General features: G+C 42.4%; 1 protein-coding gene across 2 annotated transcripts; it reads right to left on the reverse strand.

Annotated features, from left to right (window-relative positions):
* Positions 1-6,110: 6,110 nt before the first annotated feature.
* Positions 6,111-35,918, reverse strand: METRNL (meteorin like, glial cell differentiation regulator). Of its 2 annotated transcripts, XM_077327559.1 has the most exons (5): positions 35,606-35,918; positions 31,997-32,035; positions 28,483-28,871; positions 9,468-9,527; positions 6,111-7,178 (listed from the first exon to the last, which is right to left on the reverse strand). In XM_077327559.1, the coding sequence occupies exons 1-5, from the start codon at positions 35,731-35,733 to the stop codon at positions 6,850-6,852; spliced, it is 945 nt and encodes a 314-aa protein (XP_077183674.1). In that variant the 5' UTR covers positions 35,734-35,918; the 3' UTR covers positions 6,111-6,849. The 2 variants fall into 2 exon arrangements, with proteins under 2 accessions (XP_077183674.1, XP_077183675.1); XM_077327560.1 differs by lacking the exon at positions 31,997-32,035 and having other exon boundaries at positions 35,606-35,917.
* Between the last annotated feature and the right edge of the window lie 36,171 nt (positions 35,919-72,089).

A 72,089-nucleotide genomic window follows, 5' to 3' on the forward strand; every position in this document is an offset into this window, starting at 1 on the left:
CACTGTTCTATAGGAATATTGTTTATACTCCAAATAAATTTTTTAGGTCTTTTCCTAAAAACTATAACTTTTGTTTTTGTGTAGATGATGGAAAGGGACTCTTTCTTACAATAAGTACCCAAGTTGTTAAGTAGCTTTTTCAGACCAATTCTTGTAAGGAAAACCAGGACCATGTCATCTGCATAAAGCAGGATAGAGACCTTTTGCTGACCAAGAGAAGGGGGTACGAATTATGGGCCCGATAGTCTTTGAACTATGTCGTTGATATAAATATTGAAATATTGAGGGCCTGCTTTACCCCTTTCTTTACTGTAATTTCATTAGTTAGAGAGCCTGAAGCATCTACCCTAATTTTTGTGTGGGCAGATCACAAAGGAGGTTCAGGGTTACTACTACCCAGAGACAGGCAATGGCAAACCACCTTGGAATGTCGCTCACTAGGAAAATGCAGCTGCGGCAAGAAGAATCATACTGCTGCCCCCTACTACCCCAAAATTCCTCACTGCCCCCTGGATCCTTCCACTGCCTCCAAGGCCTGCAAGATAGAGCTCTTTTCAGAGCTTCTCATTGTCTCAGTTCCAGAAGGCCTGCATGGCGGAGCTCTTCCACCAGGTGTATGGTTGAGGCTGGATGGGGCCAAGAACATCTAGGGGCTCTCCTCGCAAAACTGCAGCACCCCCATGGTAAATTAACTATCTAAGCTATAGAATTATTGGGTTGCTGCTGTTAACAGATTTTTATTATGCATTTTATAATGTTTTAACTGGTTGAATTGAATTTTATTGTATTTGTATGAATGTTGGAAGCTGCCATGAGCCGGCAACCTTGGGAGTGGCAGCATATAAATTCAAATAAATAAATATCACTCACTTTCAGTACCCCTACTTTAGGCTGATTCTACATTGAGCAGAGATTTGGACTGTAAGACCCCTTCCAACTCTATGATTCTATATTTACTTGATTTATATCCCGACTTTATCCATGCTGGGAATCCAAAGAAGTTTACTTTATTCTTTCCTTTATTTTATCTTCATACAAACCCGTGAGGTAGGTACGGTTGAGAATGTGTGACAGACCCAGGATAGTCCAGTGAGCTTCCATGGCAGAATATTCAAACCTGGGCCTTCCAGTTCCCAAGTCTGAAACTCTAACCAGTACACTGGCTTTAGTAGGATGGTTGTTTAAACAGTAGAAAGCAGCCAGTCCTAGGTGAGTCACGCAAGTCAGCAGGGATGGGCATGAATGATATTTTTGCGGTTTGGTTCAGTCTGAATCATGAACTAATATGCTGGTTTGCAAACCAAACCAGTTTGTGTATCAGTTTCTGAGCCATTTGAAGTTTCAACTCCTGCTTTCTGCTCCTCATAAAAAGAGGTGGGGAGCAGAAAACAGGGCCATTTAAACCCCTGCTTCCTGCTCCTCATGGACCATCACAAAAATACATCAAAATTCATGGAAGCTCATGGCAGTCCTTCCTTTTGTGAACATCATTTTGCGAACCACAAACCAGCCAAAATCTGTGATGAACTTTAGTTCACGACCTGGTTCATGCCCAAGCCTATAAGTCACATGGTATCAAGTCACCCATGGTTGCTGCCTCTGTCAAAGACCGAAACAATTTCAGAAAGGGCTCTGCCTTCTCCTCTTTTACTTACAGAAACCAAGCTTGAAGGCTGGCAATACCTTTGTGGCTACCTTGCATCAACCACTGAGGGTACTTGTTTCTTGTAGTTTTAGGTGCTATCATTTGAGGATCTTAATGCCCTAACCTTTTTAAAGGTTTTAGATTTTTCTCTAACCCTGGGACTTTTTTCAAGTGTGTATAAAATCTGGCTTGTCTGCCCATGACTCGAGTCCCACAGAATTTTGCCACGTTCAGAATGTGATACATTGATACTCTAATATTTCTCTCTTTTTTGAAAAAAGCCTCCTGCTCAAGTGTGATCTCATTTTAGAGTTTGCATCCTGAATGCTGCCAAATGCTGAGCCTTCGCAAACTTCAGCTCTACTATAAAGAAAAAGGGGAAATCTCAACAGATAATTAAAGTTTCTTTTTCATCTACACCCAAGTAAATCAGCCAACTAGCTCCTCCCAAGTATGCAGAAAAGCTATGATTCTCAATTCATCATCATCATGTCTTCTTTCACAGGTTGCAAACACAGCCGTGGATGTGTGTGGTGCTAAGCTAAATACGTAGGCAGAAGACACAGTAATTAGACAAGACATTGTAAAAGGACAGGGTGCAGCTTCATTGGTCACCCAGCAGGGCTCAAGATCAAAACTATACAGCTTCCTCTTAAAGATTTGTTTTAAAAAGCTAGGCTGTCTATTCAATTACTACCCTCTCAGTTCCTCCTTCGCATACGCTATAATTTTTATGTGTGCACCTGCCAGTATTGGAATAATAGGCATGTAGCCATGCGTGTCAGCAATTTAAGAACTTCCCACTCAAGAGAACTTGCTGTGTGGCAAAGCATAAAATGTAAAGAAGACAAAGACCTTGGGGACATTGCTGACAGCTGAGACACAACTGCCAGTTGAGTACGCAGCATGGCTAGCAAAATCCAAAGGAAAGCCAACCTCCAACAAAGGTTTATAACAAAAAAAATGTGTGAGGTTCCTTCAAGTCACATAGATGCATTAGGAGTAGACTGGAGCAGAATTTTAAAAAGTATCCTTTCTCTCTCTTTTTTTTAAAATAGGATTTTGGAAAATTGGGAGGAGTACCCCTTATTGACACACATTAATCAAAGAAAGTGTTATGCAATGGATCTTTAAACAGCTACCATTATTTCATCCAAAGACCATATACTCCATTCTTTTAGAGGACTTTGTTAGATATAGTTTACATCTCTGGAACAACTCAGCATAATAAACAGTAAAGTTTTCACTTCTTCAATTTCACTGTCATATTTTTTCCTCAGGTTCTCATGCTTCCCTCGCCTTTCACAAAGTCTAATTCCCACCTTGAAGTCCTGGTTTGGGTAAACTATAGTTTACCACTAACATATAAACTAGATGGAAATTATGGTTTCCCCCTGGTGGATGACTGGGGGGGTAGGTGGGTTTTCGTGGATGACTGTGGGGAGGTAGGAGGGTTCTCGTAGCTATATGATACTTATGACAGTTGTGAGACTTTTAATTTTAAGGATTAGGGTTTTTATGGGGATTAAGTTGTTACTGTAATCTGCCTTGAGTCCCTGAAGGAAGGCGGACTATATATTCTAATAATAATAATGATAATGATAATGGTTTGTGCTTGCCTTCCAACCCATGATAGCTTTTTCTGGTTTAGAGTGCATGCACAAATCATTGGCTTCTGAAGTTGGGGGTGCAACAGCACTCTATGAATGCCAAAGCTTTTAATTGATGTGCAAGAGATCTGTTGCTTTGGAAAGCATCCTGCTCATATTCAGACTCCAAGAGAAAGACTCCACTGGAGATTTGGGCTCCAGGACTCCCCACTGATGTCTGGAATAGATTCTGGGATGCTGTCTCAGATCAGCTACAGAAGTTGTTGCTATGAAGTGTTCCTTCAGAGTTGGCTGAAAAATATTATATTGCACTTTGGGATATCAACATACCTTAAACCTAGTACAAGCAACATCTAAAAAGTTACCAGGACACTACAAAATTATTCTCTAGCAACACTCTTACAAATACATTCTGACCCGATTTCACTTGTTCCAAGGTAAAAACTCCGTAATGCATAGGTACTCCAAAATCTAAAAAGTTTCATTTTATAGAATCGGGAAAGGGGACAAGACAGGCCATCTAGTTCAACCCCCTGCTCAATGTAGGATCAGCCAAAACCTTTTTAGTATTGAGAAATCCCTGAAACATTCTTCAGGCTTTAAGAAAACCCAGATATGATGTCATCAGGCGACGCCTCCCTGCCACACCCCAGGAAGTCACATGTTTGCACTGTGTATGGCATCACTAATAAAATAAAATACTTGTGAAATACAAAGTTAGTTTTATTTTTGTGTGAACAGTATGCTAAGCAGCAAACTTATCTGAACAAAACAAGGAAGGGTTCATCTCAGCTGTTATAAAGGCCACCATGCAAAGCAGACATTCTCAGGGGAAATTATCTATATAGTTTGGAGATCTGAAACTTTGGGAGATTTCCAGACCCCACCAGGAGGTTGGCAATCCTATTTTCTCTTCCCAGGGCAAGAGGAAACAAGGGAAGAAAGGAATCCGTGTGCAGGCTTTGCACAGTCCTTGCACTGGATCCAGGTGGAGTAGCTCTCAACTAGGGATACAAACCTCCAGGTGGGACGTGGGGATCCCCCTGGAATTACAGCTCATCTCCAGATGACAGAGATCAGTTTCATGGAGAAAAATGTCCAATTTTCCCCTCCTTCATCTCCCCCCCCCCAAGGCACACAAACCTGCCTCGCTGCTAAAGCGGCAAATGCCAGATTCCACCCCCCTCCCACCTTCAGGCCCCCTGAAAAGCTCATGGGCCTGTCCTGCTGGTGAAGCAGCAAACACCTGATTTCTCCCCATGCCCCCACCACCCCAAAGTCTGACGAGCGTGCCCTGCCACCAAAGCAGCCAATGTCCAATTTCCCCCCTTTGCCCCACCTACCCCAAAAGCCTCATGGGCCTGCCTTGCTGCCAAACCAGCAAATGCTAGATTCTCCCTGCTTCATGCTCACCCCACTGGGAAGCCTTACAGGCCTGCCACCAAAGCAGCCTGATCCACTCTGGAGCCACCCCCTTTTAAGAGTAAAAAAAAAAAAAAAACCCTTACCTCCAGCTGCTTCACATGCAATGAGCCTTGGCAAGTCAGCAAGGATGTTTATGGTTAAGGCCCCTCCCTTTCCCACTCTCTCCAAGCGAATCACTGGCCATTTTGGGAGGAGGGTGGGTTAGCATAGCCATATATGGTCATTTCAGCTGTACTGAAAAAACCTTTTTGAAAGTATTTTAAAGTTTTTTCCTCCTAATGTCATGAAACCCGGGGGGGGGGGGGCAACCATGAAACACGAGGGCTTCTTAAAACCCCAGTTGAGAAATCCTACTCTAAAGCAACCATAGATATCTGTCCAGTCAGTGCTCGAAGACTGCCAGTGAGGGAGAGTTCACTACCTCTTTAGCCTATTCCACTGTTGAACTACTCTGACTGTGAAAAAATGTTTCCCTCATATCTAGTTGGTCCTGTTCTACATGTAATTTAAAGCCATTACTGCCAGTCCTATCCTCAGCTGCCGATAGGAACCTCTTCTAATTGGCAATCTCTCAAATTCTTTAAGGGAGCAATCATGTTCCCTCTCAACCTCTTCTCTTTGAGGCTGAACATTCCCAAGGCCCTCAGCCTTTCCTCATTTTAAAAAGATAGGTCAGCGTTTTAGCCTTCGTGGTAGGAGAAAATATGCCAAGACTATGGGACAATACCCAGTGAGGGTTATAAGACCAGGGAGGGGGTAAGACTGGTTCCCTGTGGTTAAATGGTAGCAGACTTGCCAGATGGTGTAGGATGCCTGTGTCCAGTGGGCACTTCTCTAGTACCTGTCAGCTGACCAGTGGGGGGTGGGAAATAGCAGCAAATGGGGGGGGGATATCATCGGAATCTCAGTGCATTGATGTCACTGCCAGTGCATCCAGACATGATGTCAGAGCAATGCTAGATGATGCTGGGGTGCTGTGGCATTTCGCCAAAATGGGAGTTATACCTAAATGCCAGTGCTTCCCCAAAAACATGTTGATGTCACTCCACATGTGTCCAGAAGTGGTGCTAGTGTTACCAGAGAAATCATTACATTTCCATCAAGGTTCCCTTGCCACCAGTATACACTGGTGTAGCTACCAAAAATGTTGCCATTGCGCCTTTGGTTATCAAATTGCGCAAAGCTAATGTTGTTATGGACATACTCTTAGTTTATATAAGATATTAAATGAGGGACAGTGAGACACTCTCTCAAGAGCAGTGAACCATTCTGGGTGTTAATAGTTTACGACTGAGACCTTGACTTGTGCACAGAAAGCAGTTCAGGATCCTGAAGCACATCTCAATACTATGTGTGAACGTAGGGTGAAAAGAGAATGAGCTGTAAGTGACAACCAGGTAAGGATGAAAGAATAATTACATCAGATCAAATCCATGAACTTTTTTTTTATTTCTCTGGAATGGAAACAACTCACCAGCCTGAGCAAAAATTGCAGGTGGTAACTGTACATTCTCATATATTTTTTTTAAAAAAAGGAAAGCAAGTGTTTGGTTTCATAAATTTCTGTCATAAGAAACAATTTCAAATTGTACACCAAGCTTTTTACAAAGCATCAATGTTAAGATGGTTTCACTGGCATCTACCATGATTTTGTCCATTTTATACCATGTAAAAATGCTACATCTGCTTAAAACATTTTAGTATTACAAAGATACAAAGGTTCATCGGTCAATTGGTATTTTTAAGACATGGAGGTGATTTCATTTCTTTCTTTGTTTTTCTCCCTAAGGAAACTGCAAAAATAATTTAGTTCACACGGACAAAATGGGGGATTGCATTCAAGCCTTGGATCCTTTAAAATTCGTACCTCAGTCACTTGTATTAGCATAACAGTATCATCAGCCACAAGGATTGGCTTGTGTGGTTCTTGCATTCATAAGATTTTAGAGTTGGAAGGTAACTCAAGGGTCACACAGTTCTAGCCTCTGGAAGCAGAAACTCATCAACTGAAACCTTTCCTGATACAGATGCTCATCCAGTCTTCTTCTAAGAACTTCCCTGAAGGAGATCATTTCATTCTGTTATCATTCCACTCTGTTGTTAGTTTCCATTTAGATCAACGCACTTGCAGCAACTATGAATTAGTTCTGGCTGAGCCTCAAGGGTAACCTACTGATGAAGAATGTCTGGGCCAATTTCACATGGATTTAGCCCTTTGTCCTTGGCCTCTTTGTACATCCTTTGGAAGTCTTTGAAACGAGGGGCACAGCCTAACCTGGCCTCCCCAAAGTGCATGTGGCCTGTGAAGAGGAAGTCTCCTTCTCCTGGTTTCACCCCACATTGCAGCAGGGTCTTGATCTGTCCTTCCCAGGTACCAGTTTCCTCTACAGGTTTGAAGATCTTCATTTTCTGCCTGTAGATTCTGTTCACGCTCACATCAATGACAGAATCTTGCTCTTCCTCCTCATTAATTACATTTTGAATGGTACCTCTGACAACTAGGGAGAAAATATACCGTTAGATTAGAGAATGTTGCATATGCAAATTACCAAAGATTCATAATATACTTAGACACCAACCATTCCCATCCAATTAAGGCATGATCTTTAAAAACTTGGGTCACCAAATTGTCAAAATACCTTAGATGTTAGGTATTTCAGAGCAAATTGACAAAGAGATTAAAAAAAACCACACTTGATATTCTATTCAATTTGAGTTACCAGAAATATGAGTAGGGGTATACACAAAAGAGTCTGTAGGCTCTGACTATTATTCCCACTAGCCATCTTGATCACCCACACACATAGTACAGTACCTTGACTACCCAAGGAGGCCTAATTATTCTATTAAATTTTTATTGAATGGAAGAATGTATCAGTTTTGTTCCAGCTTTCTGGGTACACAGGATGACATGAAGCTGCCTTATACTGAATCAGATCCATGGTCCATTGAAGTTAATATTGCCTACTCCAATCGGCACCAGCTCTCCAGGGTCTCAGGCTGAGGTCTTTCACATTATCTCCTAGCTGATCCTTTTAACTGGAGAGGCCAGGGTTTGAACCTGGGACCTTCTACATGCCAATTCAAATTTCCCTTCCCTCACAAGAAATGATTGCAGAACAAGATCAACTGGGGGAGAGGGAAACCATCAGCTCATTCTAGAATATCCTTTATGGTCCCCCATTCTGGAGAATATTTTCTGCACAAAAGCCTTCAATATCAATTCCAAGAATTACCAAAGCAACTCATGTGTGATCTTGCTGGGTATTATGGGGGAGGGAAAGAGCACAAATCATTGGCTTCTAGAGCTCCATCTGCTACAAGCAGCCTTGTGCATTTCCAGGCTCCATGAAATATAAGAAATTTAGTTATCACCTGTGCCAATAAACAATGAGCTATCTCCATTTTTGCAGACTACAAGGAAGTCATCCTACATAAGTTAACATCAAATGGGCAAGTGGTGTTAGGAAAATTAAATCCTCATAGCAAGGCTAAGAGGGAACATTTCAGTTGCATTCTATTAATGGCCCAATAACATTAAAGTTGAATTCTCTGGCACTCTGCCATGGAGAAACACTCCTAGCAAGCAGCCACCTGTCCAGGCAACATTTTCCATCAAGGCAGGCTTAGATCAATCCTACTGCAGTCTCTGAGGGTTACTTCCATTTACTCCCATTTACACCAATAGTGGTGGAAGGTATTTATATCTGCAGCATATGCCCAGGACCAGACATGCCCAGCTGTTTCATTACAACATTTACTGTAAATTCCAAGCGTGGGAAAATGACTTTAATGTTATTTTCCTCTTTATGATAGTTAAACAGCCACCTCACAAGTAACTTCAGGCATAATTATTTGTCTCTTGGGAGGCACCGTATAGATAAGAAAATACACCTTTTTTTTGGCCCAACTATAACCATAGGTAATGTGCAGACTTTCAGCCCCTCAATAGTCAAACATAAGTTTTCCCTTGAGCAAAAGACATTCAGTGCAATACAACATCAGTAAGCTACATTTGTTGCCTACTCTCTTCTTAGATAACTTGATAAAATGGAAGAAGGGAAAATGCTGTGAGCCTCTCAGGTCCCCACAAGGGAGAAAAGAGGGGTATAAATGCAGTAAATGAATAGCTGAGCTGACTAGGGCTATTTTTACCATCACAAGATTAAAGGCCAATTTTTGTGCCTCAATTTAAGCAGCAATTGTTCAGGCAATTAGTTAAAATTCTGCAGCCATAACATAATCCCATTTCTGACCAAGGATTGCTCTCATATTTTGTTATATCTGGCACATGTGGGGAAAGACCCAATTTCATCTCCAGCATAAGGCTATTACTGAACACATCCCCCTTTTAATATGCTGATGAGCACCACTTTTGCCCATCTTTGATTTTTGTCAGAGATCTATTTAGGGGCATCAAGAGAAAAATTTCTATTGCCTACCCTCTACAAACCTTTGAACTTCCACCTCCATTCATGCACTAGGTCTGCCTTTGTCCACTGCAGAAGAGCATTAGCCAAATACAATGGTTTTAATTGAAGCTCTTCAGAGCTAAAATCCATAACGCACCCCCCCCCCCATTCCCTTTGTTGCTCTTGGACACACTTTGTTTACTCCAACGGGAAGGGAAAAAAGGTCTCCTTGTTTGTTAGGATCTGAGGTTTTCAGACTGTTTGTGAGGTTCTCCTCAGGACAAATCCTGCAGATTACCACCATAAGGGAAGAATGACAATTTAGAAAAAGATGGCAGAAGAAAACAATAGCAAAAGAGATCAAGTGAAACTTACCGAAGTCACTAGTGCAGACAGCCAAGAGCACTTCTGTATCACTGCAAGGTCGGCAGGGAGCTAGAAGACAGAAGGGCCATTTAGTCCCCTGAGAATATACATTCCAGGAAAAAGCAAGTTTTAAAAAAAGGTCTTAAAGCTTCAAGCCTTAGGCACCACTGAAAACTCTATGCAAGTAGAGAGTTCACTGAAGGTTAACTTTCCTTTTAAAAAAATTAGTTGATTTTTAAAGAAAAGATATATAGAAATATCTTCCTGAATTCCAAATTTTCTTGGCTATGGGGTTAGTATTTTCCGGTTATCTTCTGGAAGATCTTTCTTCTCTTACAAATACCTTTCTCCTAAATCGGAGGTTTGGAGAATCAAATAATACGGAAGGAGCAGAGAGATGGTGAGTCCTTAGTACTTGCTGTGGTGGCAAATTTTGCCAATGGCACACCTGCAGCTGGTTTTCTAGTACCAAACATCTTTTTGATGTTTTCTTTGCAAATTTAAACCAAACTGAGCAAAGAACCTTTTAACATCTTTTAATTGCTAGATTGCTATTTGCTCATCAGTGAAATGAAAAAGACTGGCAAAGGGTTATTAAAAATCAAAGAGTTAATCTGGACATGTATATATCAGTAACTGTTTGGACATTTGTCTGTCTGTCTCTCTCTGGCTACTGAAATTTCTCTGAACAACAATTATCTGGCACACAAAATGCAGAGCTGTCACAAAAACAAACATTTCTGCAAAGCAGACTTGTGTACACCATACTTTCTTCACACAACCACTTAATGGAGAAGAAAAATCAACTGCAAATTAATGTGAGAATGACCCCCACAGTTACTTTGGTGGCAATTTAATGAAAGAGTCCTACAGAACTCAGGTTCACTGAAAAGGGTTTTTTTTTTTTTTTTTTGCAAACCAGGATCATATGCACATAATACTTTTAGGTAGCTGGTCCACTTCTAATGTTCTAAGAAAAATGTATCAAAGCTACACTGTGCTGCAAGATACAAAGCTGACATGTGTGCCTGAAAACAAGATCAAGTGGAAACTCAAGGCCAGATCTATTACTGCCTGGAGAACTGCACAGCCTGATAACACTAGAGACTCTATGCTAATCTAATCAAGGAAAGAACGTAACTGCTCTTTGTACCCTGCCAGCTACTGCTGCCGAGAAGGTAGTGCTGTTAGAAGTGCAGATGCTTCTCTAATACCCTATTCAGCAATGGAATTCCTTTCCCCTCAGAGGTCTGCCCTATCAAGCAACATGCTAATTAAATCTACCCACTGGAGGCCCAGAAATGAGGAAGGAGAAGAGGAAGAAGACCTCCTTTGTCACCCTGAAGCATCTGCATCCATCATAAAAATGAAAACTCATCATCTGTGCTATGCTTCCAGGCATATTACAAAAGCAGAATCTACAACAGATTACTGCGATTTAAAAATGTATAGTAGTTACAGCAAGTGTTGAAGTGTTTAGATAAAATACAAGAAGGGAACTATATCCTTCACTTTCCAATCATGATCCAAAGCATTTCATTAATACATTTTTCCAGTTAAGGAGCAGTGCTTCCTAGCCCTAAACATATTGAAATAAAGCTGCCTTTTTCAATCTTTGGATCATGGAAGAGACCCTGAAGTATTTTTCAGGCTTCAATGAGCCCTGGAACTGGGCCAGAACTGATGCCAGCTGGCCACACCCAAGGAAGACTGAGGGGGGAGAGAAAACAGGTGGCTTGAGGCAAGAATAGGCATTGAGGCTCCACCCCATTATCCAGGCATGGCAACCATGTGAGAATACCACTCCCAGGTCAATGGACATGGTTGGATCCCCATGTTGACAGCAATGCTGGGTATAGCTTGTGGCCAAGTCCGTTAAGGCAGGATACAGTAGAAAGGCCAGGGAGCCCCTGAACCCTTGAAATAAAGAATGTTATGTGAACTACATGCTCATCACTCCATTCTGCCCTCAACATGCTCAAAAGAGAAGTGCTGATGAGGAAATCATAAACTAGCAGGATACATTGGCCTAAGATCACCAATACACTGATGTTGTATACTGCATGTTCTAATATCTTACACCAGGGGTAGTCAAACTGCTGCCCTCCAGATGTCCCTGGACTACAATTCCCATGAGCCTCTGCCAGCATTCGCTGGCAGGGGCTCATGGGAATTGTAGTCCAGGGACATCTGGAGGCCGCAGTTTGACTACCCCTGCCCTACACCTTGATCATAAGAGGAGATGGCTGGGGAGGAAAGAAATTGAGAGGGGGGGGGAAAGACCTTCCTTCCCAGTCAGTCTGCTTAAACTCCCATTCTCATGGCCTGATTAGATAGCATTCTCCACAACTTGACAATTAGCCATGCACAGAAACTTTGCTGTGAAGGAAATGCAAGTTAACTGATGTATACTTCTTTCAAATGCAAGGCTTTTGATAGGGCTCTAACAGATAGGGCTCATTGGATCAGAAAAATGGTTCACTGGACCATGGGGATTTCATGATTTAAATAAATGTTCAGCCTACCTTGTTACTTTTTCCACAAGTTGAGAGGAAAGGGAGGGCATGCAAGTACCTAAGACTCTTCCTGGACTGGGAGTTCTCCCCAGAGAATGATGTCTGACTAGACTAATATAAACATTTCATGGCTTAGTTGGTTCATATAATACTTAAAACGTTTAAGCTTCCTCTTACATAGCATAACCATTCAGTAACATAAGACCCAAGAATCCCCAAAGGCAGCCTCACAGAAGAACTGACCCAGCCTCCAGGATTTATGTCTCCAAATCCAACCAATTGCTCCAGTCAGATAACTTATATACAGCTCAAAAGTTGGTTTAATAGGATTACAAGAAAATGCAACATGGGGAAAAGAAACTTGCACATACAAATCTGCCTTGTACTGAATCAGACACTTGGTCCATCAAAGCCAATGTAGTCCTCTCAGACTGGCAGCAGCTCTCCAGAGTCTTGAATAGATTCTTTCACATCATCTACTACCTGATCCTTTAACTGGACATGCCAGAGAATGAACTTAGGACCTCCCACATGCCAACCAGATGCTCTACCATTGAGCCATGGCCCTTACCCTCCTGAATGGAGAACTTGTCCCTCTTTAATACAATCCTGGGGCACCCAAAATTGCTTTCTGGACCCAACACCTTGACAAGTGGCTCTGACACTAAAGGAAGTGCCCAGAGAAAATATGGAAGCGGTTTGTACATTCTCTTGTGCATTTCTGGTGTAATATGTTGAGGAACAAACATCAAGGGCTCTTGCATACAGGAAAGTGTTACTTGTTAGTGTGCAATGTGCATCACCATGAGGGTGTTACACGACTTAGTAACTTCTACATTGCACCGGATGGGAAAATGAGGGTCTGCACGTTACTTTTAGTTATGTCTTGATGTCTTTGCTTTTCAATAGAACTCTTATGGCAAGATAACAGAAGAGCCAACAACACACACATGTGATCTGTAATGAGAGGAAGCTAAAACCAAACAGAACTCCTGATATGTGCAGTTCAGAAATATTCAGACTGGCCAAAAAAAGTTCTTTGTGTTTAAGCATTGTCAGGAGAAGGGGGGGGGGGTCCTATGAAGAGTACTGTTCTACATTTTTATATTGCAAGTCATCTCTTACAATTAAAAATGAAAAGCATATACAACACACTCCACAATAATCTAATCAGCAAGAGAAAAAAAGCAATTTCACTGCGTTTCCAAAACCCGGATGCTAGCTCTGCTAAAGAGACCATGGCATAATGCTGGCTTTGTGCATGCTTGCTGCCAAATCAACTGGGAATTTCTTTGATGGGGTATCATGACCTGAAGTAACCCAAGGCAGCCCTTACCCCCACTTGCCACCCCTTGACCTCCACTGCCAACTAGCACATCTGAAAGCCTTCTATTTAATTCTCTACAGCAGTGCGAGGGGAAAGGGGGACGAGGACGGAAGGGATATTTTTACACTGCCTCTTGAAATGGCTGCCTTGAGTCATTTGCCTCCAAGTCCCTGTTGCTTCTGAAGGTTCTGGCAATAAGAGTTGTCTATCCTTGGTGTCAATCAATAAGCCTACAGATACGTATTTCCTTCAGTTGCTCCTTTGTACGTGTTAACAATGCCTCAGGGGAAAATGTACTCAAAATCCCATTGTATCCTCATATTTGTTTTTTTGCCCAGGATTGACCCAAGAGTAACCAACCGCATCGCACAATGCTAACTATATATTTGTTACTCTCATAATATAAACTAACTCACCTAATAGTGATTTCTAAACATTGCTACTACAGCATTTACTCTAAAGGAAGGTGATCCTAAAAGCAACACAACCGTTTTTTTTAAATTACTAGAAATTACTGTAATGGGTACACAAACGTAAGACAACCACTCTCTCTTTGATAGCATATCTTGGAAACATAGAAGGACATAGATGGGAACCATGCTCTCCACTGAAGGGTCATGGGGTTCAATCCACTGAAACTATCACCCGTTGTGCTTCCAACAGCTGACCAAGGAAGAAAAAATATATTTTCAAAGATAACAAACGTGATAGGTTTTTCAAACCAAAATATTTTGTGATTATACAGCAAAGGGTGCTCTTAACATGAGATAAATGGACCCACAGAGACACAGTAAGAGACTAAGTAGCCATTAACGTCTCTCTCCAGCAATATCCAGTTTCTAATGATACTAAGAAGAAGCTAAGAAAGCAGTAAAGGAAATTTATGTTTCTTTTTGTTCTGGGGCTATATACCAGGTTTTATGTCCATACCAAGCTTTTTTTTCTTGGACCACCACCATTTTAATTCCATCTTCCATGAATTTGTCTATTCCAATAATATAGTTAGGGGGAAAATTACAATCAAGGGAACAGAACGAACTAGTTTATCTCATGATTATACTGCAAAGCTGTGTAAAAATTATAGGGAGCGTCAGTCAGGAGCAGTCACTCTGGAAGCCTGAAATAATACAGCTTACATGTTCCTAAAATTGTAGTATTTGCTTTTAAGAAGTTGACAGTGATTTTTGCCCCTAGTTATATACATGTAATCACCACTAAAGTCAATGTAACACATGCTCCATTATCAGATGCAGTTTTTACACATTTTAAAAAAATCAACAAAGCTACTTTGAAACAAAATCTAGACAAAGGCAAAGCTGTCGAGCTATTGGCAGTTGTTTGGATACCAGTGGTCAGGACTTGATTATATTCATTATGGAAGGAAACCTATTCCAATGCGAACTGTGTTTCTATAATTACACAGGGATTCAGAAAGTCCAATTTTCCCCAAGGTTGACAACAATTATGATCAAATCGGGCAGGAATGAAAACTTTATGTGGGGAACTATGAACATCTGGGAATTGTTTTAGGTAGGGTGTATGCAAGGGCCAAAAAAGCCACAACTGAAGAAAAAAAGCGATCCTTGTACTAAAAAACAAGAGAGCACATGTTAGAGTGGTTCTAATGCTACAGACAGGCATTTTTCATGGCCATTTGGTTCCTTTTAATATTCCAATTAGTCACAATGGTCTTGTTTTACTACATCATCTTTTGTTGGTTTTACGCTTCTTAGATCTTGAAATGTTCTGTATTTAAGATTTCTTGTTACATTTCATACTGGAAGGTATTTTATGAATGTTTTATTGATGCTTTTATGAGTATTCTGTATTTGTAAACAGCCTTGGGAACTGTTATGGAGAACAGAGAGGAGCTGGCTTTTTACAGCCTGCTCTTCACTACCTGAAGGAGTCCCAAAGCTCCTTTCCCTACAACCGATACCTGGTGAGGCTGAGAGAGCTCTGAGAATTGTGACTAGCCCAAGCTAGCTGCATGTGGATGAGTAGGGAATCAAACACAGTTCTCCAGATTAGAGTCCACCACTCTTAACTATACTTATGGCAAGAAGGTGGTTCAGATATAGGATGAATAAATCTTAGAATTTGCCTCTGAAGGCTAAAAGTGTGCAATATAAATATGTTAAGTGAAAGTACTAATTACAACAGGGAAAAAGTCATTTATTTTAAACTAGACTTTCTATTTATAACTCAGACACTTCCAAAATTAATTCAACAGTTTGTCTCTTGCAAGTGGATATAACTGTTTGGATAAATAAGTACATCAAATTCTATATTAATTAGTTTCTCTGACCACTGAAAATTGTTTGCATCCAGATGTTAGGAACAGCTTGTTTATAAAATTAATCTAGCTTAGTTGTGTTTGCCCACAACACCCCTCCCCTCACACATGGAGCAGCACGGAAAAATGTCTGGTTGTAGAAGTTTCAGACTCAAACGATGACAGCTGGGATTGTGGTGTTGGAGCCATTTGGAGCAACATTTAAAATAAACTATATACAAATACAATAAATTCAATAAATCTATATATGGCAATGCAAGGTAAGAGGCAGTATCTTCTTCCATAATGTGATAGGAAACACTAAGGGCTATATGATCCTATTACTATTCCTCCCCTATTTTGGACATTCTTTAGAAGCAACAGCAAGGAAAAAAAAATATTTACATCACACAAAGTGATCACCAAAAAGTACAGGAAGATGTATATATTCCTCCCATAACAAGGTATCCACAATGTTTCCACAATGAAAAACTTTATGGGATATTTTAGTTGGTTCATTTATTCCTTGCCTTTCTCTCTACAGGGGGTCCTATATTGGCTTACATCATTCTCACCTCTTGCATTCTACTTCTCAAAGCTTTCAGAGACTATACATCACTTCTTCATCTCCAACCAGATATGAATCTTCCATATCGGTACATCTTCTGATCCTCATTAGTTGATCACATCAACAAGTTCTGAAGTTTAGATGGCAAGTGAATTTTAAAGGCCCGAGCCACCCACAAGCTCAGAATTGAAACACTAATATAGTATATTTAAAGGATGAATTATGCTGAATGTCCTCTAGACTCTAGGAGAATTCCATCAGAAATCAGAGCCACTTACAACTGAAGAAAGCTTAAGAGTTCATTGTAGGAATCCTGGAATTTTCTGATATAACTGGAGCCCAAAGAAAACAACATCTATTAACAAAGCCTAGGTGCTCTCAATGGTTCTTTTAGATTTGAAAAAAAGTTTATTAATCTCACATTCCTTTTCATTTGTTTTAAGGCTTATGGCTTTTCATCATAGAAAGAAAAGGCAAAAAGAAGCAAAGAACTCCTTTCTTTTTACATATTTATCATATAAAACTATCCCCAGCATCCTTAGACTTTGCTTGCCAGGTTATAGCATTTCATTTACAGTTAAATGGCTTTTTAGAAAATATCAATAGTCAAGAATCCCATATACAGGAGCTTGTTCCAAATCCAGGAAATGGAGGAAGGTGAACAATATCCTTTCCTAGGAAAAAAGTAGTACAGCAACAGGTCCAGAACTTGGACAGGGGAGAACTGGTTTCAGCACCAATGCTGTCTTAGCTTGGAGATTATGAGCAGGCCACCCTCTCTCAGCCCAACCTACTGCACATGTTTGCTATAAAGGATTCAATGGAATAAACCCTTTAAAGGGACCCAAATGAGAGAAATGAAAGGAGTCAGAAATGAATCCCATATTTTATTGGTGCAGACAGATTTACAGTGCACTGCATACTTGAAGGGGTTTTTGAAGGCTCTATTAAACGGCTTCCAAGAAAAGATTAAACTGGGGCAAAGCCCAATGGAGACTTGTAAGAAAAAATAAACCCTCTTTGGGTTTCTTTTGGTTTTATCAGGGCACACACATAAATCTCATAGCAACTTGTGAAGCAGTCATTAAAGGTTCTACCCTAGCCCCTCCCTCTTGGATTTATGTTCATGACAAACCTTATGTGCTTACCCCTGCTTGACTTATAAGCTCTCCAACTAAATACAGGCCACCAACACTTGATAAGTAGCCACGTTCTGCTATCAGTTCAAGACAATAATAAAATGCAAAAATAAAATGGTGATCAAACACTGAAGCTGGATACTCAAGTGATGGAATACTAAACTATTATAATAATTTGTCTACTGCATTTTCCTATCCAGAAAGGAAGACGTAAGAGGTGGAAGATTACACCAGCAAAACCTCCAGTGACGTATTGATTCTACCACTGAGTGCTACAACAGGCATCTAAAAGACTGCATTCATCTTGATGTTTCACAAATCCCACAGGCCTAAAATAGTCCAATACTGAACTTCACTCATCTACTTATTTGCTCACTAGAATTCCCACAGTCCAGCAATGTGCTTTAAACCATCCATCTCTTTTCAGCATCTATTTTACCTTCACAGTGAAAGGCTTAACTAATTGAGTTAAATGGTCCTGCATATACACTCTTCAGGCCATAAAAGAATGTCCTGCCAGGTCAGACTAAAGTCAGCCTCATCCTGCATTCTTTGTAATAAACCCAGCAACTATGTGGTCCATTGGATATTGGTCATCATCTACCCCCCCCCCATCTACTTTGGTTCATGCAGAGTGCCAAAAGCCGCACCTCCCATTCTGTGTCCCAATCCAAAAGTGTGTTGCAAAGCCCATCAAAGTGGGTCCCAGGCCTTTCCTATGCAAACTTTGTTGTTTAAATGGGCCATCATGCCAAGAAAAATGAATGTGTGGGTCCCCACAGCAAAAACAGTGAGGGATCAATGGTCTATAGAATCTCAAATTGTAGAAAAGGCAGGAAAATGAAACAACTTGGGTTTGCTGCTGTTCTTCCAACTTTCATGCCAGTATTCAGCCACTGAATATAGGAAAGAATTCTGCAGTCAGGTCATATTATTTGTCACTTAGGGTTGCCGCAAACCTTCTGGCCACCGACGGGATAAGACTGACACCATATGCACTATTATTCCAAGGCAATGACATGAAGAGGAAACACCCTAAATTAATTCTCCTCCACTTTCCCATAAATTGTTAAAGTCACAGCACCCACCAACACCTTTTCTGGGGCCCACTATGTTTCCTTAGAAAGTGGGTAGGGTAAAATCTTGCTTTGACACCAGTTGCTGCCAAAGCACAAGGGTCTTCACTGTGCAATTGAAAGCAAGCTGCATATATGGCAAGAAAATATTGTAAAGCAATATGTTCATTTACAAAAGCACCATGCTAAATACAGCTTCAGACTGAAATGTTGACACATTACTATTAGAGTTATGCATTAACTTCAATCCCTGACGTTTTGTGGCTGGCTCTGCCTCTTGTAGCAGCCGCTTAGCAGCCGCACCCCCCACCCTGTGCCATAATTCCAAAGATGCCCAAAGACTCAAAAACAATGGGGATCCCAGACCTAGGTCAACCTCCACTTAAGAACATCTACGCCAGACTCCTTTTTGACAGAAAGACCTAAGAGTGGTGTTATTCTGGTGAGCAAGTAGTGCTTCACAGGAGAGAGGCTCAGCTCAAGCACCCTATCCCTTCATACTTGTGAAACTTATCAAGTTCTTATCTGGTATTCTGCTCCAGCACAAGAATAACTTTCCCTTGCCCTCTGGTATCAGGACAATAAAACCTAAGAGCTGGTGTATATTAACTCATGCTGGAAAGCTGCCAGGAAAGTGTTTCAACCCCATGTGGAATCCAGATCAGAGTGGAACCGAATTAAATGACAAGGAGCTGGTTAAAGCTAAACTTGGAAAGTAAATTAGTGAATGAAGATCAAAGATTAAGGCAGCCTTTAAAATATCTAAGCAGTCCTTGTCTGAGTTATGTTTCTAAAAGAGGGCATAGGTGCGAGAAGGCATGGATTTTAATTTATTTCAGCTCCCCCCCCCCAATTTAATCTTCAGCAGTTTATTGCAACAGCTGGAATTGTAATCAAGGAAACCTGGAGTGTGTAGTTGAATTCTATACTGCCACTGTTGCTGACTAAAGGCCCAGTCTACTATAAATTCTCTTGTGCAAGCCCCACAGAGGAGATAAAAAATCCACAAGAGAAAAAGCTTGTGTAGCTCCTGTTTGATCCAAGAGGTGATGTATATACCTAAGACTATACTGTGGACCTCTCTCTTTTATCTTATCCTTCCTCCCAGGATCTCAGAGTGGCCAGTACAGAGTTAACCTCTCTCCCTAACTCGTGCAGTCATTTCATCTTTACAAAGCAACCTGTGAGGCAGATTTGTCCACTAACCACCACTCCTACATATCCTCTGGATAGAGATTTGAACTGGGTCTTCTCATTCCCGACTGGATACAGAAATCATGACTGCAGTTTTTTATTCAGAATTATGCATAAAATCAATTATTGGACTTTTTCTTATCCTGAAAGGAATTGGCCTATTTCCTTGTCTGAATGATCAATACAGATCAAGCTCTGTTTAGAGGAGACTGAGAAAAGGAACCCTATCTTCCTATATAGCTATTTGAAAACTGGGTACACAGTGAATATGAACAACCCAAGTTCTGGTGAAAGGTAATCAGAATGATGCAACTCCCCAAAAATTTGAGAATTAAGCAAGCTTACATTAATTTATTGCACAATACATTGTTGAAGAAATGGGAAATAATCCTAAATTGAACACTGACAGACTAAACTGAGAGGTCTGTTGAGCATTTCCCCTTAAATGTACCAGGGAAGTTTAAACAGATTCTTCAGTGACATAGCACCTCCTTTGACTTAACACTGTCAGTTCCACTTAGGTTTCTCAGAACCAGTCGTGAGTAATCCCAAGACACAGAGCCAATTTGTTGCTATTTAACGAAGTTCAAATTGCCAGGCATGTTTCTTGCCAATCACATGCTATATGTTACATTCTCAGCGAGATATAGCAAAACCCTAAGAAGGACCTTCTTGGGATACTCCAATGAGTGAGACTAAGGCCTGTTACTGTCAAGCTTTCTTCAAGAGGCCAATCTTAGATCTTCCAAGCTTCTAGAACTGCGCATGAGATAGGATCTAGGACTGTACAGGGAAACTTGGGCATCCTGTCGAATGACTGAAGGAACATGGTAAACATATTGGAGACCGCCACAATCTACCTTCCCAGGTTGACTTTAACTCAGATACTGGGTCATTTTCAATTCTCCAGTATTACTAACTCTGAAAAACAGTTCTAAATATATTAAGACTTTTTTCTCTATAATAAGCTTTCTTTTTAAAATTGTTCTCATATTGCCTCCTGAAAAACTCTAGCCAGTGGGAAACATAAACAGCTCTCTATTACTGCTAATTCTGAAGTTAGCTGGAGTCTGAGAAATTAGCATGCAAGAGATTAAATGAAACACACTGAAATGGCAATGACCATAATGTGAATACCCTTGACTGCTTTTCAGCTCTGGATCCCACCGTACCAATAGAAAAGTTGGATGTTCCTTTGGCATATGCATCCCCCCTCCCAATCCCCCTTTCTTCAGCTACACCACTAGTATCACAATTCTATCATCATACCTTTGACACTCAGTAAAGCAACATGGATGTTGAAGCTTTTTAAAAAAAAAAAACAGACTAGAACTATAAGACAACCAGCCAGGAAACTTCTTTTGTGAGCCATCAGAGATCCTCTTCAGACTTTGAGAACTTTCCTCTAGTACCATTTTTAGGCCTTAACTTTACATTGGATTAAATTCATGAGATTCTCTAACAAAGAACTCCATTCATCTAGCTGTTCTGAATATCAAGATTTGTTTTTGCCTATCTCAAACCATCCTAACATAAGTTTACCTAGTTTATCCAGGTCTGATACGCCCAGCAAAGCAAACCTGCCCCTACAAAAACATATGCTACAGTAAGCCAAGTTTTATCAAGGCATCTCACCACTGAGATACTCAGAAATTGAAAGGTCTCTTTGCTTGAGAAGTGTTCTTTCTCTTCATAACAAGAGCACACACAAACCCCTTTAAAGAGCAGCTCCCTTCTCAAGATACCCTACATTTCTACATGCCTACTGGCCTCATGTTCCAGCTGGTTCACATCACCTTTCCAAATGGCTATTCTGAAATGAGCACACATTTTACCAACCCAGTCAAGGAAACAAAGTGATTAGATAAGGTAAAGCCAGGGCTAGCCAGCTCAGAATTTACTGGGATACTTGTGTAAGAGGCACATGGTTAGATTTCCATTCCAGCATTTAATCTGTATCACATTATCATGTGCATTGGCAGAATCAACTTTTTAAAAAGATGCATGTATGCATGAAAGATTAACAAAAGAAAGCATCTATGTATTAATTTTAGCAACCTGTTTTGCTTCTATGGAATGGGATGCATGACTCTTGGGGAGGGCCAGTTTTCATCTTCTAACCACTGCGCCTTTGGGTGTAACCTTGCTTTGGCTCTGAAAAATATAGCTTTTTTTTCATCCCATGAAAAGGTCATTATGTGTCTTTTGGCAGAGCTCTGTAAAGCTATAGCAAGTGACTATTTGCTCACACATCCTTCCGCCCTTTCCTCTCCTGCCAACAAAATTAAAGTCCAAGAGAATGGACAAGAGATGAATAATAAAACAAGGTTCAGCTGGATGCCTACTTGACATATGAAAGAGAAACTGCATCTAGCAAGAAAGGAATTGTGTATACAAGCTGACAATTGTAGAGGCATGAAGGAACTTGATGGACATCTAGAGCATGTCCAGAGTACTCCCCCCCCCCCAAATCCCATGCACAGTGATACGGGGAAAGCATCCATCTCTTGCATGTGCCCCCACCCAATTTAGAATATAACAGGATCAACCAGATGATACATACTCAATATAGACATAATATTGTTCACTCAACCACAGCGAAAAGACTGGAACTAGGCTGTGCATTTCCACTTCCTCATATGTGTATCCCTCCCTTCCTCTTGCAAGCAGTACCTGTGATGCATGCCATAGTTATCAGAGCACAGAACTCCTAGACCTTACCGTTCACATTGCTCTTGGAAGATATGTTTGGTTCATGGGGATGTTACATTCAAATAGCCACAACATCTTCCAGTTTAGGCATTTGTGTTATACTGTGCACCTAACATACCTATACTGTGCACCTAACATACACTGAATTGCCAACTCCAGCTCAGAAAATTCCTGGAGATTTGGGGGAGTGCCTGGTGTGGAGAAAGAACTCACAGCAGGGATGCAATGCATTACACCAAAGCTGCCACTTTCTCCAAAGAAAATGATCTCCATCCCGGCATCACACTTTTCCCTAGGGACACCACATGCAGATGGTCAGGGAAGGGAAGGTTATCAGAAGGATCTTTCAATCTTTTTCTCCTTGTCACATATACCCTTGAACCACAGAGAAAGTGGTTTTCAGAAGAAACATTCCTCAGAAGAAATTAAAACAACTTAGTGGAAAAGGCTGGATATTGTTCTTGCTTAACTCAAACCATGTTTGAATGCAAGCATTTATAAAATTGTTTTCAGCTAGCTACTGGACACTAAAATGTAGGAAACCTATAAACCAGCAGAACCTGCCTTACAATGAGCAGATCTCATCAAGATAAAAAGAAATGTTAGTTAAAGTTTGACTTGCCTAATACAGAGCAACCCCTGAAGGAGACAGGGTCTTATATTTCTGAATTCCAGTAAATTAAGTTCACAGATCTTGGCTAAGACACAAGGAAACAGTTTTGCAATGAAAAACTAAACCTAGGAGTTAAAGCACTTTCAATACATGCAGGGATCTCTCACAGAGCAAAGTGCTTTTCAACATGAATAAGAGGATTGGAATCCTTGCTGAACAGCTGCAAAGAGAGATTGTTCAAGCTCAGTGAGAGACCCTAACTTTTTTTTTCCCCTCCCCCTAAAAAACAGAGTTTGAGGCAGCAGGGGGGAGACCTGTTTCTTAACGTTACAACTGCTCAACAGAAACTCCCATTTCAGATTAAATTGTATAAGCAATGTGTGAGAAAAAGGAACACTGGAGGGGGAGAAAGTCCCTTTCTGTTGGGAGATGAAAGTTTAATGTTGGCACCCATTGGAGGAGCAGCTTCAAAAATCAGCTCTCTCTTCTAACATCTAGTACAACTTACCACCATTCATGATGCCCTTAAGACATGCTTTCCCATGACACCATAGTCACCAACTGCAGCTAGTGAAGTGGGCTTGAGGTGCAGAACTACACATTTATCAAGGACATAGGCAGAGGACAGAAACTGAGGTATATATAAGCAGGGTAATTCAAAATGGTGATACAATTTTGCCAGCTGCCCTGAGAGCCAGTTTGGTGTAGTGGTTAGGAGCGTAGACTTCTAATCTGGCATTCCAGGTTTGATTCTGCACTCCCCCACATGCAGCCAGCTGGGTGATCTTGGGCTTGCCACGGCACGGATAAAACTGTTCTGACCAGGCAGTGATATCAGTGCTCTCTCAGCCTCACCCACTTCACAGGGTATCTGTTGTGGGGAGAGGAATGGGAAGGCGACTGTAAGCCGCTTTGAGCCTCCTTCAGGTAGAGAAAAGCAGCATATAAGAACCAACTCTTCTTCTTCTTACTTGTAACTTGTAGAAAAGCACCTAGGATCCTGCAGGTGACAAGATGCAACAGGTATTGAGCCCTGACCACGGCATGAGGACGCTCCAGTTTCCTGAGAACAGGTGGTCTTAGGCTTTCTGTATGAATAGGGCTTTCACTGTAAATTCTAATGCAGCCCCTCTGAAGTCCTTTTCTTATAGAAGGTGGCAACATTCACTGCTTCTATCCACATTTATATACACATGACCCACATACATAATTTCTGATACTATCATGTGCTGCATTTGTCCTTCCTTTTTAAATAACACTGCTGACATGAGGGAACCAGGTGTTTACATCAACTGGCAGTGGCCACAATCCACGTACATAGCAAATACTCAAAGAACCTCCAGTCACAGCAATACAATGCTGGAAAGTTGTCACAAAACCATACATCAAACAATATAGTGAACCAGCAAGACACATTAACACTGGGAATAAATAAGACCTTTGTTGCCAACTATCACAAATCTATATTTTCATCAAGTGTTCCAACTTCAGCAAAGGGATTATCACTCAATGGCAGAACAAATGCTTTGCATTAAGAACTGGGGGAGAAGAAGAAGAGTTGGTTCTTATATGCCGCTTTTCCCTACCCGGAGGAGGCTCAAAGCGGCTTACAGTCGCCTTCCTTTTCCTCTCCCCACAACAATCACCCTGTGGGGTGGGTGAGGCTGAGAGAGCCCTGATATCACTGCCCGGTCAGAACAATTTTATCAGTGCTGTGGCGAGCCCAAGGTCACCCAGCTGGTTGCATGTGGGGGAGTGCAGAATCGAACCTGGCATGCCAGATTAGAAGTCCACACTCCTAACCACTACACCAAACTGGAGGGGAGCTGTACCCCACTTTTCACTACCCAAAGAAGTCCCAAAGTGGCCTTTCCCTTTCTCTCTCCACAAGAAGATATCCTATGAGAGGTGAGGCTGAGAGATCTTCGAGGAAACACTGAATGGCCCAATGTCATCTAGCTGGCGCATGTGGGGGAATGGGGAAACAAAACCAGCTCTCCTAGAGGCTGCCACTCTTAACCACTACACCTAGCTGGCTCTCAGGTCCAAGGTTTAAACCTGGGTATCTCCAGTTTCAAGGATGAGATATGTGAATGTCCTCTGCCTGAAAACCTAGAAAGCCTCTGCCAGTCATAACAGATAATACTGGCCAAGGGTCTAACACACTGTCAGACAGCCTTGTATGTGTGTGTATGTATCTATATATATGACAGCAAGTTTACAAACTCACACACAGAACAACCCTTGAAGTGAAGTTATGGTAGTTTTCACCATAAGTTTGAATTTACAGCATGCTTCCTGCTGTGGCTCCCTTTCTAATGCTCCCATCTTCTCCAAGGTGGAAAAATAAATCTGTAGCACCAGCTGATAAATTGCTAAGGTAGGGGAAAAAAGGCTAAACCAATAGATTTAGAGACTTGGGTTTAAAGGACAGCATTCATTTACAGCTCCAAGAAACTTGCTTGGGAACTTTTTTTTTCATGGCTCTATTTGCAAAGCCCAGATTGAGCAGGATAAACTAATAAAACACTGGATCTACTAATTAAAACCCCAGCACTCTGCCAAGTACTACCAGCTTGCCGATGCACACTGCAGTGTCATGATTCTGTTCTGTGCAGAACAGGTTGTTAAAGTATTAATGAGATGACTGGCAAAGCTTTGATCATAGCCGAATTAAGAAAAGGCCAAAAAAACGAAGGTAGGCTTCAATAATGTCATTGGGGTTCAAGAAAACATACAAGAATTTGTTCTGTTGATGAGAACAAGATGACTATGGGGGGGGGGGGGGGTCAGACTAACAGGAAGATGAGCTGAAATGCCATCAAGGCTTTATCCCCTTTTCCTTTTGGTCCTGTACTTTAAAACTGTAAACTCATCATTTGAAAAGAGAGAGAAGTGCCCCATATTTCTTAGGCCAAGCTGAACACAAGCCTACCTTAATATATGATTTTAAGGCCAGACTGTGCACCTACGATTCTAACAGAACACCAATAGGCTTTACCTTCCTCATCTGGTGGTGGCCAACAACCCCATGGTCTTTTCAAGACAAGAGATTCTTTCCATGGAGGCTCAGGTCAACAGAGTAGCTCAGCAGGTGTTTTTGCATCTGCATCAGGTTAAACTACTAGTGCCCGATCTGGCCCCTGATAACTTAGCTGCAGTCATCCATGCAACGGTCACCTCCAAACTGGACTTCTGTAACATGCTCTTCCCTTATACCTACTCTGGAAGTTATAGATAGACCAGAGTCCTCACCAGAATGTTGTGGATGGTTCATATGCACCCTCTTCTCAGGTAACTGTATTGGTTCCCAGTGGAGTAGTGGACTCAAGGTGTTGGTTTTGACCTTTAAGCCATGCATACCTGAGGGATCACTTCTATGAATATGCCTCTTCCAAAAAGCACTCTGCTCTGCCAGTTCCAACAGGCTAGTGGCCCCTCAGTCAAGAGAAGTCCTCCTGGCCTGAACCAGGACCAGGGCCTTCTTGGTCCTGGCCCCCACATGGTGGGACGATCTCCTAAAAGAGACATGTGCCCTATTGGAGCTCATCGAGTTCCACAGGGGCTGCAACATGGAGCTATTTTGCCGTGTATTTGGTTGTGGCGAGGCTACAAGTAACATCTAGGAGCCCTTCCCCTTCATAACACCCTACGATAAATGATCATTCAAATCAGGCTGGAAATTATGATGAGGACCACAGTTCTGGGATAGTTAAACAAGTATATTGTTGTTCTGTTGTATTACTGGTCTTTAAATTGTTGTACACCACCCTGAGACAGTTGTACTGAGAGGTTTTTAATCCAATAAATCAAAATCAGAATAAATCAACTCAGATTTTCAGAGGAGATTTACCACTGACTGCCTCTGCACAGCAATCCTGGACACTTGTCTCCCATCCAAATACTAGCCAGGGTTGACATCTAGGCTGTCTCTCTCTGTAGGGCTGCAGTGGTAAAGTGGTGGACATACATGCAGAATCTCAAATGTATTATACTTTAAAAATCAAAGTGAGGTATTGAAATAACTATTTACATTTCCTGATGTGTGGGGAGAAATAAAATAAAAATTACATTTAACAGCTGTGACTTATAATAAATGTTCACAGAAAACACAAAAGAAACATTATGTGTAACATAAGGCTCACATTATGCTACTAAAGTGGCCCTTGGGCTGAACCTTGCCCTTAAAGAAGCTTACTTTAGATCAAACCGATTTCCTTTGGAACACAGGAAGCATCAGGGTTGACGAAAGCCCTGGTAGAAAAATTTGAGATTCAAAGATACCCAACTTCACAAGGCTAAGGCAGGCAGTGGAAAAAAATTGTTTCTTCTGAGATAGCTGTAATGACAAATGCACCACCTATCAGCTACTGAAGGTGGTGCAGCCGCATGTAGCAGCTGAACTAGATCGGCACATTGCACATAACAAAGTCACCAAAAGAAGACATCTGTAATCACAGACACATTGAACTGACTTATAGAAAGCCACAATTACTTTGAAGAGCAGTAGATCCCCCACTTGGCAAAGATTAAGAGTTCCTGATGCATAAATGGATGCTGCCTTTTCAAAAACAGATGACTGCACAAGTTTCTTAAGTGATACAACAACATGGTGCTTTTCATTCTACTCCATTAAAAAACTAAGCAATATCAGCTGTTCTTGAAAAGCACTAAGTCTGGGCTCTGAAAACCATGTACTGAAGGCTATCACGTTGACCTGTCTCTGTAAACTTGCCCAATAAATGCATTTGTCTAAAATTCCCACTGCACTCGTTTTAAAAGTGATGTGCTATCAGATTCTCTTATTTGTGTGATACACATAAGTAGTTTTGTGGACAATCTGCAAGTTCAACACAGTTTGCAGCATAAAGATGCAGAACTTTGCAAAGAAATAGTTTGGCAATGTTGGTTAGTGTTTCTCACACTAACACATACACATACACATTTATTTATATTTATACTCCATCCCTCTTGATCCAGTCATCTCAGGGTGCGTTACAATGGGTGAAGGGAGTTGCCACCTGTTTAACAGTGGTTGTTGCGCCACTTGCCTTTCTCAGCACAACAGGTATTTGCAGCATGACCTGCATGCATAATTCTCACATACAGGCATATGCCATTTTCTGCTTGGAAAGGATATTCCTGTAGGAGGTTTATCATGTGAAGTAGCCCTAAATTCCTAAATGAATTTCTTCCTTCCTTCTGAACGAACTTAGTGCTACTACCATGATTTGGAACCTACCTAACAATTCTAACCTGTACAGAAAGTAAAGGACAGGAAGCAAGCAAGCAAATGTATTGGTTGAATGTCTGATGAACATCCCTATCAGTTTCAGCAGAACAAGCAAAATGGTAGCCCCCTATTTGCTATACAAGATTCTTAAGGGTGAAAGTTAAAATATACTTTTAGAAATAAAAGTCTTCCCTTTGCTATGTTCAAGGAATACTTCCTTAACAGAAGAGATTCTGTTGTTGCTTAGGATAAATAGTCCTGATTTCCCTGCAACCTTCCACTGCAAGACAATAAGTAAACATACTACCCTTACACATTTGTTTGGGACCCATGTCAAACATTTAAGAGCAGTTAAGTGTCTTATAACTTACCATAGATCATGTGCATATCTGATGCAGTCCCCTTGTTTATCAGTTTATACTGGAAGCCTGTAATCTTCCGACTAATGTCCTGTTGAGGGGTAGCCTCAACAAAGAGTCCGCTGTGCTCATAGCTGAAGCAATGCACTTTGGTGGAACTATGGTCTCCATCTCGGTACAGTAATTTCAGTTCTCCAGTTTTTTCCAAATAAATATTTGCTCCTGCAGAGTCTTTATGAGGTTTTATGCACACAGTCCAATGTTTGGAAGAGGAAGGGAAAATATTAGGTCGCAAGTGGATTATCAGTGCTCCTGTGGGATACATCCATTCTATGGTTCCTTCAGAACAGCGGAGGTAGACCTGTTCAACATCTTTTTTGTGAGATTCGTGCGTTAATCCACTGGTGGGGAAAAAGACAAGAAGGAAGTTATTGTAAGAGTACATGCATTTTATTCACAAACAGTACATATTATGCTCAGAATCAAAGAAATTGTGGGAATTCCTATGAAAACTGGAATGTTCCAATGAAGTGTTTTATGATAGACCTCCTTAACACTTGGAAGTGTATTATAATGTGCTATTACTAATTTAAAGTGTTGGTGCTTCTGTCAAAATCTATTTCATTTAACTGACACTTCGCAGGATCCCTGCAAAGTTCATCTTATGCATATTGATGGGACACGAGAGAGCCAAAATCATATGTGAAACTTGTGGTTGAGGAGAAACTTTGACCCTTGAGCCCAGCCTTGTGATGTGATTGCACTGACCACCACACGTCCCTAGCATTTGTGTCTTGGTTCTAGCACAGAATTTCAGCTAACAGAATGGGAGAGAGTTCAAGCATTTCCATTCTGTTGCAGCTCTCCAGTGCCCCCTCATATTGCTCCTTGGAGTTACCTGCCCTCCAGGAACAGCATTTCAGGAAGCATTCAGGACAATACCAGAAGGCAGAGGAAGTCTGCTGATGGAAATCCTTTCTATCCATAGAAGTATTACTGGTTCCTTGGCTAAGGAACTAGATATTCAGGGAACTGTGACATAACGTCAAACAGGCCTTAAGGTCCTTGAGATTAATTCAAAGTGTGATATTCTGTTGCTATGCAGGGGAGAAAAAGTATTTTCTATTGGGAGACATTTTGCTTTTAGTTGAAAGATGCAATACAATATCCAGATAAAATTAATCAACAGTTAAACTAGCTGTGGGAAGACTTCCCAACATATGGCTTCCATTTAAGGGCCAAGTGACTGACAGTACTGGGAATATCAGCACATTGTACTGTTCAGAGGTTACATGAGGAAGCACCAAGAAAGGTCACATTTTAGTAATAATCATTATATTGTCTACAAGCACGAGCTGCAGAACACTCCTGAAAGCCACATCAAGAGCACAGAGGCTTGTGCAAGAAGGAGCTGGCTCTTGACCTCTGTGTCTTTCCCCTGTGGCATAAGGAAACTCTTGACATATTTGAGAAATGCAGCTCACAATGGAGGCATTTGATGAAGACTGCATGGTTTGCCTTGTGTGCAGAAATAGCCTTCTAGTAGTCTGCGCGTGTGGCAATGATCAGCAAGACAACTGTCCTCCAAATGACAGCACAATCTGGCAGGCAGCATTCTAAAGTCTATGCTGAATCCAAACTCCTCAAGAGGAGAACCTTCATTCCATGAAACAGGAAGTACCCCCTACCTTACAGGGTGCTTAGAAAACTAGAGCAAACAAGGACAAAGTACTTTTGCAAGGGTACCACTCAAGCAGTACATCAGTGCTTAATTTCTAAACAAGTCCTGCTCCTTAATTCTACGAGTTTTGCAGTCATTACTCAGTGATGAGGACTCAACATGTTCAAAAGGCATCTTTTGGGGGCTCCAGGGTTGAACCCTAGCACTGGAAACTGAGCCCCTACAACCCATTAAACCCCAGATGATTTATCATAGTAACAACTTCAATATCAATACATGGTTACATAATTTCCACCTAATACAGGGCAGCACTGCCAGTGGCTAAAAGATCAATGGGAAGCCCATGAGAAGAATGTTTATCAAAGTTTTCTTATTGCTGAAGGAAAGTAGAAGGAGCTCTCCTTTACAGCCAATTTTATAAAGAGGGCAAAGTAAAGTTTGGATGATTACACCGTATTGTAAGGGATCACCCAAAATACGTTTTCACACTGATGCTGCTGAGCTGACTTGGCTAAAGAAGTCAATACCTATTAAAGCTACTACTCACTCCAAATGAAGAGACATTTGAAGCAACTATATCTTTGCAATAAAGAGACAGAAGGTGTTAGGCACAAAATTAACTGCTATCCAGCATACAAGGAGACAAGTTTATTATTTTAATATTATAGAAATATTAGTTGCACTAGATAAATAAAAAAGAGTCTTTTTTCTGACCTTTTCTAAACCCACATAGTAGGAGCAACTCCCAGCAAATCTCACAATCCACCTAGTCATGCCAAGATCTGCCCCCTCCATATCTTATGGAATCTCACATTCCAATTCACAAAAAGATTAACTACAGCAATCCATGCTGTCATTATCACTTGAGGCAATTTCTGCGCTGCCACAACCAAGGGGACCCAATCTCTGTCCACAGAACATGGAGGCTATCTTTCACAGCTTGCTTGAGCCAAGTCACTCCCCGCCCTTCTTGACAATTCCAACTGGCAAGCCATACTCCAGAGGTACTTGGGTGTGCAGCTGAAGAACAGCAGGCATAAAGACAATTCATGGAGCATTGTCACTGGCTCTGAGGGAGGCAATCCCTGCCAGGATTTGATAGTGGGAAAGTGAAGTCAAGGACACGGCCCATAATCATTCGCATAAATGAGAAACAATGTTAAAACTCAGCACAATCCTTCTTCCACAGGAAGGGACATGGATACAACAATGCAGCTGTGCCATTTTGTGCAGGTCAACCTGTTGTTTCATAACAAGCAGGAACAAGAAACCTCCTGTAATGGTATTGGGCAGCCTATGAAGTCAAGTCAGAAGAAAATACATTAAGAAGCAGGACTGCCATTTACAAGCCGATTGTCATGATTGTGAGTGTCTTGGGAAGCTCACAACCTGAGTCTTTTCTTTATGAAGCACGGTTACTATAGCATAAATAATGCGACCACTAATGCATTGCATCTGCTCACAAACTGCAGCAGCGCTTTCAGCCTCACTTGTTTGCAGTGACCTCTAGAGGGCCAGCTCACACAAAGGTGAAGAGCAGCTTGTTTGGCTAAGCAGCCCCTCTACCTGCATGCGTCTGCACACCTGCTCATTCCACAGAAGTTTCTGCTGCCTCAGCAGCACTTCAGAATGAACCCAAGGCTCCTAAGGCCAGCATGCCTTATTCGTTTCTTGATCAGATCCTTTACATAGGAGTGAGATCACATGAAGAAACAACTGTTTCGGACTGCAAGAAGTCAAGCACATTCTAAAAGGAGCAAGCACAATAAAGCGGACAACTCTGACAGGAATCAAATTGCGCAATGCTAGACTGGGCACAAAGAGCCTTCCTGATTCAAGAATTACCTGATTGCCCCAGGATATGCGAGGCGCGATTGCCCCAAGCTAAAAAAGAAAGAAAGAAAGAAAGCTAGCTTACAAGTCCATTGATGTTTTGAGAATGATTGTACACACAGGTATTGAATTACATTTGTATTCGACTCTTCTTTCCCAGGAACACTTAACTTCACAACAACCCTGCAATGTAGATTAGCCATCTTGGGGTAAAGGTTAGGAGTGTGGGCTTCTAATCTGGTGAGCTAGGTTTGATTCCCCGCTCCCCCACGTGCAGTCAGCTGGGTGATCTTGGGCTGGCCACAGCACTGATAGAGCTGTTCTGACTGAGCAGTAATATCAGGGCTCTCTCAGTCCCATCTACCTTGCAGGGTGTCTGTTGTGGGGAGAGGAAAGGGAAGGTGATCATAAGCTGCTTTGAGACTCCTTTGGGTAGGGAAAAGCAGCATATAAGAACCAACTCTTCTTCTTCTAGGCCAAGAATATGACTTGGTCAAGCCTACCCAAGCGAATTTCGCCGTCTAGAACTGCGCATTCCCATGTCCAAACCCATCACCTGCTCTTCATTTAGTAGCAACATTAAACTGGTTAGGTAAAGAAAAAAGAGGCCGGAGAGAGGCCAGGCAGTGGAGAGGCCAGGCTCACTTGGTTCTCTATGTGTAGTTGCATTCACTCTGTGATTCAGATGGGTTACACAACTCAGAACAATCTATTTCTTGTAAGTTCACCTGATTTCTGAGAACAGGTGGTTCTCTTTTGGGGCAAGTACAAGTATCACAAAGATGTGCCCCTGAAAGTAAAAAACAAACAAACATTGGGGCTGCCCTACAACAGGGAAGAGAACAAACTTGTTCACCTACATCCTCTGTGTGGTTGACCTTCATAACAGAATTTATAAGCCCAAGAGAGACTGCATTCATTATACTACTGTACTAATGAAATCTGGGGTAAGGCTCTAGAGACTTAATTACAGATGAGGAAATCCCTGGTTCAGACAAGCAGTCTTGTCAAGAATTCACAGGCCAGCCTTGAGCAAGACCCTTTCACTAAGCTCCAAATCTCCATAGAAAGATAATTGTGCTGACCTACCTTGCAGGGCTGTTGTAATCAGTCAGTGAACATGAAACTCTTTGAACACTCAGGTACTGCAAATATTATTGCAATGACTAACAGTTGACCAGAATACAGGGCTGGGTTTCAACCAGGGAAATGTAAAGTCAAGTCTTAGTTGGCCTTCGATTTAATAGGCCTCAAAGGCTTGGGAAAACAAGTATTCAGTGTGTGTTTGGGAGGGGGTGGGGAGACTGACAAATCAGCTCATAAGGATGCCAGGGATAATCTTGACATTTCTGTGTATATCTACTACTCACAGAGAGACAGGCTTAAGTGTGTGTTCTTGGGTAGTAACCCCACTGATGTCAACCAAAGTTACTTTCAACGAGCTTAGAATACATACCTTGTACACAAACCCATTTCAAATAAACTTAACCAGTAATATAGTGCTGAAGGTGTTAAACTGTAACTATGTGCCCTGAATCAGCTGTGTGTTTAAAACTCAGGCATTCTTCTAAGATAATCTGATAAATTTCAGCAAGCCTCTCATGTCACTATCTTCCCAGATAATGCAAATGTTTGCTACTGAACAGTCATACTTTCATCATTCATTTATTTCCCATGAATTTAAGAGGACACTAACTTTTCTTTAGAAATGTGTAATATCAATGTTCTACATAAACAGTCATGAATTATCACAGAATCATAGAGTTGGAAGGGGCCATACAGGCCATCTAGTCCAACCCCCTGCTCAACGCAGGATCAGCCCAAAGCATCCTAAAGCAGGATGCTTTAGGAACTTTTTATCAGGAACTTTTTCAAAAAAGCAAACTTCCCACTCCACCAGTATCAGCAAAAAAAGCAGTGAGAAGGATCTGATGCCAGCCCAATAAAGTCACTTCCTGCCACCCAGTTTTTAAAATGTGCCCCCCCCCCAAAAAAAACCAGACTGTATATGCATTTCACTTAATAGTGGTTTGGAAATGATTTCCAAAGTCAGATCCAGGAGACTTGGAAAACCATAAAAATACACCACAACTTTTACAGTGGATTAAAAGGGAAAGAGGCTTGGTTTAGAAGGTTTGGGTTTTTGTTTTTTTTAAAGATTTCGCAATCAGAGAGATAAGCATAGTGTAGCAGTCAAAGGAAACCAGGTTGCCTTGAGCACTGCTGATTTACATCTAAAGTAGCTAGGACTACATAATGCCACAGGTGTAATGGAGCCAGAGGTCCAGAACAGTAATTTTTTTTCTCTCAATGAGTATTGTGCCCGGTCAGGTGCTACATGGAAGGTGAATTCCAGAAACCCAGGAATGTTACTGTCCTCTTACATCCTTCCTTTCACTTAGTATAATTTTTATTTTCTGAGGCAAAACTAACAGCTGTCGGGGGGGGGGCTGGATAAGAATTAACTCCCCCTCTTCCAAAATAGTTCCACGCAGCAAAATCCCAAACACACGCTGAACCAATCAGGTGCCTTTAAAAAACAACAGCAACAAAAAAAGCCATTCTGGATTCCGAGTGAAGCAAAAGTAAGCAGCTCGCAAACAATCCCGGCTTTACTACTTCTACCAGTGTGCACAATGCTCCCCAAACCCCCGTCACCGTCCCTCATAAAAGGAGGGCTTACAAGCCTATTGCGTTACCATGAAGTTAATGCTCGAGCGCAGGAGGTCACGGGCTAAGAGCGGCGGAGCGCGTTACTCTGGTGTTGGGTTGCACAGATGTGGCGTGTGTCGCGGGCAGGAGGCACTGCTCTACCTTTGTCTGCTCAGCGCCAGCCCTCCCTGCCCATCCCCGGACCCTCCGATAATTGGAAGCAGGCTGCTTTCCCCGGCATCTCCCCCGAAAGCAACCGAGGACGGAAAGGAAACGTACGTGGGAAGGGCAACCCAACCGCAGAGCTCAGCAGCTCCCTGCCAGAACGAAACTGCCTTGGCGGGATGGGACAAAAGAAGGGCACACATGCTAGGGCAGCGACGGCAAGGGACAAGCGAGTTCCTCCCCGGCCTCTCCGCGCCTTGCCTCCGCTTCCCAGTTCACGCAAGCCAAGCGGCAGGCGCTGAATAGCAATGGGGGGGGGGGGGGGAGCCCGCGAAACACAGAAGCCAGAGAGGCATTCCTCCGCTGCAAGGCTGAGGGGAGGGGGAGTCAACTCAGAAAGGAGAGGAGGGGGGGGAAGAGAAAGTGGCGTTAAGGCGGCAGATCAGTATCACGCGGCACTTCCTGCGCCCCGCAAGAGAAGGAGCCACAATATATAGGAAAAGAGAAGCAACGGGGGGGTGGGGATGTGCACGTTCCTGTTTAAAGGGAAAGTTAACCACCTCCAATCTGGTTCGGAGAGAAGCCCACCTAACCAAAGGAGCCTCGGAGCGGGCGGCGGGAAAAGGGGCGGCAGACCCTAACTTTGCAACCGCCGCAGAAGCTTCAGGAGCGTGTGCGAGGAAGCGAGCGGGGGATATGCCCGGACAAAGGCACGAGTCTCTGGCAGCGCGCACCGAGCGGCCAAGCAGCATCCCCGCCGCCCGCCGGCCGAAGATTCCTGCAAAGTCCGCGTCAAGCTCTTACCTCCCTCTCCAGTTGCACAGATCGCTCGAGTACTGCGCCGTGCAGCCCCTGTCCAGGACCAGTAGCCCCAGCAAGAGCAGTAGCGGCGAAGGCGGCAGGAGCAGCCCGGGCACCGGGGCCCTCCGCATGGTCCCCGCCGGGCCGCTCGAGAATGGCTCCACCAGACGAGGCAAGAGATGAGTGGCCGGAGCCTACGCTACATGGCGAGAAGCAACCCAACCCGGCTCAAGGCATCGGCGCGAGCGCATCTCCGCCGGCCGCCCCACGTAGTCGCGCGCTACTTCTCCAAGCCGGCACTGGAGCTGCTGCTCCCCAGACTTAGCCGAGGGCGGGGAAGCCTCTCGCCCCAAGAACCGCCCACTCCGGCGTCGCCTTCTAAAACCCGCGCTGGAGCCTCAACGGAGCGCGGAATGGAGTGTTTGCTTCCTTCCACGTCGCACAGCCGGGGGAGATTAGCTTTTGGACTCCTCTCTCGACATCAAAACCTCATTGCTTTTTGTTGTTCCTTGGTGAAATAGCTGAAAAGACAAAAATCCCGCCTGAAGAACGTCACCAATTCATTGATGCTGATTTATTTAGATATTTAAACGCTGCCTTTCTTCCAAATAAGACACAAAATGGTTTACATCATCTTTTTTTAGAAGAGCTGTTTTTTTATACCCTGCTTTTCGGTTGTCTGACAGAATCCCAAAGTGGCTTACAATTGTTTTTCCCTTCCTCTCCCCACAATAGACACCCTGTAAGGTAGGTGGGGCTGAGAGAGCTCTGAGAGAACTGTTCTACAAGAACAGCTCTAAGAGAACTGTAATCAGCCCAAGATCACCCAATTGGTTGCATGTGAAGGAGTGGAAAATCAAACCTGATTCTCCAGCTTTGAGGGTGCTCTCAACCACAACACCACACTGGCTCTACCATCCTGTAATGCTGGCAGAGAGTGGTTGGCGCAAGGTCACCCAGTAAGCTGCCATGGCAGAATGGTGATTCAGACCTCAGTCTTAGTCTGAGGAAGAGTGCTTGCACTCAAAAGCTCAAGCCTTGAATAAATCTTTGTTCGTCTTAAAGGTGCTACTGGACTCCGATTTTATTGTTCCAGATCCTCAGTCCAACACTGTCACTTGGGGGTCCCCAATCTTTTTGGGCCTGCACAGTGTGATGGGCTCAGCCATAAAATGGCTGCTGCAGGAAGTCCCAATACCCTTATACTGCAGTTGCAGCTGTTGGCAAACCAACACATTTTTTTAAAAAATCTGTGCAGCCAATAAAATTTCTAGTGGCCAAGCAGAAGCCTTGTTGGGGAAAAGCCCCACCTGACCTTGTCCACTTTCTAAAAACATTTGTCACTTGTTGGAAAGGTGTCAGTGGATACATTGCACCCATGGGAACCATGCTGGGAATCAAGAGTCCAATAGCATCTTAAAGACTGAAAAAATAGTGGCAGGGTATGTGCTTTCATGAGTCTATCTTGGAGAATGATGTGATTTCACTTGCTGAATGATATTAGCAGGCAAGTGACAATAGCAGGTGAATGACAATAGTAGGCATGATTGGCTTAGGTGTGATATGCAGGGGGACAGTAGGTGTGGAGGAACCAGCATTGACAATGAGACAGGAAACCTAGGTCTTGATTAAATCTCGAGCTTCATTATCAGCTGCAATTCAGCAGTCTCTCTAATCTCCCTTTGAAATGCTACTTTTAGGATAGAAACGGAATTCCCTGGAAAGTTAAAATGCCCCCATCTGTTTTTTTTTAATCTTGTGGTTTAGAATGTCCACTTATTCTTTGTTGTGGGGAATGGCCTGTTTGTCCAGTGTAGATGGTGGAAGAGCACTGCTTGCATGTAATGGCATAAATGGATGAACAGGGAGACCACCTGGAGTATGAACCTCAGATGATATGACTGATTTTGCTGGTTTGTCACAGGCCTCGCTACTAGAGTCCATGTTACTGTCAAGTCATATACCACTGTGGGTGAGAAATTGTTTTGAGTTAGCAGGCTGTCTCCAAGATACAAGGACAGATGGAGTGACATTCTAGCTGTATCTGAAGAAGTGAGCAGTGACTCAAAAGCTCAAGTGGCACCTTTAAGACTAACACATTTTTATTCAAAGTATGAGCTTTTGTGTACATACACACCTCCTCAGATACATTGTGTCTGACATTGTCTGACACTAGATTCAAGGGGTAGCCATGTTGGTCTGAAGTAGCACAACAAAATCAGAGTTGAGTAGCACCTTTAAGACCAACAAAGATTTATTCAATATGTGACTTGAAAGCTCATGCCTTGAATAAATCTATGTTGGTCTTAAAGGTGCTACTGGACTCTGATTTTATTGTATGACACTGCATTTGAGAAAGTGTGCGCACACAAAAAAGCTTGTACCTTGAATAAAAACTTGTTGGTCTTAAAGGTGCCACTGAACTCTACATTTGTTCTGCTGCTTCAGACCAATACCCACTTGAATCTGCCACAAATTTTGTTAGCCTTAAGGTACTACTCTTTTCTGCTGCCCATCTTGCTGTATGTGTGTTTCACATCACTGCTAAAGGTACACACATTGTACATTCTTCCCATTCATAACAATCCCATAACAACATCTAGAATTTGGCACCTTTGCCTCCAGGTCATCTCTTCTACAATATGCTGATATCTGGTGGTATATTCTCATTTGGTCCCTGTCATTTCACTCTCCCACTGGGATTGCTATTTTAAAAGCAATCTTGATATTTTAAAAGTAATCTTACCTCAGAGAGCCTGAACAAATGTAGAATGGGACTGAAAAAGAGAGCTTCAGGACCATGAGGGAATAAGCCAAGCAAATAAAATGAAACTTACTTCCAAGTAGAAGTAGACCTGATTAGGATTGCATCTTCAGTGAGTGTGTGTTGTGAATTTCAAAACCCAAAGAAAACATTTCAGCTTGGATCGCTCACTGGCCTGGAGAAAAATGTTCCATCCCTTTAATAAAGGCCTAATAGGATGTTATTTACTAGATGGTGTTACTTCCATGCCAGGGAAAGGTTTATCTGTCCATTTCCATACATTAAGCCTTTATTAAAAGGATGAGAGATTGGTACACCACAGGTCCAACATTAATATATCCGGGTGGGGTGGTTTTCTATCCCTTACTCAGCTCACTAAAATTATAGAAAATTATCAGGAATGCCAGGTAGAGAGAAATTCCAGTGGGGTAGCTGTGCTGGTCTATTTTAGCCAAAACAGACAATATGTTCTGCACCCTAAAAATTAACAAATGTATAAGCTTCTGCCAGATCCAGTCAGTTTAAAGTAAGGTGACCAGATTGTCCCACCTTTGGAGGGACATCTGGGGGTACCTGGCAAATTGTACTTATGTTGAAATTCTATGGCTCTCATAAAAATAAATGGTATAAATATGTTAGTTTTTCAAATGCCTCAGGGATTTTCTTCAGTTAGAGACGTGGAGGAGTTTCAGATGACATGTTATTCCTTAACAGTACTTAATCAATGTCCCTTTATGACCACAAAACCATTAGGATCACTTATCTTCTTGACATTTAATGTGGAATATATTCAAGGGCAGGCCTGTGAAGCTTGGAAGCTTGGGGGCTTTACGCACCGGGATCTTCGTTGCAAATTGGTCACTGAATGAAAAATCGCCATTTAAAATAGTGGAATTCATCGTTATGCATACCTGCCTTTGTAGTGGAATCCAGTTGCGTTTTGTAGCGTTTCCCACAGCTTCCGGTCTCGGCAGAAAAGGAAGCGCTATTGCCAAGCTCGTCCCGCCCCTGGCCGTCAAGCAGCCAATGGGCAGCCGTTAGCATGCTCCCAAACAGCCCCTTTCCCTTTAAGAAAGGTTTTTTTTTTAAAAAAAACAGACCCATAGTAACGAATCTGTGTAGATTCGTTGCAACGGAGAGACCCATCCAGCTGCCTAATGTGAGCTGTCGTTTGATCGTATGATTGTTGCCACGCTGCCTCGAGTGATAAAAAAAAAATCCCCCCCCTCTCACGGGCCCGATTTTCGGCTGAATTAATGTGTAAAAAATAAAGGGACTTTATTTCAGCAAACGGGCTTTTATGTGGTTTGTGCTTAGTGACTAAAGGTGAAGGACTGAAGCCAGGGAAGCCTCTAAACAGAAAGAGGCTCGCTGGTGCGTTTATCCCCGCTCGCTCGGAGAAAAAAAAATGGCGATCGCTTCGCCGGAAGTTTGGAGGACAGGCTCAGGAGGAGGGACTTTGAAGAAACCGCAACAATGTTAACGCACAGGTCTTTTTCGCTAGTGTTGCAGATTGGTTGCAAGAGTGTAGCGCTTTCCGGAGAGTGAATCCACTTTTTGGGACTCCCCTGAAAGCGCTACAAGGAAGCGCTTTTTGGAGATTGGTTTCAGGTGTGTGGCAGATTGTCTACGACGTCGTGCGTTATGGCAAATCAATAGCGTTTCCAATTGGCAACCATTGTGCGATTTTGAAGCCGTGCAAAAAGCCCCTTGTTCTCCTTCTTTACCTCTCTTATGAAAACAGAGACAGTACCCAGAAGCCAAGCAGAGTCAGCCACAAGCAGTAACTTGGATGGGAGACCTCCAAGGAAGCATGGAGTTGCTATGAAGAGGAAGGGAAGGGCAAACCACTTCTGCTTATCGCCGGCCTTGAAAACCACACAAAGTGGAACTTCATGGGATTGCTATGAGCCAGTTACAACTTGACAGCCCACAGGATAATTAGGCTGTGCTGGCAGCTGCTGCCAAGGCAGTTTTTTTTTTAAGTATCTGCAGAGTCAATCAAAACTCTAATGGCCAATAAGAAGCCCTAATGGACAAAAGCCCCACCTAGCCCTGCCCACTTCTGAAAAATACTTGGCAGGTATGAAGAAATGCATGGGAACTACCTTGGGGGACCCTTAAACCATTGCAGTCTTTTGAGACTGTTCCTGTGTGGGTGAGACAATTTAGTCGTGAATGAGTACTACAGCACAGAGGCACATAAAGGATCTTGACTGGAGGCAAGTAGATATAACCAAAACATTGCTTGGATCCATTATGGGCTAGGTAATAAGGGGTGGGATTAACTAGGCTCAGAATTGCTACTTCTGACCACTCCTCTGGGAAATTCCCTACTGCACCTCAGTAGGATTGCCAGGTCCCTTCTGCCAACCAGCTGGGGATAGGGAATAGGGGTTGCTAGAACCTGGCTGCAAAATTCCTGAAGATTTGGGGATGGAGCCTGGGGAGGACAAGGACCACCCTTCAAAATATTCATTTTCTCCAGGAGATTTTCTGTAGTCTGGAGGTGAGCTGTCATTCCAGGGCAGTGGTCCCCAACCTGCGGGCCGCAGCCTGATGCCGGGCCGCGAAGGTCATGGCGCCGGGCCGCGGCTCCCTCTCCCCGCCCCCCCCCCCAGTAAAAAACTTCCAGGCCGCAAGCTTGCGGCCCGGGAAGCTTCTTACTGCGGGAGGGCGGGGAGAGGGAATCAGGGCCGGGCCGCGCATTCTGGATTTTGGCCAGTACAAAATTGACCAATCATCAGAAAGGCCAAAGCTGAGAGTGAGCTAAGAATGGCCAGGGAATCCCATTGTAACAAGATAAGATTTTTCAGTTATGTGAGGAGCAAACGTAAAGTAAAGGAGGCAATAGGCCCACTGTTGGGTGCAGATGGACAAACTCTAACGGAAGATGCAGAGAAAGCAGAAAGGCTTAGTGCCTATTTTACATCTGTTTTTTCCCACAGGTCAAAGTGTTTAGGCACATCTAGAGATGGCCGTAGCCAAAGGATAGTGTCTGGGTGGCAGGTTAACATGGATAGAGAGGTTGTCGAGAGGCATTTAGCTGCACTGGATGATTTCAAATCCCCTGGGCCGGATGAAATGCACCCGAGAGTACTCAAAGAACTTTCCAGAGAACTTGCACAGCCCTTGTCCATCATCTTCGGAACCTCTTTAAGGACTGGAGATGTCCTGGAGGACTGGAAGAGAGCAAACGTTATTCCGATCTTCAAAAACGGGAGGAAGGATGACCCAGGAAACTACAGACCAGTGAGTCTGACCTCTGTTGTGGGGAAGATAATGGAGCAGATATTAAAGGGAGCGATCTGCAAACATCTGGAGGACAATTTGGTGATCCAAGGAAGTCATTTTGGGCTGTATCAACAGAGGCATCACATCAAAATTACAAGATGTCATAGTCCCATTGTACACGGCACTGGTCAGACCACACCTGGAGTACTGTGTGCAGTTCTGGAGGCCTCACTTCAAAAAGGACGTAGATAAAATTGAAAGAGTACAGAGGAGAGCGACAAGGATGATCTGGGGCCAAGGGACCAAGCCCTATGAAGATAGGTTGAGGGACTTGGGAATGTTCAGCCTGGAGAAAAGGAGGTTGAGAGGGGACATGATAGCCCTCTTTAAGTATTTGAAAGGTTGTCACTTGGAGGAGGGCAGGATGCTGTTTCTGTTGGCTGCAGAGGAGAGGACACGCAGTAATGGGTTTAAACTTCAGGTACAACGATATAGGCTAGATATCAGGAAAAAAATTTTCACAGTCAGAGTAGTTCAGCAGTGGAATAGGCTACCTAAGGAGGTGGTGAGCTCCCCCTCACTGGCAGTCTTCAAGCAAAGGTTGGATACACACTTTTCTTGAATGCTTAGGGCTGATCCTGCGTTGAGCAGGGGGTTGGACTAGATGGCCTGTATGGCCCCTTCCAACTCTATGATTCTATGATTCTATGGCTGGATACACTGCCAGATCCAGTCAGTTTAAAGTGAAATTGACCAATAGCGTGCACTGGCATAAAAATCTACTGTGTTGCTTGTGTATATATGTTGCGCTTTTTTGGGGGGGTGGGGTTCGGTCAGTTCTCAGTTCTGACCTCAGAGAACCAGAGGACCTCAGAGGACCAGAGCTTGAGCTCAAAGCTGGGATTGTAAAGCACCCAATCAGGGCTTGAAATCTCAGCTGGGGACTGTGGGGACTGCCAAGGGGGAGCAAGGATTACAGCTGTCCTATAACCAATGAAATGCCAGAGTTAACAGCCAATGAGAGGTCTCCACTTATGACCAATGCGGTTACTGGGTAGAGAGATCCTTTTGTTCTGTATTTGTATAGAAGTTGGGGCTGTTGGTAGGTTTTTCTCAGTTCAGTTTCACCTTTTATAACATCATGCTGAGATCACAATAAAGAGCTGAATGAACTCCCAGTGGTCCTGACTTCCTTCAAACCCATATATTTAACAGTACTATGCTGAGGTCTTAATAAATAGCTCAGATCACTTCCAGTGTCCAATTCCCAGGTCCCACTAGGAAGCTGGCATCCCTACATCTCAGGGACTCAAGTTTGCAAGCACTCATGATTACCCTGGGTGCTTACAAATGCAAGCTGACAGGATGTAGCAGTGAAATTTTTCTGAGAACGGGGTGAGGATGTTGCCTAATATTTAAGAAACAGCATTCAGTACCCTCCAATCTTCTTACCACATCTCTGCTCTGGAGGCACATGGAGAAGGTTTCTTGTGGGGGAGGGGGAGCAACACAATGGAAGTGGGAAACTGCAGGGAAGTGGAAAATTGTTAACTATATCCCAGTGAATCTATTTTAACAAGCAAGGGATCATGGTCATATCACTATGTTTACAGGATGCTGAGATATATTGAACCACAAGTCCTGGACTTTTAAATTCCTTTTCAGTAAGGGACTGGACTCCTGGGTGGCCTTGGGCATCAGTTTGTATAATGTGAACAACATTTTGATGGAGCCCTCAAGTTTTAGCATGTTCCTAAAGAATGGAAATAGCTTGATCTTAGGGAAAAACATTGGATTGTGCCAGCCTTACTGGAGGGGGGCAGGTGCTAATTAGACGTTCATGTCCAGATGCAAATGTGCAGCCACATGGATCTTCCAATTTGCATGGGTATTAGTTTGAAAACATTCAGGCAGGGATGAGTTCCCAGGCTTTTCTCAGCTGTTCTAAGAAAATACTGCCTTATCTTCTTTTCTAAAAACTAAGTATTTGCACTCAAGAGTGCTCTCAAGGTAAGAGCTATGTTGAAAGTCTATTTTTAAAGTGGTCCTAGAATTTGGGTATGAAGAGGAGCCCTATTATCTGTCTTGAGAAGAAATATTGCTCCTTAAGTCTTAGAGGGGGGAAGGGATTGCCACAGGCCTGGAAGTGTCTCTTCAATAAAGGCTTATGTGTGCAAATGGGAAGTTAAAAGTTTTCATTCAAGATCCTCTTGAGGCTCTATTAAGGGCACAGTTGAGTCGACAGCTCTGTTATTACACAGTGATGAGGGAAATGTATCCTGTATATGCTCACATGTACTGTTCTTATATAAATTCCTGTTTATTTAAAAGGAAAAAAACATGGCCACAGATGGGAGGGAGCCATTGCCAACATACATGCTTCAATCAGGAATGATGGGATGTCAAGAAGTAGTAGCACCTGCAAGAGATTAGCAGAGCAGTCCTAAACAGAGCTATACCTTCTGATCCCACTGGCATCAATGAACTTTGAAGGCTATAACTTTGTTTAGGATTGTATTGTAGCTCTACTTACATCATGATTTTGGAGGCCAGTTAACAGGGTTTTGTAAGAATTGAGGGTGGGGTGGGGAGTTAATGTCAGGTGAGTTCTTTCAGCTGTCAATCAATGTAAAGATAAATTTAAGTAAACTGGAGATTGTTGCCTTAAATTTGGAACTTGTTCCCCATTTTAAAAAATGCGTACATATTTACACATGTAAATGAGCTAAGGGCAATTACCTGCTTTGAGGGATGTGGGATGGAATGGAGAACACAAGACCTGTTCAAGATCTACTGAGAAACCTGGAAATGTTGCATCCTACCACATGTTCCAAAACTATTGCACTCATAGCTGGGGACATGGAAATCCCTGCACAGCAGATATAGTCATTAGCACCCTGTGCCCAGGATCATCATGGGACGAGCCAATTCTGTGAACTGGTTTCTGTTCATCAGCACTGCTATGACTTTATAAGTCCCCGTTTATATGCCTAGTCGTCCTGTAAAAAGCTTATGAAACACACAAAAACATGTTTTCGTTTGAAGGTTATGTTCCCATAGGGCTTATGATGGAGAAGGTTTCATTCTTACAACTATATTTACCATCCATTTATGGATTTTTTTTCAAGTCAATTTTGTTTGGTCAGTTAAAGATTTTTGTTTGTTTGATTGGGGGGAGGATACCCAAATCAGTTGATTGCAAAGTTCCAATGTGGTTACAAGTAATTACAGCAAATGATGCTGCAGTAGCTGAAAACATCTCATTACTGGGCAGAAACAATACTAAGCAGTACCATTTTGAAAGGACATATTGCACAATTCTATTTTCCTGATCACGGCCCATAATGTGAATTCACATTCTCAGGATCTAAACTTTCCTTACAGGAATGTTTCAGTGCCCCAGGAGATTTGGGTTGTAAGTGCTACCAGGAGCAAGGAGGACAAAGAGACACATAGTGGCCTTTCTTGTTCATTTTAAAATTGTCTCTGGTACTTCCAGGATGTCTTGTACTGAGGCATTCTTAAACTCCATTTAAAGTTGATCACCACAGTAATTTAAGTTATAATTTTATGTGTCATAGACACCAACCACAATACACATGGTCTCCCAGGAAGTTTATGTGGCTCTTCAAATAATCCCCAGTTTCTTTACCTGTGGGAATAAGTGACCTCACAGTGCAATCCTTGGAACACCTCTCTTAGATCTTCCTAAGGTTGCCAGTCTCCAGGTAACAGCTGGAAATCTAGAATTTAAAAAGATCTCCAGGTGACAGAGAGAGTTCCCCTGGAGAAAATATCAGCATTGGAAGGTGAACTCTATGGCACTGATTTCACCCCAGTGAAATCCTTCCCCTCTTCAAATCCTACCGTCCACAAGCTCCACTCCCCCAAATCTCCAGGTATTTCCAAATTGGAAGTTGGCAATCATACTTGTTTAGAATGACACTATGTATTTCTTTGCATTTCATAGAGCAACAAGCTTGGTGAGCAACTCACTTTATTCTCCCAAGTCCACTCTTTTTAGGATTTCTTCTGTTGCTAGAATGGATGGACATGAACCACATTCTTACAGTTTGGTTCCTGACACCCCTGCTTTCTGTTCCTTGCCCAAAGTGGCGGCAAACAGAAAGTAAGATCTTAACTAGTTCCAAAGTTCTGAACCACTTAACCCCCTGCTTTCTGCTCTTCATAAACCATCACAAACTGACTTAAAATTCCGCAGAGCGTTTTCATTGCGGTTCAACGCCTTTCCATCCAAAGTATTACAAGGGAGATTTGCCAAGATTCCTTTCGAAAATAGACTATGTCCCTGTGAATTAAACACTCCTGACACCATGCAACATATCTTACTGGACTGTCCCTTGTTGATTGTCCAGCGAAGGCATATTATACCTTTTATATCGAAATGGAGAAACCATTCAAAAGACCTGATCTGCCAATTTTTATTGAGCGATAAGGATGTCCATGTCACTTTTATTATGGCTGAATTTTTGTCTTCAGTTTTTAAACGTAAACTGATTGATGTATCCTGACTATCTCTGTTCATTTTGCTAATCTGCTTTATGCCAATAAAGGTATTATGTGTGTGTGACTTAACATTCATGGAAGTTAATGGCAACTCTTCAGTTTGTGAACATTGCTTAGTGCAGTGTTCCCCAACCTTTTTCAGGCTGGGGACCGGCGGCAGCAGGGAGGGCGATTGCCCGGCTGCGCATGCCGCACATGTGTGTTTTCAGCCACACGTGATGCATGAGTGTGCGCGGCCATGCTTCCCTCTCCCCCCTCCCACAGTAAGAAGCTTGCCAGGCCGCAAGCTTGCGGCCTGGGAAGTTTCTTACTGCGGGGGGGGGGGAGTGTGGGGAGAGGGAGCTGCAGCCTGATGCCAGGGCCAGGCCACGGCCCGGTGGTTGGGGACCACTAGGTTAGTGAACTACAAACCACTCAAAATTGTGAAATACTTTAGTTTGTGAACCAGTTTGTGCACATCCATAGTTCCTAGGATGGAAAGATCCTGTCAAGAATGTGTCCCAGAACCTTTGTCCCATGAAGCCCATTGCTGAAAGAAAATGCCTGGCTTTCTAAGCAATCATCCATCCCATAAATACCACAAGTGTTGCCAAAATCTCTCCTACCCGCTCCTATTAGTGTTGCAAAGAACAAGCAATGGAGCTCTTCTCCTCCTCACAGGTTAGAAACACATGCAAGGAAACACTTAAAAATGAACACATGTAATAATACAATGATCAGATGTGTGAGATACGTGAACTTTGGTATCTCTGGGGTCTTTGTGGGATGTGTGTATCTTAATTCCACAGTCCTGATACTGTAAGAATGTGCATCTTCCAGTATTATACTATTCAGTCAGAGAGAATGGCCACTTTGGAGGGTGGATTTTATAGCATTGTATAATGCTGAGATCCCTCCCCTCCCCAATCCTCACTCTCTCCAACTCTATTTCCCAACCTGGAGTTGGCAACCCTAATTATTGTGGGCTCGTAATGTGCCTTTTCATAGCAAGAGATCTGTTAGCCATGGTAGAAGAATGAAACATCCAAGCTCAGAGGCACTATGTTTAAGAATGCCAGATTGATTAAAATAATTATATCCCACACTGTCTCTTTAGACTAGCATTGCTAGCTGTGGATTGGGAAATACCTGGAGACTTCCGGGGTGGAGCTGGGAGTGGGTAGGATTTAGGGCAGGAAGGGACCTCAATGGACTACAATACCATAAAACAGCCATTTTCTCCAGGGGAACTGATCTCCGTCACCTAGAGATAAGCTATAAAACTTGGGGGGCAGGGCAGGTACCATGGTCCCACAGTCTCACCTAGGGATAGGCATCCCTACTTTAGCCATGTCTCAGCTGTTGAGAGGAAGCAACAACAAGAGGAGCAGAGGTCTTGATCAGTGGTCCCTAACCTTTTTATCACCGGGGACCACTCAACACTTGACAATTTTACTGAGGCCCACTGCCCTAACGCTCTCTGACTCTGGTCGCTATGGTAATGTTTAAACATCCCTTCAAAATAAGATACAGACACGCCACAACAATGAACATAAGGAACATTTTATTTTCATGGAAATTTTACCTCATGACAATGACAAATCAATGGGAACCCTGAGCTTGTTTCTCTGCAACGAGATAGTCCCATGTGCGCCTGCCGGATCGTGGATGAAGTAAAGGGCTGGGGGGGGGGGGGGAGAAGGTGTCCTTCACAGACCACCTCCAGTTAGTCGACGGACCACATGTAGTCTGCAGCCCACAGGTTGGGGATCGCTAGTCTTGATGACAAATGGAGGATTCATTAATTATCTGCCTGGCCTTGTGAGAAACAAGATGCTGGATTATATGGATGTTTGGTCTGACCTTGCATGGTTCTTGGAAATGCAATATCTAGCAACTAGACAGTGAATTATGTAATGCATTGTGTTCCTCCCTCACCCTACAATTAATTGCTCTGAAAGTCAGCTCATGTGATCATTGAGTTTGTGTAATGCTGACCTATGTGAAGTTGCTATGTTTCAGTAGGACATGGCATCGCAGACCTAGTAAATTAAGCAATATCACAGTTGCGATCTCAACCCACAGGAGGACTCTTCAGCCAGATCATTAGAGGCACAGTATGATATATGCTGCAACAAATAAAGATTACTAACCTGGTATGAAATACATGGCAGTAGGATTTGATACTGATACATCCGTGCAATTCCAAGCCTGTTTTGGAGTTCTAGATTTATTTATTTTTAACAAATTCACCATATAAATAAAAATAGCTACACTAGGGGAAAACCTGTTTACTTGTCAAGGCCTGAGCAGAAAGAGGTTGCATGCAACCTAGCAGCTTGGGTGTTTTCTTAACATGCCCACTCTCCATGGCTCAGAGTTTCTCCCAATATACCACAAAACAAAAACAAAAAAACCCAGGGAGGTCGGGGACACACACACACACATGTCCATGTATAGAACAGAAAAAAGGCTTTGATCTTGTTGTAGCTTGCAGGAAGGAGCACAGGTGCTTCGCACCTTGTAGAAGGAAAGACGTGGGAGGGGTGGAATAAGCTGTTCAACCTCAGTTTTGCTTTGCTTGTTGATTTATTTATTATTATTATATTCACCCATTTTTCTGCAGGATTGCTTGGCAAGCTCAAATGAACAACGATGTCTAGTTCAGTTAACTGATGCTGTTGACTAGCTCAGCTTTCTCATGTACTTTTCCTTCTTGAAAGCAACAAACAGAAGGGGGAGGGGACAATGGGGACAATGATGACTAACATTACCATCCTAAGGAGAGCTGCTCCCTACTAATGGATCCATTTACTTCAATGGATAAAGGATTGCACTATAAAATCCTTACCCCCACCCCCACCCCGATACAATTCTAAAAACACTTTCCTCGGAGTAAGTCAGCTTCCTAGTGGGGCCTGAACATCTCCTGGAATTAAAATTGATTTTCATGCTTCAAAAAGCAGTTTTCCTGGAAGAAGTGACTGCTTTTGAGAGTGAACCCATTATACGCCAGTGAGGTCCCTCCCTGCCCTCCCCAGACTCCCTTCCCCAAATCTCCAGGAATTTCCAACCCGGGGCTGTCAACTCTGAACAAATCTTACTGAATAGCCCTGAGAAGAATTCTGAGGAGACGTGCTTTGGCTGGCACTGCCAGTCTCCTTACTGCTATGACTCCTGGGGCTGACCTTTCTAGTGCCCATCTCAGATTTTGGAAGAAATTCAGAATATCTCCCCAGTATATTTTAAAAACACCTACATTGTATGAAAAACTCTCAGGTATCTCTCTTTCAGGAAATCTGATGCTCAAACCACTGTTTAGCCCCTTATCTAAAAAACATTAATTTCCTGTTTCAAAAGTCTTCATTTTTTTGTTATTGGTAACGCAGATATTTATCTTGATGTACATCCTTTTGGCAGGCTTTCCTATTTCATTTGCTTTAGGCCCGCAAGCTCCGTGCACAACACAACCTGTGGAATTCATCACGCGAGAGCAGCAAGGCTACAAATAAACAATCTTCTGCCATTTCGGACACTCAGTGAGGGGTTCTCATAGCAGGAGACCAAAGCAGTCACATACCACCAAGTTACACCGGGCAGCAGTGTTCTAAAAAATCTTGGGAATGATTTAGACCAAACAAAAAGAACAGTAAGGTAAACAAATGTGATACTTCCCCAAATACCTAGTCACAACAAAGGGGGGCAAAATAATCTTACTCCATTGCAGTTGCTTAGTTACTGGAGGGAAGAAGAAATATTTTTTGTGGCTAAGATGAGCTAGTGGCATGTAAATTTGTTGCATACTTTATTTTCAGCAGCTTGGCTGAAGAGCTTCAGCCACATTCAGATGTCTGTATTAACGGTTATGCTGACAGAAATCCACAAAAGGTTTAACGTGGCAACCTTCTATTATCTTTATATTGGGCCTACCTAGTTTTGAAATTACTTATGAGCAGTTTTGGGAGCCCAGCAGTGAGCGGTCCTGAGCCAAAAAGGGTCCACCACAAACTGACCTGTTGGTGGGATTCATCTTGTAAACAGCCTCATTCTTAAACATTTTTAAAATCCCACAGAAAATTTCATAACTGGAAAATTCATGGAAAAATCAAGAAGAAAACAAATGCACAGTGATGTATTTCTCCAAAATTCTCCATGACTAGATTTAAAACAGACTTATCTAGTACCATATGAGGTCCCTTTAACAAATGGAAATGGAAGTCTGCAGTTTGCTACTATTACAGAATTGTTGTTGTTATGTGCGAAGTCGTGTCCGACCCATCGCGACCCCATGGACAATGATCCTCCAGGCCTTCCTGTCCTCTACCATTCCCCGGAGTCCATTTAAGCTTGCACCTACTGCTTCAGTGACTCCATCCAGCCACCTCATTCTCTGTCGTCCCCTTCTTCTTTTGCCCTCGATCGCTCCCAGCATTAGGCTCTTCTCCAGGGAGTCCTTCCTTATTACAGAATAGTTTATGTTAAATCCATGGGTTCATGGAAGCACCATCAGGCTACTGGGCAAACAAACAGCTCTTTATTGGTGACCTCAGCAGAGGATACATGTTATAGCAAAGAACAACAAGACCAGAGAGCCCTCCAGAAAGCCCCAACAAGTTGCAGACAAAAGAACTTCCCAGATCAAATGGATCCAGCAGACAGGATCTTTGCCATGCATTTGTCAGTTCCATATCTGCTTGGATCCTGCCTCAGACCTAAAGCTTGGTTCTCAGCAGATCCACATATACAACACCCCTCCCCCCCTAGGATAGCAACTTAGTTGGTGGTAGACAAAGTCTTGTAAGTAGTGGGGTGCCATGTGAGTCCAAGTGGACTAGCAAAGCTCAAGAGCTACAGCTGGTGGAGCAATGTCCTGAGAAACACAGTTGGAATGCTGGGCCCTGGCTCAGCAGGCAGCAGTGCAGGTAGGTCCAGTGCTGTGACGGGCAGTAGAGACCAGGTGTAGGCGCTTGAGAAGAGTGCAGAGTCTCCAGCCCATCGGAAGTTTTGCTGGGCTCTTGCTGGTTGCTAATGATGGTGTCATGTGTTGGCAAGCCAGGGTGGGTCAGGCATTGCCAGTCTCCCTATATCAGCTTATCTGTTTGTTGAAGGGTGGAATGGAGTGGAAGTGACCTGACAGGCCAGGTCCTCCAAGAATGCCCTGAACTCTGCCAACATGAATTAAGTCCCATTGTCCAAGATGATCATCTCCAGCAGGCTGTGAGTCGCAAAAGGCATTGCAGTAGTAGACGTCATGGTAGACATCATGGCTGAGATGAGCACCACTTTGAGAATGAGTTCACAATGACCAGGAATGTAGCAGTCAAGTGAGTTGTTCTCTCATATCCTTGTTTTTATAAAAGTGTTGCTTGTAGCATCCAAGAAAGGTGAAGTTTGAATTATGTTTGAATTAAGCCTAATTTTCATTCTCTGACCAGCTGCATAGACTGGCCTTCTCAAATGCAGCATCCATCATTTCCCTTCCTCCCACTACTACAAAGGAGTTCAACATTATTCTCAGAATATAGTATACATTCAGATCAAACCTTGTATGGTGATTACAGTTAGATGCTAACAGAATCATGCAGATGGACCCAAACTAAAGTGCGCTTACATGTACAAGTTTATACCTTGATTAAAACTTTGTTGGTCTTATAGGTGCCCTTGGACTTAAACTTTGTTCTGCTGTTTCAGACCAACACAGTTCCCCACCCAAATCTATCAAAACAGTTCATGTCACAGTTGTCCTAGAAGTAGGATGAGCTAAGTAAAAATGGAGCATCTTTCTTTGAAAATGTCAGAAGAAATAACAGGGGGGGGGAAATCACATCTGGCCACAACAAGACCTTCAGAGGAACAGTCGGCTTACTACCAGCTGTATCTGTGTTTTTAATATCATATTTAACTGGATGACTCATTCAAAGGTATTTACTCAGTAAGGCATAGGAGAGCATGGAGGGTGGTAGTGCCATGGTACGTGACCTATTAAATAATGCCCCATTGAGAAAGAGAGATTAAAAGATTCTTGAATACATTTCGAAGTTGAGACGGCAATCTGAAGCAGCCATCATTCTGTCAGGGGGTTGCAGGAACTTCCCTCCCAAAATATATATTGCATAGAATGCAACTGACTTCTAATTAAATTGAGAAATTGGATGCTAATGGAATAGACTCTCTAATAAAACAATGAGGCTCTGGATTAATGCTTATTAAAATGATCTGCACTCAGTTACTCACACCAAATAATCACATTATTTTTCAGGACACCATTTTAGCCTAATATTGACCTTTATGAGCACCCCTTTGAGGCAAACTGCCATCTCAATGATCTGTTGATATTTTTGATGGCTAGCATATTTTATAGACTTATCTGTACTTATCCCTATCAGACACTGAAGTGGTAATGGAAAGTGCCATCAAGTCACAGCCCCATAAGGCTTTAAGGCAAGAGACATTCAGAGGTGGTTTGCCATTGCCTGGCTCTCTGTCACGAGCTTGGTTTTCCTTGGGAGTCTCCTATCCAAATAGTAACCAGAGCCAACCCTGCTTAGCTTGTGAGATCTGATGAGATCATGCTACCCTGGGTCAGCTAAGTCAAGGCTAGATATTGACAGAACACTGTATTTATTGAGTACATTTTAAGTTATTTATTACATTTTTATTCCATATTTCTCCAAGTTATGCAGAGCACCATATATAATTCTCCCCTATTCAATTTTTCCCCTTCCCAAACCACTGTTAGCAGGGTAGATAAGTCAAGGATATGCACATGCTGTGTTTTAGGATAAAGAAGGTAAAAGGATTTATTTATGGAAGGACATACTGTGATAGTGTGGAGAGAGATAGGATAGCATCTTACTACACGGCTACCTAGAGTAGAAGAGACTGAGAAGCTTCTGAAAAGAAGCAGGAAATTGCCCCGCGAGTAGCAATCTAGGGACAGACAAAAAGCACTCTTTAAAAAGTTCTGAACTCTCTGACCTATCTAACAGTGTTCTTGCTGCCCTCTTCAGGGTCTTCTTCTATTCTTAACTTTGTACAGCAGACATTGCCTATTCCAACAACCACCCTGTGACCTGCCATGGTTAATGACCAGCCCAAGTTTACCCAACAAGCTTCATGGTAAACTAGGGATTTGGATGTGGATGTCTCATATCCTAGTCTGACACTCTCATCCAGTGCTTTTCTATCTTTTGATCACGGAGGTACTGCTGAAATATTTTCCAGCTTCTGGAAGTGAGATGAGCCTCAGGTGGTAAAGGTTTAAATGGCTGGGGAGCCTCCCCCTTCCACCCCCTCCACGACCATCACTGACCACTTGGGGGGGTCAACTTGCCCAAGTAAGGGTAGATTTTTTAAAAGCAAAAAACCCCCCTTTCTTTCAAAGGTTGGGAAGGCTTCCCCAGCCATCATTTTGAAAACCCCCATGCCACAGTACCATTGTGGTACCATGGTTGGGAAACCCTGCTCTAGCCAATAGACTATATCAGATTGACAGCATTCTTATACACACATGTCTGGAAGAAAGCATTCCCAAAGACTGGCAAATAAACATGCATAGATCAGATTGATAGTGAGACTATAATAAGATTTATAAATCCTCCCTAATAAGCAGTTTATAGAAAAATAACTACTGGAAATAACCAGAAAGTTATTATCTGTTTTATGTTTTAGGTTCTTCATGGCTGGAGAGGTGTAGAACTATGCACAATGTTCCTTTAATAATTCACTCTGACAAAAAACCCACAATGGTTTGATCCAGGGAGAGAACTACTGTAAGAATGATGCAAAAGAAGAAAGACCTGCCAATAATCATCTGGGAGAAGACACCGCAATACAAGCCATGCAGCAGTGTTACAATAGATATATCAGAGTTTACAGCATTTCAAGGAGATTTGGTTCAAGTATGGTGGCTGATAGTGGAGAACACAAAGAATCAGTCTGCCGTGCTTGACTATCTTCAGCTCCTGTTTAGATGTGGGAGTCGGGGAGTGGGGATTCTCAGCCTCTTTGCTGCTGTGCGCAGGAGATTCCAGAGGCACCAGCTTTCGTTCCTCTGACATGCACACCCTTTGACTGCCTTCCCAGCTCCCCCAGCCCTTGTCTGCTTGTAGACAGTGCAGTACACACCCAAAAGCTAGATGACTTCCTTGCTGTCAGCAGCTTCCATTATCGCTTGGGAAGCAAGCAGTCTGGAGGTCTCCTCGTGAGCAGTAATCTTCCTTCAGGTGCTACAATATCATCTCACTTCCCATAGCGCTCTGCTCTCTATTCCAGCAGTAAGTACTAATGGCTACATTGCTACATCTAAGGACTGAACAAAAATGGTATGCTCAAGTGTTAGAGATTGGGGGCAGGATAAATGCCCCCTCCCCAGGCATTTGTTTGGATGATCATTGTTTGCATTGAAGAATTTCCTTCAAGTGTCTTTTTGACCATGTTTTCCTCTGAATCAGCAAAACAAAGTGTAGTAAAATTGATAGTAAATAATTAATTGGAACCTGAGGGGATGAAAACTCCACCCCCTGAATTTATTCAGCTTTCTCAGCTTTCTGCTCCTATGTTTCTAGAAGTTGGGTTGAAGTTCCTGTAAGTTCATAGATGTATTGTTTTTACCTCCCCATGAGATTACCAAAGAAAGAAAGGGAATATTTCATTCAAAAGCTCTCCTGTGCTGAAAAGTGAATCATTATTTCCATGTCCAAAGAACGGTGCATGCACACAAAAGCTTCTACCTTGAATTAAATGTCATTGGTCTTAAAGGTACCCTGAGACCCAACCTTTGTTCATTTTGTTTCTTTGACCCAGCTTGTTCTGCCACATGATTCTGTGTTGAAGGATGCACTGTTTGCTATGATCCTAAGCATGTCTGCCAGTAAGTTCAAGGTTGCTTACTGTAAAGTTAGTGTGTATGTGGGGGGAGGGGAGGATTGGTCTTCACATCTGCTCTGCTGCTTCAGTCCAGCATGGCTACAGAACTGATAATGTTCCTACAAGCATGCAAATTTGAAATGATGCTGGTGGTAGGTGTTAATCAGAAAACACAGAAATCATTGGGTAGTGGTTTGTGTTCTTTTATGCACAATGGCTTGCTGGTCCATTGTCAGATACTTTTAGTTAGCTGGATAAGAATAGTAGAAAAGTGTTTAGATGTGTATGTGTGGGTGGGTAATTTCTACTGAATCTTCCTTCTGTATTGTGTGAAAACTTTTTTAAAAAAATGCAAAACTCTGGCTTGCATATTAGGTTACCTGACAACAGTTCAATAACTTCTATATTTTCTTCTTAGAAAATGGTCAGGTTCATAACTTGAGGTAGGCATCAACGGTCACTTGAGGTCAAGTGAAGGAAAGCAAGATAGTAGAAGTACAAGCATGGTGGTTCTGTACAGACACATAATGGGCTGCTGTCCACTATGCTCTACTGCCCCCTCACCAAAAATTTGCCCCTCTAACAAAAAAAATTCTGGCTACAGCCCTGGTGCCATGTGAGACAAGTTGCTCCTCAATAAATATGGGCCACTGGTGATTGCACTGGTGCAATCAGATGAGTCAATTCTGCTTCCTCTTCATGTTATTGTTTCATATTGCTTGAAAAGCAACTGCCTTTCTGTATCGGACTCTGGCTTGCATGCTCCTTAGCCCTCTCTTTGCACAGAGTCCAGTAACTAAAGGATTCCAGATTTACAGCTAACCATACTTCATTGTTCAGAGTGAACAATAAACTAGGGCTTGCTCCCTTTCTCCCAAATCAGCATTTGGGAAGGAGGGTGCAAACCAGATGGGTTTTTTTCACTTCATAAGTGAACCATGCTCAAGAAATTGAGGGAGGCAAGCTCATGGATTTCTCAGACTTGTTCTTGCCAAATGACAATTAGACTACTACATCCGAACCATGTCTTTATTTTGAAGGAGAAATATACAAATGTACATATCTCAAAAATTTTCCATAACAGCAAGACCACCTTGGGCAACATGTGTGCCAACCCTCTGATTTTCTAACAGAGGAATTCTAAAGAGAGTTATATCTCTAAATCCATTAAAGGGTGTTGGCTTAGAAGGGTGTAACTCTGCTCAGGAGTGCACTAGAAGCACCCTAACTGTTTTGCTAGTTCAAGGGTGTCTAAGGGCATGCAAAACCCAGTCAGTAAAGTCCAAGAATCTATATACATATATTTACTAAGAACTTCCTTTTGCATTTCTCATTTGTGATCCTGGCCTAGCTCTACAGTATTTCACATGTAATACCTGCATTTCTCAGTGTCTACGTACTTCTAATTAACTCTCTGTGAGATTCTGAACTTGTCTTATTGACCACGGCTCACTCATTCACTGCTTGTTGGCTCAGCTGGGCATTAGAAAAATGAGCTTTTGTTATGCCTTCTGACATCTGAAGTCATAATATTGAAACAGCACAAGGCTGACTTCCTCCACTGTTATCCTTCCACATGAATTCTTCCTTTTTGTGCAATTCCTAAATAAGTGGAAAAGTTATAGATGGAGATGCAAAACTCTTCTAACTGCTTGAACTGCAAAAGTCTTCCCCCCCTTCCTCATATTGAACCAGAGAACTCCAAACAATGATGTAGGTTGCCAAGAAGTCAGTGTTTCTTTTACCTTTTCTTAAGTGGTCAGGCGGAGGGAAGTAGCTTGTTTACTTTTGTAAGAATTACGAGCTCAGGTTTCTTTTTATTAAAGCCGTTCAGTGTGGCAAGAGATGTTTAGCAAGTTACACATTGTAATCTCTCTCATTCCCTGTATTTTGTTAACTGAAAAGGACCTTTATTACATATAAGATAAGGTATATATATACCTTATATATATATGCAATAGGGATATGTAGTAGAGAATAGGATGATTTGGGGACTATATATATGAGTGGTAAATGAAGTTTTACTTGGCACAGAAAAGAAAAGAAAAGAAAAGAAAAGAAAAGAAAAAACAGCCAGCTTGCCCAGATCCTATTGACTTGCTTTTTCTTTTTGTTTTATTAATCTGGTTGTTTTTCAGAACCAGTTCTACATTTTCAATGTCTAACAAACCAATCAATGAACCTATACTGAATCTACGTAAACGGTGTTTTAGTGATTCTAGAGTTTTGAGCAAAAGTCTAGGATGGGCACTCTGAATCATCACCCCCATTGACAGCTTCCCCCTACTGGGGCCAAGCAATGGATGGACCTTACCTTATGCATGGTGGGCAGGAGATGGCATTATTACCAGAAGCCAGCTACCCAACCCCCAGATGAGGAAGGTACAAGCAGTGGCAAGAGCTTGTGCCTTACACATCCCCCTTCTCCTTCAGGGGCTGGGATCATGGACAGTTGACCTCCTCCAGAATGGGGCAGGTGCTCTTGTTGCCCATTGGTGAACACCACCCCCAGTAAGAACAACAAAACATCCTACCCTTGCACCATACTCAAATAAGATACTATCTGTAGTTGTGAAGTTGTCTTCTGACTCTGAAAACGGAACAAATTCATTAAAATATATGGCGTTCTATTGAAATGAAAGTAAATTGCAAATTGTACTAGCTCAATTTTTGAGGGCATAAAATAAAGCACAGAACACTGGTTACTGGAGCAGAACATTGGAGGCTGTATATGCATAATCAAACGTTAGCTGCACTATCTACTTGTTAAAAGGTCAAAATTAAGTACTTTAATTTTGATATGCTATATATGTATATAATTCTTTTTTCCTTTATGGAGGGAATTGGCCTTGGAAAGTATTTATGAATTCTCATTTGTGGAACCTTACAGGAAAGAGCATTTATTAATATATTCCTACTATTTGTTTATTGATTTTATAATTTGATTTATGAACTACCTCGCTCCAATGATGGGCTCAGGGCACTTTCCAACAATGGCATACTTTTAAAACTCTAAAACTCTAAAATAAAATCCAATATGTTCCATAGCCAACCTTGTATAGCTAGCAAATACAGCAATTCTGATGGTAGTGAAACTATCCCTTATAGAGGAGGCCTCATTTAGGGGGAGGGGAAAGAAACGTGGAGAGGAGGGAGTCCCATAGTGCTTATAGGTCTAGGTCGTCCTGGCCTCAGTTGTAGGCCTGGGGAATGACAGTAGTTTTACAGAGTCCTGTAGAACTTTGACAGTTCCACCAAGGCCGAGATCTCAACCAGCAACTTATTCCACCAGGCAGGAGCAAGGGCTGAAAAGGACCTGGTTCTGGTAGAGGCCAGGCAGATCTCCCTGAGGCCAGAGAACGCAATGCTCTTTGGGGAATATGTTGGGAAAAGTGGTCCCTCAGATATGCAGCGCCTTACCTGTGTAAGGTCTTAAAGGTTAATACCAACACCTTGAACCTGATCCAGAAGTCCATGCCAATCAATACAGCTGTTTGAGGAAAGGTCTAATTTGAGCCCTCCTTGGGGTCCTCATAGGGACTCAATTAACTGTATTTTGCACCAGTGGCAATTTATGGGTCAGGGACAAGGGTAAGGCTGCATACAGTGAGTTACAGAAATCCAGTCTGGATGTGATCATTTATTTATTTATTTATTATATTTATATACCACCCTCCTTGAAGGCTCAGGGCAGTTCACATAAAACAGAAACAATATAGATAACTTAGATTAACAATAATGAGGTGATAACAACAAGCAACATGGAACAGTAGAAAAATATGTCAAATGTTAATTTAACTCATACTGATAGGCCAGTGGGTTGGGCGGAATTATGGTGGATGCCATAGGTCAGGGGAAGGGCCCTTGGGGCCCTTTTGCAGGCCCTGTGGAATAGTTCAAGTTCCATCAGGGCCCTGATCTTCTCTGTGAGCTCATTCCACCAGGTGGTAGCCAGGATGGAAAAAAACCTCTGACTCTGGATGAGGCCAAGCGAGCTTCCCTGGGGCCAGGGATCACCAGAAAGTTGGATGTGCTGGAGTGTAACGCTCCTTTGGAGGTGTAAGCAGAGAGGTGATCCCTCAGGTACACTGGGCCCAGACCACGTATGCCCTTAAAGGTGATAACCAGAAGCTTAAGTCTGATCCGGAATTCAACCAGAAGCCAGTGCTGCTGCTGGAGGATGGGATGAATGTGGGACCTCCAAGGTCTTGCTGTGAGGACCCTGGCAGCTGCATTCTAGACTAGTTACAGTTTCCAGAACAAAGTCAAGGGCAGGCCTGTATAGAGCGAGTTGCAGAAGTCCAGCCTAGAGATGACCATTGCATGGAACACTGTGGCTAGGTGTTCCAGGGCCAAGTAAGGAGCTAGTAGTTTGGCTTGGCGAAGGTGGTAGAATACCAGCTGTGCTACCGTCGTGACCTCAGCCTCCACTGAGAGGGAGGCAGCAAGAATCATGCGCAGGTTCCTGGCGGAGTGGGCTACTGATAGCTGCACTCCATCCAGGGTGGGTAAGTACGCTTCTTCACTTGGACCCCTCCTGCCTCCATCTTTGAAGGGTTGAGCTTCAGATGACTCTGCTTGAGCCATCCCATCAGTGCTTCCAGGCTGGCTAACATTTCTGGGGGAGAATCAGGGCGGCCATCCATCAGGAGGAAGAGCTGGGTATCATCAGCATATTAGTGGCAATCCAGCCCAAACCTCTGCACCAGTTGAGCAAGAGGGCATATAAAGATATTGAATAGAACTGGAGAGAGAACTGCCCCTTGAGGGACTCCACATGCCAGTTAGTGTCCACTTGATGTGCTCTCTCCTAGTGCTAACCTCTGTCCGCAATCCTGGAGATCAGCCACTGAAGGGCAGTTTCTCTGTTCCTGGCATCAGCGAGGCGGTGAGCTAAAAGCTCACGATCGACTGTGTTGAACGCTGCTGGGAGATCTAATAATACAAACAGCACTGACCTGCCCCAGTCCAACTGGCGACGGAGGTCATCCATCAGGGTGATTAGAGATGTCTTTATCCCATGGCCAGGCTGGAAACCTGACTGGGATGGGTTTAGGACCGAAGCTTCTTCCAGGTATGCTGACAGTTGGTCCGCGACAGCCTTTTCAAGAATCTTCCCCAGAAACGCTAAGTGTGACAGGGGGCGGTAGCTGGAAGGTTGTCGAGCTGCATTCATGATTTGAGCCTCCATCAAAAGGGCAACACCAAAGATTACTCACAGATTCCTGACAGTGCCAGAAATTGTTAAATGCACTCCATCAAGGCATGGGAGATGCCTTTCCTTATCCCATCCTTTCTTCCCCAGCCACAGGACCTCTGTCTTTGTAGGGTTACGTATCAAGCGGCTCTGCAGGAACCACCCTGATGGCCTATAGACATATGGTCAGCGATTTTCGGGATGCATCCAGTCAGAATCACTGTACATCCTGGTGCTCATATTTTAATGAATGTATATGCTGCATGTGCAGCACAATGGCCACAACCAAAGAGGAGCAATATCTGGAGAAGGAATTCCAAAGATAAATCCACATATAATTAGATATGAATGGCAGCCTCCAATGGGACCTGGGGATTCTATGGAATTACAGCTCATTTCTGGATTACAGAGTTCCAGATTAGAGAGATCACTTCCCCTAAAGAAAATGGATGCTTTGGAGGGTGGATTCTATGGTATTGTATCCCACTGAGGTCCCTGTCCTATCCAGGCTCCACCCCCAAATCTCCAGGAGTTTCCCAGCCTAGATCTGGCAACCCTACCTTCCATAACCTGCCAATGGCCAGAGGGGACCTAGCCACTTCACATCCTAGATTTGCCTCCCCCACACAAAATATTGAAGGCCTTTCTAGAATGCTATTGAATGGGGCTTTTAAAAAACTTTCATCTATCGTGCCACCTACATGGTATGATCCAAGCCCTCCTGTTTGTCCCTCCAGAAAGAAAGGGTAAGACAAGGGGAAACTATTGAAGGAATGAGGGCAATCAACACAATGTAGTCCAAAGCTTTGTTGAGGTCCTGAATATTGCTGCACATTCAGAAATGTAGGCCACGATACAGCTGCATTTATAATTCATAAGAATTAATAACTAATGACTCCATATTCAAAGTGCTGCCTATGATGAGACATAAGTATATTTCTCACCACAGTTCATCCTGACTCTAAAGGTCTAGTTAAAGAATTAGCTATCAAGAGTAACAGCTCACAAACTCTTTTTGTTATTCAACTTTGATTACACCAGAGGTTGACGTAAAATAAAATGGATTCAGTAACTACTATAAGCTTGTCCTTGACTAGCTTCTTTTTCATTTTTAACTAGGTGACCATAGACGTAAACAACAGCAGGGCTGTGTGGAGTTCTATAAAGGAATATGATGATCTGGAATAACCCAATATGACCATTTACGCACTGGAGGTTTTATGCCAGGCTGCAGGCTGGAGTTTTAGTCATGGTAGGTTGCCCCACCTCTTCCTGCACCCACATGGGATAGCATTTGGTCCGTTGCACCTCATCTGCCCCCAATTTGTGCTCCTGCACGAGAGCTGGGGTAGTCAAGTTCCCAGTGTGTAAATGGTCTATAACAGGCAAACACATGTCACTAGGAATGCCAACCCACAGGTAAGACCTGGAGCTACAGAGAACAAATTCCTCTGGAGAAAATGGATTTTTTTGAGAGAGGACTCTATGATATTGTACTCCACTGAGGTCTCTCCAGGCTCCGCACCCAAATGGCCAGGAAGTCCCCAGCCTGAATCTGTCACCCCAATGCCCCCATCCCCTGCTGGTAGCAGGAGTGACCTCGCAACACTGCATGTCACTTGAGTCTTGTTACTACAGCAAAAAAACTCCAAAAAGGAACTTGCAATACAGTTGTAGCTTTGGGATATAAGTCTCTTCAGATTTCCAGAAGCAAATGAAAAACCTGGAGCCTTATGCCTGTAGCAAATATGTATATATGGAAGCCTGAAATTGTCAGTGCTCTGGGGACTCTTAAGGTTTCAGGCAGGCTGTTGGTTATGTCTTTCTTTTCACATCTGGTGGACTCCACACACACACACACACACACACACACACAGATGCATTGTCACATGGGGGCAGGGGGAATGGATAGAAATATATATATTTAGTTATACTTGCAAATGTGCTAACATGTCATTTAAAAATCACATTCATGTGGTTCTACGTATACGTATGTATGCCTAGCATACAAACAAAAGTCCAAACATATAAATAACATTAAAAGGTACAAATTATATCCTAATAAAAGAATCAAACATGTTTCAGCTAAAACCCTTCCTCAGTGGTAAAATTCAAACTGAGCACTCTGTTCAATAAACAATAAGATATATAAAGGTAAAGGTAAAGGTATCCCCTGTGCAAGCACCGAGTCATGTCTGGCCCTCTAGCGTTTTCATGGCAGACTCAATACGGGGTGGTTTGCCAGTGCCTTCCCCAGTCATGACCGTTTACCCCCCAGCAAGCTGGGTACTCATTTTACCGACCTCGGAAGGATGGAAGGCTGAGTCAACCTTGAGCCAGCTCCTGGGATTGAACTCCCAGCCTCATGGGTAGAGCTTCAGATAGCATGTTGCTGCCTTACCACTCTGCACGACAAGAGGCTCTTTTAATAAGATATATAGAACTCATCATATGTAGAATGGACCTAAAATGCCTCCTATACAAATTAGACATGAAATAGGAGGAGGGAAAGAAGGGGAAATTGTTTTAAAATATTTTAATGTTTTGAAATGTATGAAAATGTACACTGATAGATTTGGGTGGGTGGCCATGTTGGTTTGTAGCAGCAGGACAAAATGGCACCTTTAAGACAAAGTTGTATTCATGGTGTTAGCTTTTGTGTACAAGCATACTTCCTCAGATGTTCACCCATGAAATGTGGTGATAAATATTCCTAAAATCTAACAGCAGCAATTCTTCAAACATATTTTATATAACTAAACCATTGTAAATTTTAAAAAAATTATTAAGGGTTATGATTAAGGGTTATAATTAAAACTTAATCATTGCTGAAGAGGGCAGTGGTTCAACTTCTCCTCAAGAAACTATCACTGGACCTGTGGGACCAGCCAACTAACACCTGGTTTCGCATTTGGCGTTCTTCGGTAAGGTAGCCGAAAGGGGCGTGGTGGACCAGCTCCTAGCATTCTTGGAGGAAACTTCAGCTCTTGATCCATATTGATCTGGCTTCCGTCCTGGCAATGAGGTGTTGGTCACCCTGATGGATGATCTCCGCTGCCAGTTAAATCAGTGAAAGTTGGCTATGCTTGTTCTGTTAGATCTGTCGGCCACCTTAATTGTGGCTGACCATGAACTGTTGGCCCACCGCCTTGCCGGGATGGGGATACAGGGCACAGTTCTTAGCTGTATCCACAGCTATGTGGCAAAAATGGCACATAGTCGTGCCAAAAATTAGAGGGGGTACTTATTAAATTTCTTCATAACCAGACCCAGAGGGTAGCTGTGTGTGTGTGGGGGGGAGGGAAGTTGTCGTGCATCTACTGACTCCTGTGTGCGTTCCCTCAGGGCACAGTTATACGCCCTTTATGCGCCCTCTGGCTCAGCTGGTATGGAGTTTTGGGCTGGTATGTCATCAATATGCAGATGACACCCAGTTTTTTCTTCTCATGGATAGCCACCTGGATTTCAAGCTTTACTGAAATCCAGATAAACTATGTCCACAGCATTCCCCTGATCCAGCAAGGTAGTCACTTTCTCAAAAAAAGAGATAAGGTTGGTCTGACATGACTTGTTCTTGCAAAACCCGTGCTGAGTCTTAGAAATCACAGCTCTCAGTTCCAGATGCTCAAGGACCGAGTGTTTGAATATTTGTTCCAAAATTTTGCCAGCTACAGATGTCAAGCTGATGGGTTGATAATTACCCGGATCCTCCTTTTTCCCTTTCTTGAAGATGGGGACAACATTTGCCCACCTCCAATCATCTGGCACCTCACCCGTTCTCCAAGAAGTGTCAAAAATAATGGACAGAGGTTCAGAGGTGACATCTGCAAGTTCTTTTCATACCCTTGGATGCAGTTCATCTGGCCCAGAAGACTTTGTTTCATTTAAAGAAACTAGGTGTTTGTGGACTGTTCCAACAGTGATCCTAGGCCACCATTCCCGTCCCCCATGTTGTGTTACATTTTTGCCACATTGTGTTACATTTTTGCCACATGCTGTGGACATAGTTTACCTGGATTTCCGTAAAGCTTTTGATAAGGTCCCACGTGATATTCTTGTTGACAAGTTGGTAAAATGCAGTATGGATCCTAATTCTGTCAGGTGGATTGATAATTCTGTCAGGTGGATTACGTGGGCTGGGACCCACATACATGAGGGACCGCCTAGTGCCCTATGCCCCCCGCAGGGCTCTGCGCTCTGCGAGTGAGAATCTTCTGGCCATTCCCGGCCCTAGGGAAGCACGCCTAGCCTCGACCAGGGCCAGGGCCTTTTCGGTCCTGGCCCCCACCTGGTGGAATGAGCTCCCGGGAGAGCTGCGGGCCCTGCGGGACCTTTCAACATTCCGCAGGGCCTGCAAGACGGAGCTCTTCCGCCAGGTCTATGGTTGAGGCTGGGGCTGCTGGGGTACATCGACTGCTCTCCCCCAGGCTTCTTCTTGAACATCGTTGACCTCCTTCTCCTCCACCCCCCCTTTTTTAGGAAGGGGGGTAGGAAGGGGATATTATTACTGTGCCGCCATGTTGTGACATTTTAAAGTCTTTTAATGGGAGTTTTAATGGGGTTTTTAAGACACTGTAACCCGCCACGAGCCATTTGGGAGTGGCGGGAAATAAATCGAAATAATAATAATAATAATAATAATAATAATAATAATAATAATAATAATAACTGGTTGACAGATCGTACCCAAAGGGTGCTTGTTAATGGTTCATCATTCTCTCGGAGAAGAGTGACAAGTGGAGTACCCCAAGGATCTATCCTGGGACCTGTGTTGTTCAACATATTTATAAATGATTTGGATGAGGAATTAGAGGGGTTACTTATTAAATTTGCAGGCGATACTAAGCTGGGAGGGGTTGCAAACACACCAGAAGACAGAATCAGAATACAGGATGATCTTAATAGGCTCGAGTTGTGGGATAATCTGAATAAAATGAAATTCAATAAGGACAAATGTACAGGTCTGCATTTAGGTAGGAAAAACCATATACACCAAAATAGGATGGAGGAGACTTGTTTTGGCAGTAGTATATGTAAAAAGTATCTAGGAGTCTTAATAGACCATACATTGAGCATGAGTCAGCAGTGTGACTTGGTGGTTAAAAAGGTGTCCTAAACTAGTTAGCAATTTATGATAGCTATCAAGGACTCATTAATGTGGTCCTTGCATGATTTTAGCAGTCAGAATAACTGACAAGGTCTCTAAAGGCAATTTTTAACCAGACCAGACCAGGCATCTCTGCACTCTTCAGAGTTAACTTTCTGTTTGACTGGGTAGGGAAATTCTACCTCTCACTAGAAGATCTATCCCTTTTCTTTAGGCCAGATAACTACCCACTTATCCTTGCCAACTTTTCCCAGTTGTCCTGTCTGTGTTACAATGAATTTCAAAATTGTCAGCACTCAGCTCATCTGAGCTAGGGCTGAAATCAGACTGTCAGTACTCAACTCAGTTAAGGCAGAAATATGACTGATTTTCTCCTCAGCATGCTGATTTTGCAAGACTTCCTCTGCTCAACAGATACTAACCAATCAGATTCCTTGGAGCAGCCTGTCACTCAAGGCTCTCTGGCTCTGTGAAGAATTAACCCTTTATCTGTTTACACAGCACTTTTAAGTTTTTAAAAGAACAGCCTGTCACAGGTTGTATATAAAGGTGGGTACTGTACCTTGCAACTTTATCTACTTAATTGCTTTTCCACTTCTTCTTTTTGTTAGGAATTCAGTTAAGTATATTTGCACCCAGTCCTAATAGGTGTTTGTATATGAGTATGTGTGTGCATGAATGTATTTTCTCATGCAGGTTATCAGAAACTCAGATTGACATACAGACTAATGTTTTTATTACTTCTCATACTGGAGATTATATTGGCACAGCTGTAATCTCACACCCATAAAAAGTACTATTCCTTTTAGCAGAAAAGAACCAGAAATTAAACTCCACCAAGATCACAGGTTATTCCTATTCTCTCTAAAGTTACTGAAACTAAAAAAGGCAAAGGGTAATTTATGGTAAAACTAGTTTCATGAGCCTTTATATTTAACGATTCTTGGACATTCCCTCCCCACACCATTCCCAACACTATTGCGGCCTGACAGACTGTTTATGAATCTGGAAGGGATTTCAAAAGTGTTTTTGTAGCATGGCTTGAGAACCAAGTGTTTAAATTAAGTATGCTCCTGTTATACTTGTATGTTCACTGCTTAAGAAAATGGAAAGCATTAGCTTTTTGCTGTCAAGCTACGAGGAATCTCTGACATTATATAAAAATATTTTATCGTTTTTTGGAGTTTGTCATTCCATTTCAGTGTTTGTCCTTGATTTTTATGTTACGTGGTGTTAAATTGTATCACCCACATACAAATAGTTTCATCCTAGGGTTTTTTCCCATGTTGAAGGTCGCAATGAACTGAGTTATAGCACAGCTGATAACAGGAACTGTTATGCTAAACATTTCCTGAAAATAACAGAAGTAGTTATCTTAGTCTTGACTAAGCTGCATATAACAATTGTATTACCCGAGAGATGGAAACTTTGCATGTTTTCTTAGCAGTTAATTAGTTATGATCCTTGTTTGGATGACTTAAGATATGCATTAGACTCAAGAGTGAAAAGAGAGATGAGAAATTGGTAGCAATCTGTAAAGCAAAAGAGGCAAACCTTCATCTTGTTCACAGGTCTTGCTCTGCTATTTATTATGAAAGAGGGTTTATTCAGTCAGTCAGTAACCTTTTATTGGCGTAAAAAGTATAAGACATATAAAAATACGGTTTAAAATTTCAACAAAATAATAAAATGGGGTTACATGACCAAACAGATCTTAAAATGATTAAATAAACTATAAGAGATAAAATACAAGGTAGGCAGCATATTATAAAAGCATCTTAGTTAAAACTCTGGCAACTAAAATGGTTATCTCTGGGTCTTTGTCAGAGAGCAGAAATTGCAAGGTCATAGATTTACTTACAGAAGGCTTGTTTCCCAGCAAGGCAACAAAGCTGTCATCCCGACACTGCTCATATAAGGGGCAGTCTAACAAAATGTGTGAGACAGAGTCAGGGCAACCAGAACCACACGGACAGAGTCTCGCATGGTATGGGATATGGTGGAATCTTCCCTCTAAGACCTTTGAGGGGAAAGCATTCATTCGTGCGAGGAGAAAAGCTCTTCTCAGGGGTGGGACATCAAGGAGATGCAAATATGAAGGCATAATATTTCTCTGCATAATGATGCCAAAAGAATGCTGGTGAGCAGACTCGAGGCTGGGTAGGTATGAGTTCCTGCTGCTCATGGTCTAAAATTCTCTGTTTAATAATCCGGAAGATACATTTTTCTTCCAGAGGTAGAAGGGAGTTCAGATCAATGCCAATGGAGACTAATTTTTGTTCAATAGCCTGGAACCATTGAAATTTAAGAGGGTCACTTTTTAGACAAGTTAAAAGGCTGCCAGTTTCTATTCTAAAAAACAGTCTGACCCAAAATTTAAAAGTAGCTATCCAGGCCCTTGTCTCTACCCTAATTTGGCCAAATTCTGCGCAAATGGCATGGTAGGAGACACAGTTGGGAACCCCTGCAATTTGCCTATAGAAAGCAGATTGAACACCCTCAATAGATTTATTAAAGGCAGGAACCCATAAGGGGCATCCAAACAGGAGCTGGGACATTACTTTGGCATTAAAAATTTTAATTGCTGCAGGGATAAATTGGTTACCTTTCACAGAGAAAAAGAACTGTTTTATCAAAGAAGATGAGGATTTGGCCAGATTGATAGCTCGTTGGCAGTGGGAGCTCCATTTCTGGTTATACTGGAAGGTAACACCTAGATACTTAAATGTTTTGACTTGTTCTATTGAAGTGCCTCCAATAGACCAAGTCATTGCATGCCAGCTCTTAGAGAAAACCAAAACTTTTGTTTTATCATAGTTAATTACTAACTTATTATCTTGGCAATATTGGTAAAAGGTGGATAAGTATCGTTGTAAGCCAACCCTTGTATATGAGAGTATTGTAGTATCGTCGGCATACAACAACAAAATAACAAAATATCCTGAAAATAACAGAAGTAGTTATCTTAGTCTTGACTAAGCTGCATATAACAATTGTATTACCCGAGAGATGGAAACTTTGCATGTTTTCTTAGCAGTTAATTAGTTATGATCCTTGTTTGGATGACTTAAGATATGCATTAGACTCAAGAGTGAAAAGAGAGATGAGAAATTGGTAGCAATCTGTAAAGCAAAAGAGGCAAACCTTCATCTTGTTCACAGGTCTTGCTCTGCTATTTATTATGAAAGAGGGTTTATTATCATTATTATCATTATTGTTGTTGTTATTGTTATTGTTGTTATTTTGTTTATTATGAAAAAGGCAATAACCTGTAAAACAATAGAGGCAAACCTTCATCTTGCTCTGCTGTTTATTATGAAAGAGGTTTATTATTATTTTCATTATCATTATTATTGTTATTATGTTTATTCTGAAAGTCATATGTCTTGAATAGGTTTCCATGTATGCTGAAGTCAGTAAACTTGTTGGTGACATAGTCTGCTTTAGACACTTACATTAGGACTATAGATAGAGATTCATTTACTTAGATATGCTTTAATTTTGTTTTGAAGGAGACCACATTGAATCAAAGCTGGAAGGTTACCAAAAGTCTGTCTATTGCGATCCAGTGGTAGGGTAAGTTCCCACAGGTCACCCAGTGTGATTCAGGCAGTGTTTTGCAAGCAAAGAGTGGGTTCCCTGCAAGGTACTTCATAGCAACAGATAACTGAGCTGAATTATTCAAGCCACATGCTATAAGGGTAGTTTGCTAGTTTGACCTGTGGATGAGTTTTTTCCAAGACTAGAAATCAGACAGACCATTAATATTTTTGTTCGCAAGCTCAGGCTTTCTCATATCCTATATCTAGTTGTGATCTTTCAAGATGCCCTGGGGAAGATCACTCTTTCTGTGTAAAAGAAAAAAAATTCTCCTCTATCCAAAGGAGTACAACTGAAGCATCTGACATCAAAATACTGCGTGCTATTCATAATGTTTATCTTCGTGGCTTCCATGCAGGCCCACATGAGGACTGTGTAATCACAGGCCAACCAAGGAGAAGAGTTAGCAAACTTTAACAGAACTTTCTAGAGTCCCAAGAGTGTTCACTGTCCCCTCCAGTATAGCCTTTCCTGCCCAAGGGAGGTCACATGATGGGGTAAGAGTGAGTACTTTCCCCTCAGTTCTCTTCTTGCCACTGTAGAAGAGCATGAGCTTCAGCGAGCTGTTCATTTTGAGGCCTATCATTTATTTGAGATATCAACAGAGATCGGAGGGTGGCACTAAAAGTGCAAGAAGCACAGAGCCAAAATAGCTCAAAACAATGAGTACAAATTGTGCCTGTTATGTCTGGGTGAAAGGCATAATATCACCTCATGCCTGGCATGCTGCCACCTCACACCAGAGGCCAAAAAAGAGAGACCAGCTTGACTCAAAGTAGCCTTGTGGTGAAAAGCTTTGGGTGCCCCAGAAGTGTTCATTGAGTGGTCTTCTGTGCAGGCACACATCCCTTCCTCCTTTCCCAGCTGTGGGCTGCTTTAGTGAACCTGGCTCCTTGTGGCAGCAGCGGGAGATCTGAGAAAAGAGTACTTCCTCCTTCCCTGTCACATGGTTTCTAGAAACTTCTGTTAAACTTGCTAACTTTTCTTTGTAGCTGGTCTGCAATTGCATAGTCCCCATGTGTGTGTGCCTGTACAGACCACTCAATTAACAACTTTTACAGGTAAGTGCAACCCTGTTTTCTTCATATTTAGCTTTCAGAAGTGTAGCTTTAAAATTGCTTTGCTTAGCTAGTAGGTGACTCTAATTTTAAACTCACCAAATGCAAATCATTGTTCATTTTAGCTTTATAATTCTCGCTTTCTTTTGCATCATTAATTTTCACACTATGGAGAGTTACAGCAAAGGTAAAACATTATGTTCCCCTGTGCATTTCAGTTCAAAGCAGAACATTAAGTCCCATTGTAGTAGCTGTGCAATTACTCATAGTAACTCCCCTCCCTCCCCATAATTATGCAGTAAACCATTATTCTACAAATAAAATCTGAAATGCTGAAAGCATTTATTTGCTGACATCAATGTGATTGTTTTTATTATGGGACATGTCATCAGATTGTACTGTTTTCCCATTGACTATGATACATATCCCACTCCTTTTAAAATTTAATACTAGAACAATAGTGGGCCTTCAAAGTATTTTCATAGTTTCTCTGTGTACGAAACCAGTAACTAATAAATTAATATTATATTTAAAACTGTTGAGTTAGCCTCATGCACTTGTTTGTGCATGTTCTTTCCTTCTTAATTTCCTTCTTAATTTTTAAGTGCCTGTCCCAAATCGTCAAACTCGTTTTATGCCTTCAGAAAATCTTAAAACGTATAGTTGGAGTTTGTCTAAGAGACTAAATGTCGATATTCTAAGATCCTGGTCTAGTGATGCAATACAGAGCTATACCTGCCCAAATTCATAAAGTCAAAGGCCTGAGCAGTATCATTCTGCTTCGGTGTCACTGTTTAATGTCCCTGTATTTACTACTTTTAACTTTTGCCCATCAAAAAGTTCTTAATTGTAATCTAATGGTTATCTAAGATATGTTAGCGTACTTATATTACCAAGACAGCCATCCTGTGCATGCTTGCTTGGGAGAAAGCCCACAAAGTCCATGAGATTTACTAATGAGTAAATCATGTATAAGATTGTTATGTACAATCAAATGACCTAAAAGAAAAGTGGTATATCTTCTGTAAAAACTGAACATGCGAAACAAAGGCAATAGCTTAAGCTGATGCAGGCAGTTGAATTAACCTTTAATCCTATTTTCCCTGCTTTTGACAGTATCCTGTAACCATGGAAAATCAAAGCTGTTACAGAATAAATCTGTTGCTGTTCTTCCCCCCACTCCTCATGGGCACATGGTTCCTTTGATCCTTGTAACTTCCCAAGTGTAAGGCAGTCATAAAATAGTGGAAAGTACTCAGACTTTCTTGTACATCTTCCAAGAAGTGGTATTGCAGGATTTTGGTAAATCTGTACAACTTGATCTTGCACCCAATTATTAACATACAGTGGTCATTGATTTCAGTGGGATTTAACTGTATAATGGAGCTCTGTATTACAGCTTTAGAACTGTGCCAAGCACTGTACAGTTGAGAGGTTAAACATTTTAGTATATAAGTACAGGAAACATCTGACAACCTAAAATGGAAAAGTCCTTATAGGAATAAATTATGATCTGACATTGGAATGTATACACAACTGGGGGAAATATACAGTAGAAGCCTACAAAATGTATTGAATATACATCTTCAGATGATACAGGGCCAGAAAAAGTAAGCTGCATTCTGAGGGGCTTTGAAGTAGAACCCATAACTTGATTGTCTTGCTGAGCTTGGCAACAAAAGGTTAGTATGAGGACTGGGATGTAAGTCAGTAACTTTGGATCAAATAGGGAAGATAATTCAACCATAAAGAAAATAATATTGACAATACAGAGAGTAATTACTGTTTGAAAAATAAAGATAATAATTTGGTTTGCTCCCATGCATAACTATTGCATCCCCCCCCCCCCCCGCTTTCCTCTTTGGAGCTATTCATGATCTGGATAGCCCAAGCAAGACTGATCCTGTCAGATCTTGGAAGCAAAACAGGGCTGACCCTGGCTAGGCTCTAGACAGGAGGCCTGCAAGGATTTGGAAGGAGTTCCTCCAAGGAACGCCAGGGGACATGATGTGGAGGGAGGAAATGGCAAACGAACATCCCTTGCCTGGCTGCCAGACAGTCCTTGGATCTCCTGATTTTTTTTACACACACTATACAATAAATCAAATTAAATCAAATCCCAGGAGCTCAAATGGTTCTCATTTCTTGTTTTA

This window comes from Paroedura picta, chromosome 3 (assembly GCF_049243985.1).
Source record: "Paroedura picta isolate Pp20150507F chromosome 3, Ppicta_v3.0, whole genome shotgun sequence".
Taxonomy (NCBI): Eukaryota; Metazoa; Chordata; class Lepidosauria; order Squamata; family Gekkonidae; genus Paroedura; species Paroedura picta.

Coding starts and splice junctions, on each gene's coding strand:
- METRNL (XM_077327559.1), bottom strand. CDS start 35,733: ATGCGGAGGGCCCCGGTGCCCGGGCTGCTCCTGCCGCCTTCGCCGCTA. Junction 32,036..35,605: donor CTGTGCAACTGGAGAGGGAG/GTAAGAGCTTGA, acceptor TTTCTTTTTTAG/CTTGGGGCAATCGCGCCTCG. Junction 9,528..28,482: donor AGATATGCACATGATCTATG/GTAAGTTATAAG, acceptor TCTGTCTTCTAG/CTCCCTGCCGACCTTGCAGT.